Raw genomic sequence first — 69,576 nt, forward strand, 5'->3', positions numbered from 1 at the left:
TTATCCATTGACATTATTGTAATAGACATATATTAAATATTATTAAAAAAACATATTGGCACGTGCGTACGTGTGGACGATCCCTGTACTGTTCGAACGAGGCATGCAGAGCTATCCAGCTATCCGACGCCATTTTTTAGGGTTGTCCAAATGTGTTTCTAGTTTGCATCGATGTCCATTGCTTTTTTTTCTTCTTCTCTTCCTCTTCCCTCTCTTCTTCTCGAATCAACACCAACCCCTTTAATATTTCCAACTAGCCCCTTCAATTTCTTTTTCCTTCACATTTGATTCATGTCCTTTTGATAACTTTTTTTTTTATTTTGATTAAACTATAAAATTACAAATGTTTTTCAATTTCACCCCGCTTTTATTTTTTAATCTTTCAAATTTAGTTTTTTTTATTGTTTTTTACAATTTCATCCTCCATTGTTTTTTTTCTATAGAATTTGATCCTCATTTTTATTACTACTATCTTTTTTCTTTGGCATGTTTTTAAAATTGATATATTTTCTTTTCATAATTTTATCATTCAAAATTAAATTATTTGAGAATTAAGCTTCTTGATTGAATTCGAGTCCAAGATTTCACAGATTGTGAGTTTTAAAGATTATACGGATTGTGAATTAAGAACTTGTCTTATTTCAATTTCATCCTTCAATGTTTGATTTACTGAAAATTGATCTTTCTATCTTTTTCTTTCTACTGAGTTATCCTGATCCTGTGCTTGTAATCACGGGGTTTGCGGTTGACTTGGATTTTCTTTTTGTTGCCATGGGGTTAGTCATGAATTCATGACCAAAATAACCAATTTCAAATATTAATGCAGGTTGGCTTTTTTTTTTGTCCTTTTTTAAATTGATTTGTTTCAATTCTATCCTATAACATTTGATTTATTGAAAATTGGACTTCATGTTTTTTTTTTCTTCTTTTTATTAGGTTATCTTGATTTTGCGTCCATGGTCACAAGGATTGTGAGTTAACCCATATTGACATATATTGTTTTTTCATTGTTTTTTTTTTCATTCTTCAACATCGAGTTGTTCGATAATTGAGTTTCATGATTTTATTCAACTTACTCTTGAACATAGTAGGGGTATTTAGCTATTCATCCAGGAGCAAAAAAATTAAGTGGTATCAGATAGGGTATTTAGGTATTTTTTTCTTTTTTTATCCACGGTAGAATTGCATATGTACCCTTGGATGCAAGACATTTAATTTATTATTGTTAAGGGTATTTTGGTATTTTAACCTAAGTACTAGTTTTAAAATCCCATTATGTGAATGTGATATCCTTTTACATTATGCAGTCTTTCTAAAAAAATAAGTATGGCTAATTAAGATGTGGTTTGTAATTGTATTTTATACAGCGTTTCATGGAAGTTTTTTTTTTTTGGAATTAATTTTTAAAATTTTTTTTGATATGTTTATGTGTCAAAAATAATTTTTAAAAATAAAAAATAATATTATTTTAATATTTAAAAAACATTTTAAAAAATAACTAATATACTTTTAAATATATAAAAATACCGTGACAATTATAGAAGCAAAAGGATCCGCTGTAAAGCAACCGCGGCGGGAATTGCAATTTGTGCTCTTTCCAGCCACAACTCATCCTGCATGAAAACACTCCTGGCCAAACAATTAGGGAATTACAGGCAATTAGGTTTTATCAAGTCATCACCAGGCGTTTCAAGGGGAGCAGATTCTGCATGGACACCTCCCCTAGTTATGTAAAACCCTGAAAAAAACAATCCAAAATGTGCATTGAAAAGCGCCATGTTTCTTCTGCTTGATATAATATAATATCATCTGCCATTCTTCCATCGCCATTATTATTATCATTATTTTTTCTTTCAGAAATTATATTATTCTAATTAATTTATAGGTATATAAAGTGAAAATAAATCTATTATAGACCATCATTAGATCTCATAAATTGCAAGCACTTGGTGCCTGTTATTTGTTAATGTGGTGCATGATGTTATATTTTTTTATTTTTAGAATTAATTAACACATTAAAATTTTTAAAAAGCATATAAGGAAACCTTACATGAAATATATATTTAAACTAAATATTAAGCACGGATGATTTTGGATACAGTGAGGGAAGCTAGCGTGTTAGCAGGTTTTGCAACTGAAAAAAGCAAATCATTTCAGGTGGTGGTGATGCTAAGAAGGGTAGATATGTTGTGTTTTCACGAAGGTTAAACTGATTAAAAGAATTATATTAGACAGTTTCATAAATTAAATCTTTATTTTTAGATTAATTATGAGTTCTAATTACACTTCTATTTTTTTTTCCATTTGAATTCAGAAAATACGAGTCAAATAGTTGAGTTTGATGACGCCTACTAGAAAGGATGGGGTTAATGGTACGAATTGTTCCAATAATTTTTTATTTTTATATAAACTGGTCCCTCGATGTTTAATTTTCTTATGGTAGACCTTGTACTCCAAAGTTTAAACTCCACGGTAACTAAAAACAATAATCATGGATGATAATAGATATTCATTAATATCAGTTAGGTTTTTTTTATATATATTTATATTCTATTCATGAGCATTTGCGTTTTTGAGTAATGCATATGAGATTGTTGAGTTACTTGTTCACAAAACACCAGAAGCTGAGGAGGAAATCTACCGCTATGCAAAAGCAGGAAAGGTAATTTCGAGTTAGCTGCTGATGGTGACTCGTGAGAAAGTCCTATCTACTTCCTTTTTCCAGAGCATTTGCGTTTTTGAGTAATGCATCTGAGACTGTTGAGTTGCTTGTTCACAAAACACCAGAAGCTGAGGAGGAAATCTACCGCTATGCAAAAGTAGGAAAGGTTTTTGAGTTAGCTGCTGATGGTGGCTCGTGAGAAAGTCCTATCTCCTTCCTTTTTCCAGAGCATTTGCGTTTCTGTTTTTCTTTTTATCTTGCTGGAAGCATGAATCTCCGTGAATTCTTTACATCTGAGATCGCATTACTAATAGCTAGGAAAATGAGGGCAGAGCAGAATGCAAACCATCCATTGGCACGGACATGCAATGATAAGCACATGGCTTAGATGCCTTCATTGCTGTCGATTGAAGCACTTGAGAGAACTGGGGAAGAGCTTGCAGCATATGGAAGCATTTGATCCAGTCCCCCCTATTTTGTGCATGTGCACTTGTTTTTGGGATTTCATGGGATAACTGGTCGCATTGCCAGACCTCTTTTAATCTAGTTAAATTATAAATTAAAATGCTATATATATCTAATGTATTCCACCGTGAATAAACTGCCCCGCTACAGACCATGCCTTATAAACCAAATCTTATAAGAAAAACATATCGGCATACCAAGCCCATGACAACAAAAAGGCATTCAGCAAATCCATGGACCAGAAGTGTTATTTATTCAATTGCTATAAGCAAATAAATCAGTACTCAGATTGAGCAACAAGAGTTTGTTATTGCCTTTTAAATAGGAATTGTGTAAATTTTGAATTTTTTTTGTTTAAATTTTTTGTTTAAATTTTTTTTGATTGTTTTGATGTGCTATTATCAAAAATAAATTTTAAACAATAAAAAAAATAATATTTTAATATATTTTCGAATAAAAAATATTTTAAAAAATAATCACTACCATACTCACAAATACAATTCTAATCAATCTAAATGATAACGGAATTTAGAAGAAAAGTAAATTAGGCATGGCCATTGTTCATTGAAATCTACCACAGCTTCCTAAAGGCAAAAAGCAAAAGCATCACAAAATCTCATGTATGAGAGATTGTACTGTACAGGAAGGAACCATGTTGTAAATAAACCTCATTTACGATTAAATAAAAGGAGCCATGTCCTTTTAATGAGTAGTAAATTGGATTAAGATGCTCAAATTACCTTTATTGGAAGAAAAAAAAACAGGTTGATTTGATTCAATTCAAAGAAAGGGATTTTATTTGACTAAATATAATACCAGAGGGACCATATGTGTTCTCAGCTAATTCATTTCTACAATCTTTTCGTCTCTTTTCTATACCCGATCAATATTAAAATAACATAATTTTAGTAGTTTTTTTTTAAATGAAATGACATCTTTGTGTAAAAAAAAAAATAATAAAAAAAAAAAATAAAGAAATGAAATGATTTTTTTTAGATAAGAATTAAAAAATTTCTTTGAAATTAACTGTATTGTTGTTATACTCGTTATTTTTTTTTTAAATTCTATTTAAAAATAGATTAAAATAATATTTTTTTAAATTTTAAATTAATTTTTGATATTAACATATTAAAATGATTTAAAACAAAAAATATTTTAAAGTAAAACTTTTTAATTTTTTATATAAAAAAAACTTTTCAATCACAAAAACAAACATGATATCTTATTTAATTTTGACTAGATAGTTTATGAATTGACCAGAGATTAATTATAGTTTATTTAATGTTATGGTTAAATTGTTTTTTTGCTATTTTATGATTTTTTTAGTTTTAAATTATATTTTTTTTATGTTTTTAGATTTTTTTTGATATTTTTATATTAAAAATAATTTTTTTTAAAATAAAAAATATTATTTTAATATATTTATAAATAAAAAAACATTTAAAAACATAACTGCACCCTTAAACAAACACGGAAAGAATATTTTCATAATTTAAAATACCTAACCGGATCAATTTGGATAAACCGAGTTGAAGGAGCCGAGTTGCAAATAAAATCGAATTCAAAGTCACCGGGTCCATTCAATAAGCCGGCGGTGCGGGTTTAATAACTGATGCTCTTTCCAAAACCCCTGGTTAAATAAAAACCTTCTCCAGTGTACCTGGAAATTCCTCTCAAACAGCAAAGTAATTTCCTAAATCCAATCCCTGTCGTTGCATAATTCCAATGGAGAATCAACAAGAAGCGGAAGTGTTAATTCGGAAATTAGATTCCACAGAATCAATGATTTCAGTGACTATCGGCAGAGCTATTACCACTCTACTCAGTTCTCGAACTAAGAAGCTTCAAGACTCCATTCATCGCCTCTCTCTCGACTCTACCAACAAAAAGCCTTCTCTCGGTACTCACTCAACAATCGATTTGTTTGTTTCAACTAATTTCTGTTAAGGATTTTGAATTCTATGTCCTTTGTAGGTTCGCTGGAGGATTCACTTTGGTTCTTGCACAAATACGTTAAAGACGCGATTGAGAGACACGAGAAATTGGACCTGATTCTAGTTCCTATCACTCAACATGTACGGATGCAGCTATTTCTTGTAATTTATTTTTATTTTTTTTCTTCCATTTTTCTTCTATTTATTTATTTTATTATTAGTGTTTGAGGAATGTAAATTTGAAGCATGGAGGACAAGCTATGACAATAATCAACTGGTTATTTCAAGATGAGTTTGTTTTCGAAGCTGTTGCTATGGATTTGACTAATATTATCGAGAGGAAAGAGGATCGGTATGTTGCGCTTGGTTGGTGTATTCTTGTTCGTGGTTTAGTGGAGTATGAGAATTTTACGGAGCAACATACGCTAAATGGTAATGAGATATTTTTCGTTTATTTTTCTCAGCTACTGTGTAAGTTTACTGTGTTTGTTTTTGTGAAGATCGGTTTGGTTGTAATCGGTTTGGTTTTTGTTTGCGGTAGGAATAAGAGATAACTATAATGCGTTGTTGAAGATGCTTTGCTCATGTATCCCGCGTTTGGTTTGCATAGTGCGCAAGGGAAGGTATAGTCTATTCTTGTTTGTTTTAAATCATGCAAGATGTAGTCGGTTATTGCTACTAGTGGTATATTCTAGGTGCTATGTTATGAGTTGCTTGCCTGGTTTAGTTGGTTGTAATTATATCTTTTTGAGTGTAATTAATTCTGAATGCCATAAATTTACCACTTATTTTGTAGGATTTTCATACTTGAATTTAGCTTCTTACTGTGTGGGTATTGAATGGTTGGTATTCTTTATGCGTTGTCATCCATTGTGAATCAATGTGGTTTCTTTTGTTGCATGCATGGAATTTAAGAAGTCACATTTGTTAGTTCATCTGAAAGTATGCGTGATGATGTAATTCAATATTCTTATAGGTCTCATTTATTTGCCCATGTGATTTGCAGCACTTTGCAGGATAGACTTGAGTTGCCTTCTCGCCTTTCAGTGTCTGCTGCAGATTGTATTTTGTCTATCACAGAAGCATTGACAAAAAAGACCAAGGTTGCGAGTAACAAGCCAAAATCATTGAATTCAAATACATTACACGCTATTAGTTTGGTGTCAACTGCCATCAAAGAGAAGAAAGTGAAACCATCTGAATCATCAGAAGTGTTTAGTATTGAAATGGCTCACTTACTTTGGAAGCAGATAGAAGTACTTATCACTCTGTTACAGAGACTTCTTGCTGTATGTTCTATACATTAGTTTTCTTGTTTGATCTCCCTCCCAATTCTCGTTTGTATCTTGTTCTTTATTGACTATGTAATTGGGGTGCTGAAACTGTGATCTATATGCTTTTTATGTGTATCTGCATTCTCTCTAGATATCTGTATATGCAATCAGAAAACCAGAAACCTTTTGGTCTGCCAGAATGATTTTCTGTTTGGGTTTTAATGTTTCATAACTTTGGACTTATCTTCAGTCAATGTTTTCTGTTCCTTTAATGAAGTCATTTTTTTTTCAATCTCTTGAGGATTTTATGTCACCATGTTGAAGCATTGAAGTCTACTGAATTTTTAGAAGTTTGGACTTTTTTAATATGATGATGGATAAGTTTATATCTCTTTGATACTTTATTATATTCATCTAAGTAGGGTTATTTTCCCAACTGTTTTGAGTGAAGTTCATAGTAGTAAACTTTTATGAATCTATCTATCTTGCTTTCATGGACATGATAGTATTATTCATATTAATTGTATTAGCATTGTTAAATATTTCTACATTATATCTGGGATTTCCTTTCTAGTATTAACTTCTTCAAGAAATGAGTTCAGATCTTAGAAAGAATGCTAGATATTTTTCTGATTTCATGATCTCCAAGTTATATCTAATTGCTTCAAATACTGATTTGATGATAGTTTCCAGCTACTTAAAACATGTATTTATGTTCTGTAGCATGTTAATTTTTCCATGCCTTGCAGTGGAGCAGCAAAAGTAGGCCTTTACATGCTAAAGGGGTTGAGCAAGTGCTTAAATGGTTACAAGAGATAAAAAGGCACCATGGTCAAGTTGAAAATGAGGCAGGTCTAATTCCCAGTATATGCTTCTTAAGGATTTTGTAATTTTAATAATATCTGATGTTTATGCATTGTCAGTTGTTTGTCTCCAATTACAAAGACAGGTGGAAACATATTCAAAACAGAAGCCTTGCTAGTCTCTTCATGCTGGAAGCATTACAGCACTCTATTGCACTTGGAAGACTGTAGATTTTCTCAGCATTGCGATGATTTATTAAATCAATATATATCTGGCATCCAGGTTAGTTGTAAGTTGCATTGAAGATTTATGTTACTGGTTTTATCTATACAAATAATTCTTCACACCATTTTTCTTTGTACCGGGATCCATATCTATTTTGACATGGCGTGAGATCATATCTTCCATGCCATCTTTCACATATTTTTTGCATCATGAAGTGGTATAATGGTCACTCTTAGGATATGTAGAGTTCCTATCTGTGCTATTATGATGGAAGGCCTGAACTGAAGTTCACAGGACCTGGACTTCATAGCATGCTTTTAATTGAGAGAAGAATGCTTTGGCATGTAGCCTATTTTAATGTGGGCATATATAAGACTGTATCAGGAAACTCTGGCAAATTGTGTTGACTTAAGCATTCGTGAAAGATCCTTAATCACTTAACTTTTCACAATTCTTGTCTATTTAATTCAATTCCAAGTGATTGATCCTTTTCTAATGACTAAAATGGGGAAAAAACGCATGTGCAGTATTATACGGATAACCATACCGAGGGGCATACAGAGAACAAGGATGGTGGTCTGGAGACTAGAAAGTTTTTCCTGAGATGTCTATGCCTTCTTTTGGGACGTTTAGACAACAAGAAATTTGAAACCGCGTTGTCAGAAAATGGTTTGCAAATATCTCAAGTTCTTTTGTCACAGGTAAATGTTCTTGACATCATGAACAAACCCATTAATTGATCAGCTCCTAAATTATATCCGCCTACTATTATATGGCTCGTGCAAATAACTGTATAGCCTCTCTGCAAGTTATGCACATATTTGTTGATTGATTTCATATTTACTTAAACAAATAATCACTAAAGAATTAGCAACTGCTGTCAGTCAATTAGTCACCAAATAATTTGCAACTGCTGGCTGGAGTTTGCTTGGATCAGGCTTAGACTGCAAATAGTTCTAGGCTGGTCCAGCAGAAGGTTTTACATACATGTTATTATGCACCACATTTTTTTCCAGATAAAAGTTATCATGCCCTATATTAAGCATGGGGTTAGTAAAGGATATTAACCAAAACAGAATATGAATGCATTCGTGTGCATGGGGCTGGGTTGATGAAATAAAATTGTTTAAAATTATGTTGTTGTGATGCCAAATAACACTAGGAATCTTATTGTATACTTCAAGAAGACAAGAAAAGGGGCACATCAGAAGTGTGGCACTAAATATGTTGTTGCTTCTTCTCTTTTCTTGTTACACATGCATTCTTCACCATCCGTAGAATTTTATAGTTGTAGGAATGGCTGATGCTATTCCAAGAGTCCCCCTTGAAGCACAAGTTGTGCGATTAGAGTTTGAAATTTTTTGTTTTGAAATCTTGAATTTTTAATGGCCTACACAGTTGAGATAGATGGGATCATTGTATTTTATTGTGTCATCTGAAATGCAGTCCCGGTAGTAGTTACTCATCCACCCTGTTGTGTTAGAATCCAATCTTCTTTATGATAGAACACTGTGTTTCCTGTAGTCATACTTATTGTCTCTTTTCTTCCTCCTTTTCCATTTTTTTTTGTGGGAAGCTTCACTGTGCTGATGAAGATGTGGTGGAGGGTGCTGTTTACATACTTAAATCAGTCATATTGAAACCAAATCATTCATCTGGAAATGGTCTGACAGACAGTAGACAGATGGATGCTGTGCTACCTTTGTTACTGCACCTTCTGGATGAGCGCGATGGCACAGCCAGGGCTGTTGTGATGCTCATAGCAGAATGCTGCTCAATGTATTCTTTCCTTTTCCATTTGTCTTTTAGTATGTGGTAGCTTATTTGGATCTTCATGCTAAAATTTGATTCAACAGGAGCACTGACAGTAACTGCCTCAAACAAGTTCTAAGCCGCCTTGCTTCTGGAAATGCTTTGCAGAGGAGGAATGCCATTGATGTTATATCGGAACTTGTTTCCATATCATCAAATTCAGCAAACAAAAATTCTCATTTGGCGTGGTATTTTACTGTTTAGTAGCTATATCATTCATTAGTTTCCTGTTTGTTTTGCTTTTCTTTTTTTGTCACTTATAATCTTTCCATATGGCTATTTCAGGCAAGATATTGCAAACAACTTGTTAGAATGCATTAATGATGAAGAAACAATAATTTGTGAACTGGCATCCAACTCACTCTCTATGATCGGTTAGTTGACTTTAATACCTTTTCCTTTTTTGTTGCTTGTTAACTTGACGCAACGTATAACATGGTTAAAAGTTAGGGTTCTCAAGCTTTAAGATTACAGACCTTAGCTGTAGAGAAATTTAGAGAAACTCTTTGGTTTTATTAAAAATTTTAATAATAATCTTCTTCTCAAAATAAACTAGACACCTCTATTTATATTAGTCTTAAAATCTTTTATGGAAAAGAATTCCTAATTAAAACTTACCTAATTAATAGAATCCATCTAGCATTAGGATTCCTAAATACTAATTAAAAACAAATAATTAAAATCCAGATTAATGAGGAAAATAATTAAAACAACTCAAGCTTCATATGAGATGCTTCCGGTTTTCTTCATAGACTTCTCTCCAGGCTTGGTTTTGTCTAATCTGGTTTATAAATATAGTTGTAACATGCTCCACGCCAGTCCCCTCTACTTGCGAAAGACTCGACCTCGAGTCATGTCCAAGCTCTGAATACAAAGGCTGATCATCATAGAAATGATAAATATTTGACACATTAAAAGTTCTGGAAATACTCATACTATTAAATAATCGATAATATAAACATCGTCACTAATCTTTTTCAGGATAATGTAAGAACCATATTTCTCATGTTGTAGCTTGCTATGTGATCCCATCGAAAATCTCTCTTTGCAAATGAACACCATCACCTTATCTTCTTCCTTGAACACTTTAACACGGTGGTGCCTCTCGGTAGCTTCCTTGTATTTGGTATTGGTCTTAATCAACTTCTGTTTCACATCCTCCACGATAGCTTGTGCATCCATAGCCATCTTCTCAGCAGCCACACAAAACCCAACACCCTTCTGAATTGGCACAAGATCTAGCACATGTTTATGACACTGTAGATACACAATCTCGAATGGTGATCTACTCGTGGCACTATGTTTGGTATTGTTGTATGTAAATTCTTCTTGTACAAGGGCATAATCCCATTGTTTTGGCTTGTCACCATAAATGCACCTTATCAAGTTTCCAAGTGTCTGATCTAGTGACCCTGTTTGCCCATCTATCTATGGATGTGCTGGGCTACTAAACTATAATGAGAGTCATACAATTTCCACAACATACACAAAAAATGATAAGAAATTTATTGTCCTAGAAGAGATGATCTTTGGCACCCCATGTAAACAAACCACCTCTCGAAAGAAAAGTCTAGCAATAGCAGATGCATCATTCGTCTTTTTGCACGAAATAAAATGTGTTATCTTTCGAAATCTATCAATTACAACAAATACATAATTCATCCCCCATTGTATACGAGGTAATCCAAGTACAAAATCCATTGAAAAGTCCTCCCATATGTTTTCAGGAATAGGCAAAGGTATATATAAACCTATATTTTGTGCTTGTCCCTTGATGGTTTGACAAATATAACATTTTTGCACAAATTTACCAATATTCTGTTTAAAGTAAGGCCAATAATATATGTCAATGACAACATCAGTAGTCTTTGTCACCCTAAGTGACTAGCCAAACCTCCTCCATGCAATTCCCGAATCACCTTCTCCCGCAATAAAGACCGAGAAATGCAAATTTGATTGCCTTTCATCTGAAATCCATCATAAATGTGAAAGTCATCAACGAGCATATTCCGACACTTCTTTCACATCTCGCCAAAATCCTCATCATGCTCATACAACTCTTTCAAATAGTCGAATCCAGTGATCTCTCCCCTTAAGAGTGACCAGTAAGGCTGCTCTTCTACTCAAAGCATCAACATTTCTATTTTGAACTCCCAACTTTATACACAATTTTGATTGGAAACCTTTGTAGGTAAGTGACCCATATTGCATGTATGTCATTACTTATTCTCCTCTTATTATGTAAAAACTTCAGCGTCTCATGGTTAGAATACAATACAAACTTCTTACCAATCATAATGCTCCTACTTAAGATTTCAAAAAACAACATAGAACCCTTTGTCGTAGTTATACGTAGACCACTTTAACCTAGCATCATTCAACTTCTCACTAAAAAATGTGACGGGTCTTTTCTCTTGGGATAGAACTCCACAAATCCCAACACTACAAGCATCACATTCTATTTTAAACAGTTTGTTGAAATATGGAAGTACCAAAACCGGAGCATTGCTTAATTTTTTTTTTATTAAAGCAAAGTTCTTTTCTGTCTTTTTCCCCCAATCAAATTTTACCTTCTTCATGCATTCAATATTGGCTGCCACAATATTACTGAAATTTGAATGAATCGCCAATAGAAAGTAGCTAACTCATGGAAACTACGAACCTTACTAACTGTTTTAGGGGCTGACCAATCTCTAATGGCCCGAATCTTCTTCTCATCAACGAGTATGCTCTCCGCACTAACAAAAAAGCCTAAAAACAATAGCTTACTAGTTATAAAACTACACTTCTTCAGATTCTAATATAATTTATTTTCTAACAGTCACTCAAGCACCATCCTCAAGTGTCCTACATGATCAATCTCAGATCTACTATAAATCAAGATATCATCAAAATAAAAAACCACAAATTTAGTTATAAAAGGTCATAGGACCTGAATCTTCTCCCTCATGAAAGTGTTCGGCGCGTTAGACAGTCCAAAAAGCATAACTAGCCACGCATACAATCCCTCCTTTGTCTTGAAAGCTGTCTTCCACTCATAACCTAGCCGGATTCGAATATGATGGTAGCCACTCTTCAAGTCAATCTTCATAAAGATTGATTCCCTATGTAACTGATCAATCACTTACATCTAATCGAGGAATCAAAAATTTTTATGCCACAATTATTTTGTTGATGGCGCGACTGTTCACACACATATGCCAACTGCCATTTTTTTTGGAGTCAGTAATGCTGGAACTGCATAATGACTTTAGACTTTCTTGGATCTATCCATTTTTCAACAACTCATTTTCCTTTTCCTTCAATATCTCACCCTCCTTAAGACTCGTTTGATAGTGTAGCAGATTTAGAAGGCTAGCTCCCGACATCAAATCAATTTGATGTTAAATGTTTCTCATTGGTGGCAATCCATCTGACAATTCATCAGGTAGAATCTATCTTGGAATGTTTAGGCCTTACGGGCCCCATCAAATTCGTATCCACCAACACCCTTCACACGGGCAACTGGTTCTCTAGGTGGATCTTCATGAATAGGTTTGGGATTCGGCCAGCCTCGAGGCAAGTCTCCAAGCAAGTTCCTTTCTTTACGATCCCTGTTTGTGTTACCCATTAGCCGAGCTAGATATACTATAGTTTACTCTAAACAATCTAGTTTGTTCCTAGGCCACACAGTGCCCCAGAGGGCCTCCACTTCTGCATTGCGGAGTGGGTTGCTACCATCTTCGTCCATTAAAGAGGCCAACTTGCTTTGATACCAATTGACGCAACATATGTTATCGTAAAAAATTGGGGTTGTCAAGCCCTAAGGTTACATACTTAAGCTGTAGAGAAATTAAAAAAAAACTCTTTGGTGTTTTATTAAAGGTCTTAATAATAATCTTTTTCTCCATATAAACTAGACACCCCTATTTGTATTAGTCTTAAAATCCTTTATGGGAAATGATTTCCAATAAAAACTAAAATCCTTTATAAAAAAGAATTCCTAATTAAAACTTGTATGATTAATAGAATCCATTTAGCGTTAGGATTCTTAAATACTGATTAAAAATAAATAATTAAAATCCAAAATTATTTAGGAAAATAATTAAAACAACTCAAGCTTCGTATCAAATGCTTTCGGGTTTCTTCACGGACTTCTCTTCAGGTTTGGTCTTGTCTATCTAATTCATAAATATAGTTGTAACATGCTCCACGTCATAACTTGTGCTCTTTATTGGTAGGAGGGATGCTGTTATATAATTCATGGGCATTCTGATGGTTCTAATCCAATCCAATGTGTTGTATTGAGGTGTTACCTTATGTCTTTCGTGATTCTTTGACAGGACATGGAATCCTTGTGATGTTTTTGTAGGGATTGTAATAGCTGCTTAGCTTCATTGTGTTAAGAGGTCTATTTGATGCCTTCTGAAACTACACGAAACCTGCCCATATTTCTCCTATTTATGTTGCATAGACTTTCAAAACATCTGCCTTTTCATTCTAGAAAGGAATTGCATAGTTTGTACCAGTAAGCCATTCTATTTATATTCATATCTTCTGACACGAATGTACATAATACTTATATTTGAAAGAACCTATAATTTTTAGAATGGTTGTATTGAGATGTTTATATATATATATATATATATATATATATATATATATTTTATCTCCAATCCATTCTTCTAGTGATCAATTTCTATGCTATATTGGCAGTTTGCAGAGGACCTAAACATAAATGGACACTTTATACTCCAAAAATTCTTTTGTGATTTGTGAAAAATAATACAAAGTCTCTTCTTCTAGGCCTGGTCTTGGGAAAAACTTCTTTGTTCTCTCTTTTGTTAGTAAAGTTTTAATGCTTTTATCAATGTGCCCATGTTGCTAAATTCTCTCTTTTTGCAGACCCGTCATTAGTTTTGCCTACATTAGTTCAGCTTGTGTGCTCATCAGCAGGGAAGCAATCATCTGCTAGTGCTTCCTTTATTGCCATGCTCAAATACCATAGTTCTAGACCTGAAGTTATATGTTTGCTACTTGACTGTCTTAGGTATTTATTTCTCCTCTTTCCCATTCATGAGAAATAAAACTTGATATTTCCTGGATTACTCTTAGTGAGTTCTCATTTTGAATCATATTAGCAGAGTTGAGTTTTAGCTATTTACCTTTTCCTCCCTCATCTTTTGACAGCAACCTTAACAAGAGTCCAGATCCTTCAAACACCGCAGGAGATATAAGGGAAGGTTTGTCTCTCACCAGATTTTACAATTTGGCAGATCTTTTATTTTCATCTATTTCTGTCTCAGTGTCATTTGGTAATCTTTTCCCTTAGGTTGCATGACCAGCTTACTATAGCTATTATTCACATGCAATCATCCAATAAGATGAAAATGTCAGCAGTTTTTGCGGAATATGGAGAGGTTAAAAAATCTCCCTTGTCCCCAAGGTTTGAACTTAAGATTGGGAATCCAACTCATCAAGCCCGGGGGGGCTAATTGGGTTGATTATTACATGAATGTTCAATAATTTGGGTATTGACAGGTTTCTGTTTCTTTCTGATTTTTTTTATCCTCAATTAGGTAAATTCAGATATTCTATATGGTTCATTAGAAACTCTTTATTTGTTTTTTTTGAACGAGGAATGATTGATGTCTTTTTTTCTTTCATTCCATCCTCCTGACAAATAACTGAGTCTTAGGTATTTGATTTGAAATGTTTTTTTCTTAATGACACTTATCGGTCTCCTTGAGCAAGACATCTGCCTTTTGTTCAATGCTCATTTTCCTTTAACAATGCACAGGATCAAAAGTGGACATTGATCGAGTACTCAAGTTGATCCCAGAGTGGTCTAAAACCGTAAGATTTAAGAATGCTTTAATTTGGATATATCCTGCGCAATGCTATCCCTGTTTGATCGCTTCATCAAACATTTTTCCTGCTCTATGTGCATTTTCATTTATTTCTTTCAACATCAATCTTTTTTTATCTTTTCATTTATTTCTTTCAATATCAATCTTTTTTTATCATCTCTCTATAAATGATCGTGCTTGCATATCTCTTTGTTAAACCCATGCCTCAATGAAGTAGAGGCATACCCCACCACTAGGCTACTACCCTTATTGTGTAGTACTTTTTTAACAAATTCACTCTTAAGATTATTTTGTTATTTATCAGCGACCTGTCAGCTGACATTATGAAATATCATAGGTTCAAGACTGGAATCCCTTAATCGGACCTTTAATTGACAAGATGTTTTCTGAGCCAGCAAATGCCACCATTGTTCGATTTTTGAGTTATATAAGTGAACAATTGGCAGAAGTTGTAAATGAAATCTTCCATCCTGTTCTTTTGAAGATGAATGGACAGAAAGAGTAAGTACATCATATTGACCTAATCTGTTCTGGTCCAGTTTTTTTTTTTTTTTAATTTTGTTTGTAGAAAACATATTATTCACCATTTATTGGGTAATTTAGTTGATTATGATCAGGTTGAATTGGTGGAAATCAATAAATTCAATCAATCAAATTTTAGTTTTATTTTTTTAAAAATTGATAATATTGAACAAGTTAAAAAAATTATTTATGATATATAATGCCAGATATTGGTTATGGCAATTTACTCTATTCAATGCTATTAGACTTCAAATTGCGGGAAGTGTCATTTGATTACAACTTTTATAGCTTTCCTGAAGCTAGATCATCTACTTTACTAATTATTGCATGAAACCTTGCCTCATTTAAATCATGTGTGAATCTACTTCAAACTTAGATGGATGCTCTCTCCCCCTCTCCTTTTCTTTTTGTTTGTTTGTTTTTTAACAAAGCTTAGATGGATGTTAGAAAGGACACAAGCATACCTATGATCTCAGTTTTTGATCTGCCATGATGATACTATCTTCCTTTGTTGAATTTATATGTTTTCCTTTGTCAGGATTGATGAAGGCTTCATATCCATGTGGGAGAGCAGAAAGTATACAGACGAGGACTCTGTGAAAATGCAGCAATCTCTCTTTGAGCACCTGTGTCCACTGCTTATTATAAGGCTCCTTCCGCTGAGAGTTTTCAACGACCTCAGTTCATCTGTTTTGTATGGTCAACTTCCCAGTCAAAGCATTGCTCATGGTCTGTTTGTAACTTCTTTAAGCCTCTTCTCGTTTTTGTTCCTTCCCCTTTTCTTGCTTCCTTTTACAATGAAAAGCTCCATAAGTTGATCGTGCTGTTGCTTATTGTTGTGGACTTCAGTTTCAAGTTCATAATCTATTGCCTAGCTTCTTTCAACAATTAACATTTCACTGGTACACTTCTGTCCATTGACCTTGCCTGAAATCTGAATGTTCTATGAATTATGAACCTGTAAGATATAGCATGATATAATCACAGAAATAACATTTTTGGTTGTCCATAATGCTCCGTGTCTTTGTTTCTTTGTCCATGACTTCCAATCCAGAAGTTGTGCTTGTGTATGTGTGTCTATGTATGGATATGTATGTACTTACATGCACATGCATTGAGGTTGTATTCAGAGTTGATTCCAGTGATCAATAAAAATTACTGGATGTAGAATACATAAAACATTTGATTTCTTGCATAACAAATTTGTCAAGCATCTGGGAAGTGAGGAACTAGCTCCATGATGAAATTGGAGCTTCAGCACAACATCTTCAAATTTTATAAACAAGCATGCCAAGGACAGAAGTTATCCAGACTGATTTTAATGACATGTTGTAGAGCAATTACAATAGTTGAAACTGCTTACTTGTTACTTTTCCGAGGGTTAAATGTATCAGAAATTTTTCTGCATATCTATTGATTTAGAATGGGTGGAAAAAAATACAAAAATCTTGCGTGCCAAACCATACATTTTTAAATCAAAAGAAAGCTTTTCAAGTCCCTTTTTTATATGTGAATTGCTTTCTGCTAGTGAAATAATATCTAGATTTTCTCATCTTTTTCTAACAGCATATGCGAGGCTGTTTAGCATTGTGTTTCAACCCGTGTTTGGGTGCATTTCAAAAGTGTGTTTGACATGAAAAAACATCAAATTAGTGTTTTATGATGTGTTGATGTCAAAAAAAAAAAAAAAATCTGAAAAAAAAATTATTTTGATGCATTTTCAAGCAAAAAATACTTTTGAAAAACACTTTGCACCACAATATCAAACACCCATGCAAGAAGGGGTAAACTAGCTCTAATGTAATTCTGGTTACCACATCGACTTTCATATCCATTTATTTCATGATTGAGCCGTGGCTGTGAACTAGTTGTCTGATTTCTTAGAATGCATAGTCAGCTGCTGAGCTTTACAATTTGATGATGCAACTAACTTTTGCTTTTATCCAATGCAGTTTCAGAATGTGGAGATGTCAACATTATTGACGAGTGTTTAGCTGCATTGCTTTTAAAGAGGTTAATCCATGAGCAGGCGTGCCATAAAGTTTCGGTGACCTGTAACAAGTGCTGATATATTTGTTTTTTTTTGTCTCCTTTTCTTATCAGAGCATTTAATAAGTATGAATTTGAAGATGTAAGAAAACTTGCTGCTGAGCTTTGCGGCCGTATTCATCCCCAGGTATGCCACAGGGATTCACGTCAACTTATTTGTGGTCATTGTGCTTCCTTGAAATACTTGGAAAGCAATTAGTGTCTGCTATTCTGGCAATGTCATTTTACTCAAATGAGGTTTTAACCTTGTTCTTACGTGATTAGCTTAACTAATCTGCTGCAAAGTTTTTAGGATTCTTTCTAAATGAATGACCAAAAACTCTCCCACAAAGCACCTCTATGAATTAAAATTAGAAGCATAAATATTTTAGGATTTAAGCAGTAAAAGTTTCAATGTCATTTTTGCTCTTGGTATTTCATTCGGCATATTATTTGAATACATAAGTATAGAAGTGGGAAAGGATCCTTTGTGTCCTCCTATCTGTTGTTTTCATTTTTGTGTTTAACATGATATAGCATCCAGTATAGCTCTTAAATCCATGACACTTGAACATCCATTTTTTAGTCTTTGATCTTGTTTCCTTTCGCCTTATGTTGAAATGTTTTTAATGGAGATAGAATGGGGTTGGTTTCAGCTCCCATCTGCGACTTTCTCACAATGCATTGCTATTTCATTTCTTGTAAGAAGTTCATACAGATTTGTCTTGTTAGACTATACCTTATAGCTGCAAGTTGGAATTCAAAAGAATCAATAGATGTGAATTCCATTTATATTAATCTTCAAAATTTAAAGGATACAAAATAGTTAAGAATTTTTAGTGTGTGGATGTTGTATACATGCATTCTCTTTTTGTTTGTAGTAATTTTTCTTTTGAACCCCATAAAAAGTGATACTTAGAGCCTTCCTCACTTTCTTGATTTTGTAGGTGCTCTTACCAATTGTTTCATCCGTATTAGAACATGCTGCAGCTTCTCATGATGTACTAAAGATAAAAGCATGCTTGTTTTCAGTTTGCACTTCTCTCGTGGTAATAATACAATTTTTTTTTTCTCATATTCTATATTTACAAGTCTCTTATGACTGATCATGTTGCAGCTAATGTAAATGCGTGCATGTTGTGGTTTGTAGGTTAGAGGCGTGGATTCAATTTCTCATCCTGCTATTCTGAAAATAAGAAAAATGATAGAAACTATTCTATTATGGCCTTCTTTAGATGGTGATGAAGGTACATATTTTATACTTTTGTCCATCTTACTCATAGCTCCAATATGATGTTTCTGAATTTCTTTTGTTTTTTCAGTTTCCAAAGCACAACATGGTTGCATTGATTGTCTGGCACTTATGATTTGTGCTAAGCTGCAAGTTCCTTCATCATTCAAGGAATCCTCAAAGAACTTAGGCGCGGCTAGGAAGACCAGTTACTGTGGTTGGTATCTTACCCTCGGCACAAGCATTTTATGCTTCTCACTGGACATTTAAGTCTTACTTTGAACTTGTTGGCTCAAAATACAGGGAATGCTGCGTCAGGAAACTGTGTCCTCTTATATGTAATCAATCTACTTATAAATGATGAAAATGCACTTGTTTCTGCTTCCATGTCGGGTAGTGAGAACTCAGCATTTGAGGCACCAACCACTCATTCTTTCCGTGTCTGTATGGCCAATGTTCTTATCAGTGCTTGCCAGAAGATCTCGGACTCTGGCAAGAAACGTTTTGCTAAAAAAACAGTTCCACGTCTGCTTCAAGCTGTTGAGGTATCTTGTTTATTTGTTATCTTTGCTTTTTAGTCTTAAATAAGATAAAGAAGTCATACTTTCTGTGACTTGCTGTCCTGCTTCGCGCAATAAACAATTTCACATCATGCAGGGCGTAATGCATCCAGACATCAGAGCTGCTTGCATCCAGGTTCTGTTTTCAGCTGTTTACCATCTGAAGTCTGCAGTTCTTCCTTATTCATCTGATCTCCTAAACCTCTCCCTCAAATTTCTTAGTCGGGGGTCAGAGAAGGTATTAAACTTAGTCCCAGATGATTTTATTCAGTGTTCTTTACTTGTCTTATATTTTGAAATAATTATCCACAGAGGTTAGTAATTTTAATATAGACCTCCATGCATTGACATACACGATCAACTCCATGCATATGTTTCATGTATATGTGGCTCTTTGAGGATGTGACTTCAATATTATTTCATATGGCTGGTATTTCAAGACAGCAATTTTATATTCCGCTAGTTTTGATATCTATTTGTCCATTTATTATTTACCCTTTTCCCCTGGTTTTTCCTAATTACTTGGGTGTCAAGGATCCTGCAATACACGCTCTGCCTTGACCCAAGCTTACAGCTTCCACATTTTATCTTTGAATAAACCTTGCTCTACTGAAATCAGGCAATTTTAATGCTTGAAAAAAAAAAAAAAACACTGTAGGATTGTAAACCGTGAATATTTTTTGTTTTCAATTTCCTCATAACTCATTCTTTGCCTCATATCAGATGGTGGGATGCATTTCAAAATGGATTTCTTTTTGGTGTTTCATCTGCCCAATAAAATTTCTTGGATACATCAGTTTAGGCTATTTTTACCCTCCTTTTCAGTTTCTCACCCAATTTATTTTTGTGCTCTATTGCTGGCTATTTTCTATCAGGAGAGGATGGCAAGTGCTAAGCTAATCGCATCTCTTATGGCCAGTGAAGATGTGATTGTGAAAAGTATATCCGGGGGATTGCTAGAAGCAAGATCTGTGCTCTCACGCGTATCCTTTTCAGATTCTTCACCTGAATTACAACAAATATGCCAACAATTGCTGGCATGCATAACTTCTCCCTAAGCTCTTGTCGAAGTACCAAGTCAGAATTGGAATAGAAAACTTTTTGTTTCTTATCTCTATGTAACTTGATAGATGTGAGGATAATCTCATCTATGTTAGTATTAAGTAGTCATTCACTTTCAATAGAGTTTGGCCCCCCTTGTACATAAAATTCCTTTGCTCTCACGCGTATCCAGTTTAAACTTCAAAGGTTTTTCTCTTTTTTTCTCCCGAGGGCCGCTTGTTCCTTGCTGAGCCCAGCCCGAACCAAGCCTAGCCCAGCCCATGAACAAGTATAAAATATCAATAAATGCAATCGAGTGAGAAGGGGGCATTTTTCAAAATTAGAAGTGTCCTCGCCAGGTTTTTAACTAGAGATCCACCCATAAAAAAATAGAGACCCACCCACGTTTTGATTGGAAGTGTACTATTGGGCATTTCTCGAATCAATTGCTCCTTGCGAAGTGCTTGTCATGATGAACAAGTACTCCCATCCTTCCCGGCAAAGAATAATTTAACATATTGTTAGTGCTGGTCTTTTGAGATTGAAGTTGGATATGTTTTTTTTAAAAAAATGTTTTTTTTATATTTAAATTATTTTTTTATGTTTTTGGATACAAAATGAATTTTAAAAAATAAATAAAAAATATGATTTTAATATATTTTCAAAAAAATCTATATTTCACATTACATTTTATTCTAGGCATTTTACTCCTGATATTATTAGTCCTCGCTTATGAAGGGTCGTGTTGAAGAGAAACCATGTCAACATTTGAATTACAATGTGGTTCAAATGTTTTTGTCTTAGAGCAAATGAATTATACAATAATTACAATTCACTTGATATTAATGTATAGATTTCGAGTTTGAACCTTCTTTTAAACTCAGGAAAAAGCTAAAATGCTTTTTTTAATGTATAGATTTCGAGTTAGAATTGTAATATGCCGTAAAGACCGGTACATATTACAATTCTCTTAATGTTTTTTTTTCTTTCTTCATCACTCGTTTTAACTTGATAGATAATTGGGGTAATCTGAATTCTTTTGCGATTAAATCACATATTAAATTTCCTTTAAGCTAAAATGCTAAAAGATGAAACAATCACACATTGTCCAGACATTGCTTGTGTGATTTTTAGTAAAAAAAATTAATAATCATGAAGTCAAAATATGATACATATTGTACAATATTTTTTTAAAAAAATATTTAGAATGTGATATATTAGATAAATATTTTTTTTAAAAAAAATATTAAAACAATGACCTATTATATATACTTAGTGGGTTAACCTATCAAATTCATGATTCGAGTTATAAAATTGTGATAACCTCATAAAAAAATCAAGATAATTAATGAAACTCAATTTTGAACCAACCAAATATTTAAGGATTAAATTGAAAAAAATCAATTAAAAAAAGAATATAAAAAATGATATGAGTCAACTTGGGTTAACCTTCCAAACTCACGGTTTGGATTATGAGATCAAGATGATCCTATATAAAACAAATTAAAAAAATTAAGTTTTTTTTATTGAACTCGGTTCAAGGAATTTCACGATTTCCATGGTCACGGGGTTTGCAGATTAACTTAGATTGACACATTTTTTTTTCATTGCTTTTTTAAATAAATTTTTTTTTTCATTTGTGTCATTCAACATTACTTTGTTTGATAATTTAGCTTCATGATATTATTCAAATGCATTCACCCTGTTATCACAACTAGGTCATAAATTTTGCATCTTGATCCGGGTGGTTTTAGATTGAGTTTTTTTTTTTTTACCTTTTTAAATTATATTTTTTCCTAAATTTTCATCCTTCAACATTTTATTTGCTAGAGATTGAACTTCACCTTTTTCTTTTTCATTTTTATTTTTTATGGAGTTATCTTGTTCTCATTTGATTTATTAGGAATTGGTATTCAAACCTTTTTTCATGTGCTTTTTTCTATGAGATTATCCAAATTTTATATCCATAACCACAAAGTTTACGAGTTAATTCGGTTTAACTGGAGCTTTTTTATTGTCTTTTTTTTATCTTTTTTTTTTAAATTTTCCCCTCATCATTAAGTTGTTTAATAATTTTGGTTGGCTCAAATTGAGTTCTTTGAACTTTTTTTCATTGTCATTTTCTTGTTTGTTTATTTATTACTGTTGTATTTTTTTAATGATACTATTTAAATTACTAATTAAACCAATAATTTAAGTCTTATATTTTTTTCCCCTAGCCCAAAAGAAAAAAGCCCAAGCACGTTTGGTTATCTATTTTTTTTTACATATTAAAATGGATCGACAACATGTTTGTCTATTTTTTTTTAAAATACCAAGGACGACACATCATTTGTTTGGGTAGATGCATGTCATCTATTGATTTATTTTCAAGTTCCAAGTTTTTGAAACAAAAAAATCTATTTTTCTATTTTGGGTATGTTTTCAACATAAAAAATTTCTAAAACATTATAAAAACATAAAAAAACCATTTTTAAGTATAAAAAACCATTTAGTCGCTTGAAAAATAAATTATCAAACCATATTAAAACAAACTTTACAGATCTTGATCTACTTTTTTCTATCACGTTGGAAGGGAAAAATCACTTAAATTGAATCTCTCTTTTTAAGACGAATCAATTAAAATTAAGATTGATCTTTTTTTATGTGTGGAATGTGGCTAATTAAATGTTCTCTCTCACTTCTCTTTGTTTTTCCAATTATTTTCTTTCTTATCCCTCAACATATAAGGACTAAAATGAAAATAAAATAAAGTTTAGGATCCACACATAAATCTTAAAACAACAGGGATCAAATATGTAAAATAGTAAAACTTAAGGACCAAACTAAAGTTTCTTGTGGCTCTTGAACAATAAAAAATGAAATGCTTGTATTTTTTTTTCCAAAAACAAACTAAAATTATATTTTATAGAAATTTTATTTAATTCACTGTTAAAATATTTGTAGAGACCGATAAGAGATAGTATGCAAATAAAAGCAAATCCTTACTCATAAATTAATACAAACATCAATTGCGAGGATAAAATAATAATAAAATAAAGTTTAAGGATAAAAATAAAAAATAATCATAGAAATAATTGCTCCATCCACAGTGGTTTTATAACAAAAGAAATATTTTTTCGTGAAAAAAAACCCAACAAATATCTGCTTAGTTTTGTCGGCTCTGAAATATCTCACAATCCTTAGACCCTTGCTATAATGACAAACATTCAAATAACATTCCCTGTATATATACAGAAACTAAATCATCATCAAATTAGTGATATCATCTCCCAATCAAAACCTTGAAACTAAATCATCATCACACAAAATACTATACAAACTCTCTCTCTCTCTCTCCCCCCCTCTCTCCGAAGCCAACGACTCCATTGTTTGGGTTTTGAACACAAAAAACAAAGCTTAACATACAACCAGCCAATCAATCTAACTATGCTACAATTGTTCTTCGCGGTGGCCTTCTCGGCGATGCCTTTGACTCTGTACGTGCCGCCAATTCGATCTCTAAGCCTCTTGGTGGAGACCATCGAGGACTTCTTTCGCCAGACATCCTTGTACACTGTCAGGGCTTATCCCAGGATTCGTGATGTGTTTTCTAGTATCTTTCGCAATATTTTTAACTTGTTCAGGTAGACTTTGCCCCTCATCTTTTTTCACCTGCCTGTTTCACCTCATCTTTTTTTAGTTCTTCTTCTTCTTCTTCTTCTTTTGTTAAGGGTTCTTCTTTTTCTTGTTGTTTCCGAGTCTGATCCTGGAAATGACAGGATCTGATGTGGATGGAAAACAAATTGAACAAGGCTATATATTTTTCTATTAATACTCTCTTTCTTTCGTTTTCCCATTGATCAGTTCTGGAACCTGTGACTGTATTTTGCTGCAAGTAATATGTGATTATATAATTTGGGTCTCTTTTTCTTCCTCGTGATTCAAATATAAAGTATAATCTGTTAGTTTTGCTACAATTTCCGGCACGGTGTTTTAGGTTTGCCTTGTGAGAGATTTAAGCAACGAACAAGAAAGGGTTGCGAGTCTGTGTGTTGCTTGCTGGGCTGTTCATACTTGGTTCCAGTAGATAAGATTTTATTAGCTACATTTGCCAGTGATTGGCTGGGATTATGATGTATAAATGTTCTTCTCAGTTTTTGACCAACATATTTATTACCAAGTTAACTTAGGCTTCTGGATTTTGTTAGTCGTAGTTTTATGATTTACCAACCATTACTTGTTTATATTAATAAGCGTGTGTGTGTATATATATATATATATATTACTTTATATTAGTTTTTAAAAATATTTTTGTTTAGATTTGGACTGAAAATAAAACTTATTTTTGTCAAAACTAGGTGTAATTAAATGATTAATTCGCATAATAGAAATAAATGATAAATGAGAGATACGAGAGTGGGACTCAGAGAACTACGTGATTCTGGAATAATAAGGCGCGCAGGGATAGGTGGCTGGCAATTGAACATTCTTCATGCTGATAATCACTGCCAATTTTTAGAACCAAAAAAATATATGATAATTTTATTAGAAACCTGGAGAAGGGATTATAATAATATTTTTTTTATTTTTAATATCAACATATTTAAATAAAAAAAATTTTAAAAATTAATTTAAAACTAAATAAAAAATATTTTTAAAAAATGTAAAACACTATATAAACATAGAGAAACTCCTAAAACAAAAACAAAAATAAATAAAAGAGTTCCATTTTGTTGAAATTGTCCAGGAAAATTCAGCAGGTCAAAAACTTTGACTCACGGGGGAGGAGATGACACAAGTGAACTTTCAAATCTGCTTGTGCCCGTGCTGCACGTGACAACTCAAAACCTTGTGCTGTAGAAGAGTTTGTCTGAGAATAATCATCCACCACTGCAAATACAAGATGATCTTTGTGAGTTTATTTCTTGATAGAATTCTAACCAGTCCGAGCTAAGAGTTAAGAAATACAAGATGACCTTTGTGCATCCTCTTCTCCCGAATTCAAAATTAAAACAATTCTAACCAGTCCGAGCTAGAGTCTGTCCACGATAAGATGCCCAGATCCTAAGCTCCAAGGAATCAATCACTGGAATTTTCTTGAAGATCTACATCCCCGGTAGATTCTGCTCTGCCAATCCGCTCCAAGAAATTCTCCCATTCATCTGGAGGAAAACAAAGATTCTCGCCTATGAACAAAGGAGATTATCAGATGCCAATCATATAATATGGTAAAGAAAACTGATGCTGACAAAATGGAAAAAATTCCTCACGACAGAGAGGGAGCTGAGAGATATTTTACAGGGTAGAACAACAAAAAAAGATGTACCAGGAAAGATTTTTTGAAGATAGAAAAGAATGGATATTCCATCATCATTTTCCACCCGCAACTCAGAGGATGATATATGTTTATGCACGATCTTGATTTGGGCAAGATCCCTCCTCGGAAAATAATGTTTATGTTTATTTTTTTTTAGAAATATATTAAAATAATATATTTTTTTAATTTATAAAATTTATTTTTAAAATCAAATCTAAAAATATAAAAAATTAATTTTAAAAAAAAAATTAAATTCTAGCTGAACTTGATTTAGGGGTTTGTGATATAATATATGGCTCAAGACAAGTTATTTTGGGAACCATTTTGTAGATGACTTGATAACTCAACTTGTTACTTATTTTAACCTAGTAAAATCTAAGGGAGATGCGACAGTGTCAATTTCAATTCATTTCAATTCAAAATGATATATTTTAACCTGATTAGACCCTGAGTCCCGAGCAGGATCCAATCTCTTAAACCAAACAATCAAATTAGGGTTTTACTCCTCCCTATTGATTTTTAGTTTCTGGCTCTACTCTCTGTACACCCTCACACGCTAGGGTTCGCATTCTTTAAATTAGCTGAAACCCTAATTTATGGTGAGTTTATTTATATTATGTAAAATTATTGTTTAATCACTATGATTTTTGTTGTTTTTGTTGAATGTTGAAAAAACAGGCTTGGATGGATGACCCTTCTAGCTCGGCTACGACACTTGCGTGGCATTGGGTAATTGAGTATCTGGCAAGTTTTCCTGAAATAGAGGCCTCGATTTTACACGGTATGTGTACAGCATTCTCGAATTTATCCATTTTTTTCCCTTTATGTTCTCGCGTAAGAAATGCGAGTTATATGCTTTGAAATGAAATGTGGTGTAGGTGAGTTGTTTTGATTGGTTCTTTTGGTGGGTGGTTGAGATGTTATGTTGTGTTCAATTTGTTCCAGATTTGATTGAGGCGGCTCCGAAAATACCTGAAGATTTGAGGAAAAACACTAGGGAAATAGTTGCTTTGAGATGCTTAGAGGATTTTTTTTGTCATAATAATGGAATCACGAATGATGTTCCTTCTAAAGAACCCAAAGTCACATTTGATTTGTCAGAGAGTTCTGAAGATGTACTTCAATCAATATTGCAAGAGGTGATTCTGTTTACAATTTCAGCTTTCACCTGTAAGCAATTTGGATTTGAAGCAGCACTTATAGTATAAAAACTTGTTATTCAAGTGGGCTATATTTGAGATGTTTTGACATGGTTTCTTGTTTGTTAGACATCGGTATCAGATCTGAAAAGGGCTGGACCGGGGCGATTGAAATGGGATACTCACCCTTTCATTATGCATAAAAGAGCTTTTATGCCTAAATGCGCTTTAGAAAAGGTGATCGATAATTTCTTTATTTTGTTAAGTTCCTTGTAAAATAGAAATGTACATTGTTGATCCTCATTAGCTGTTTGTGGCTGTTTTTATTTTGTTATTGGAAAGCAGGTGAAGGATGCAATCCTTGAGGGTATTCATCCATATGCCTCATTGAAGGAATATAGTGGACTGGTGGATGCAAATGATGGGGACCTTGGTGCACCCGCATGGAGGATTGATGGGAGTGGTACTGATGGACAAATTAATGCTCCTGAAGAAAATTCCATTCCTTTAAGAGGGATAGAAGTGGAAGATGATTCATGTAACAGGAACTCATTACACTTTAAGAGGGATAGAAGTGGTTCGGCTAATGAAAATCTGGCTGGAGACCTTGAAGACCAAAATTGTGTTGATGATGGTGATCATCTTCATCCACAAGCCAAGAGGTTCAAGCAAGATGCCTTTTGTGACTACCAGTCTTTGGAACACATTTCAACTCTTCAACAGCACATGGAAATGGTAGAGGATTCAATTCAAAGAGTGACTGGGGATTCTGAAAACAAAGATTGTCACATGGAAGAAAAAACTTCACAAGGTGGATTGGAAGAAAGCAGGTCTGTAGAGAATGGTCATGATGAATGTGTTGGTATGGATAGGCATGGGAAGAGTCTTGATCCTGATAATGCATTCCAGCATAATCAGCACGAGATTGCTCACAATGCCAACAAAATACCACAAGATATATCTGGGAATGGACTCCACCTGTATAGCTTAGTGGATGAAATCAACTGTGCTAAACCTAGAATATCAAACACTGCACCATCTGTAGGAACCCCAAATAAATTCTTTGTTAATGAAAACAAAGATAACTCTGATCATAGTGGTCAACTAAAACCATCAAATTCTTTATGCCACCCTGATGCAACTGTTAGGACTAATCATATATCTAATGGAGAAAAGGTGGGGGAGGAGATGGTTCGAAAGAACCCTTCTGGAACTGGACTTGACAGAAACCAACATGAAGTTTGTGTTGATCCTATTGACAGCGATGTTGATCAGTCGTGTAAAGAAAAAGATGTTTTCTCTGGAAGCCAGAGTAAAGATGGACAAAGACAGAAAGCTGTTTGTGCCACCAACATCGACGGAGGAGAAACCTCTGATGATGAAAATGACAAGTCATCAACTTCTAATTACTTCATACAATTCCGAAACATAGAGAAACAATGGTAAGTTTCCAGTTATTCCAAGTGTTATGCAGGTGGTTATAGTGCTTCTGAATGCCATTTCCAGAACTAAAATAATTTTGACTTTTATTTTTTACTACCTTCAAACAATCTTTTCATGCAATGTCAACTTTTTTCTATTATTGTTTTGTTGTGTGTGTTTGTGCAAATCACTTTGCTCCCTTGTTCAACCACATCCTTGCTAATTGGCATTTGATTGCGGTGACAATCAGTGTTGTCAAGAGGCGTTGAGGCGCTCCAGGCGAGGCCCCAATGCTTTTATTAGCCTCAGGCGTTGAGTGGGTGCAAGGTGTTAAGTTCAATGAAGCACTGCCTAGGCGAGCGCCTTATGAGTGGGTGCAAGGTGTTAAGGCTAGCGCCTGCTTGAAGTTCTTTTTCTATTGGATTTTTTTTTTTTAACTGATTTATGTTTTGACCTGTTTGTCCATTTTTTTCAACTGATATTTAATTTTGCTTTTTAAACTACTTGGCTACTTATTACTTGAAACTATCTTATGTTGTTTTAAGGGTGAAAAATATAACTTTATATGACTATGTTATGGTATTTTATATTTTCTTTTGATTTTCTAATGATCTAATTTTAATTGGGAAGATATATATATTTTAGATTTATATAACATAATATAATATTACATTTTTTTTTTAATTTATAGCATATCGACTTGGTTCATTTGGGTGAGCACCTAGGGCCTCGGGCATTTTAGAGGCTTGGTGCCTTTTAGCACCTTTAACCTTTTACGCACTGTTGACAATTGTAATTGGTCTTAATGTTTATTCTGATCTGCAGTTCATACCCTGCAATGCCTCAGTTGAGGCGGAAAAAGGTTCCATGGACAGTTCAGGAGGAGGAGATGCTCAAGGTACTTGTTTCTTGCGTATTTGCTTCTGTCACCAATATTATTTCAATGATATGCTTTTAGGTAAAATGCATTTATAAGTATGCAAGGAGAGTGATTTTCTTGGTTGTGCATTATATATGCTTTTTTCTACAAGCGCATATCATATAGTTGTGGCATTTAGCTCTTCAGTGTATAGGCCTGTCAGACTTTAATTTCTTTCTCTTACTGTTACAGGAGGGAGTGCAGAAATTTTCAAGCGACGGAAAATTTCCATGGAAGGACATTTTGGAGTATGGTAGTTCTGTGTTTTTGAGTGGCCGTACAACAATAGACCTTAAGGATAAATGGAGGAACATGTGCAAAGTAAGCCCTAAATTCAAGTAAAATTTTGCCAGCCTCATCACTTTGCTTATATGGACGTGTTCTCATATTTGGGTCTGCTCAGCCTCACTTTTTTGTCAGGATTCTTACTGATGATCAAAGAAACTTGTGTGCATTAAATTACACCTTGCTCTTTCCTGTATATAGTTAATGGTAAACCTGAGAGAAGCATGAAACTTGTTGGCTGGGTCATGAGCACATGTGATCAATATTTTGGGACGATCTGTGTTGTTATCACTGAACATATTGCATCCAATCTTAAGACATTACAGCTAAATTTTGCGTGCGTTAATGAATGGAATCAAATCTGTCTTCACGAGAAGACATACCTTAATCATCTCCTTGGATCACTTAACAGAGAACCTACATGAAATGAGGGCCAGAACGCATCTGTTTTTCCTTTTCTTCTACTCCCTTTTTCTTTTTTTCTTCTGTTTTTTTTTGTGGGGATATCACGTCTGTCTTCTTGTTCTGTTTTAAGGGCCCAGAGCTCATTTTCATGAAGAGCTAATGCAATCAAATCATCAACTTGTTTGACAATTTGCAAGAATCGAACACATTACGCTTAAAACAGGTTTCTTTGCAGTGAACAAGGTTCTGGTGAAATATCTGAGATGACCTGCATTGTGAATGGTCTCATTGCATTGATTGCCATGTGAGTTATTTTCATTATAGACGCCTTCATATTTGCTTGGTCATTAGTAAATCATGGTAACTGTCGTGCAAGCATTAGAACCATGAGTGAAGAATGATAAAATCCACTCGTGACAGGAATAGGGCAAGTTGAAGAGCACAATCTACTTTACACGTGACATGTTTTGATAATTTGCAGAGCATAGGTAGCTACAGTTACTTAAGTAGTACTTGACCCAAAGACAGAGAGCTTTTGACATGGGATAAAGGTGAGAGTCTCGGGAATCAGGTCGTCAAGGCAGGACAACATGTGAATTAGGGCACGTGAAAATGAAAAATGTTGAGGCGGGCTTGCTCCAAGTAAAAATCCAATTCTTGTAGAAACACTAGTGTAGAATCCAAGGCAAAGGAAGTCAGATAGTGATGGCTTTGCAAGGTGGATTTTATTGTATGCGTCATCACTCTAAAGGCAGTCAAGCTGTTCATGACCCAATTCCAGTCACCACCACAACGCAATCTTATCATTCACTCTCGCTAAGTTTTTTCTGTTTGCGCAGACGGCTGAGTGCCAAGTTCAACAGCACTTGGTATCATTTTTCCTAGATCTTATATATATATATATATAAATCGGAGATATTGCTCGTACAAAAAAATCTTTCAATGTGATGAAGTTAAGTGGGATGTATGTGCTGATGGTAAACTCGACTGATGCAATAATTTTTCATCTCCGACGTTGTAGTGTTAATTATCGAGACTGCATAAGGAAATAGAAAAGTAACCAATTACTTCTTACAACTAGTTTACTTTCAAGCAATTCCAAATTTTTTGTTTTTTTTTGTTTTTAATCAACGGGCTTGTAATTTATTTTCACGAGTCTGTTTAATGTGAAGGACAAGCTCCAGCAGCATTTACTTTCCTCCTGACTTTTAAAGTTCAACCACCCTGTGATTATAAGAGGGAATTTGGTTATGTAGCGTTGTCCAACATTTTGGGCAGGAAAGTCTAGGTATCCATTTTAACTTTTTTTGCTTTCGTCAACTTATTCCAACTCGTACAGCTTCGCTAACTTGGTTCCTTCCTGCACCATCAACTCGACTATGGTAATCTCATTTTCCTTCCATCCATACAGGATGTGACATGTTGTCATTAAAAGGTTTTTTAAAATAGAAAACGCCACCATCGAAATAATTTAAAAAAAGTCAAAGTTTTGAAATTATCTAACACTCACAAACGGTCACATGGGCATGAACTCTTCCTCAGCGTGACAACATTTAAACCAAAGCTGTTCTCTCACACTACATATCCCGCGCCTTTACACCCTTTTTTTGCACTCCCCAAGTCAATACTCTCACTCAAAACCCCCCCACTGAGCTTACTTTCACACCCTAAAAACTCTATGGAGAATTGCGGAAAATCTCCATTGAAGCCGTGGAAGAAAGGTCCAACAAGAGGCAAAGGTGGTCCTCAAAACGCCATGTGTGACTACCGAGGGGTACGTCAAAGAACATGGGGCAAATGGGTGGCAGAAATAAGGGAACCCAAGAAGAGAGCAAGACTATGGTTGGGTTCTTTTGCTACGGCGGAAGAAGCTGCCATGGCCTACGATGAGGCTGCAAGGAGATTGTATGGACCAAATGCTTATCTTAATCTACCTCACCTTCAGTCAAGCTCTAGCCCTCCCAACAAATCACAGAAGTTCAAATGGATTCCTTCCAATAACTTCATCTCAATGTTTCCTTCTTGTGGGTTGCTTAATATTCATGCACAGCCTAGCGTTCATGTCATCCATCAGCGGCTCCAAGAACTCAAGAATAACAGGCCCCTAAATCAATCCTCTGTTGCTTCTAGCTCTTCTTCCTCTGAATCCAGAACTGAAGTGATGATTGTAAGTGATGAAAACCATGTTGCAAATGTTTCTGCAGCAGAGAAAGATGAGGAGATATCATCAGAGAAGATGCTGCTAACAAATCATGACGAGAAACCACAGATTGATTTAAACGAGTTCCTTCAGCAGCTGGGCATACTGAAAGAAGAGAATCAGCCAGATAACAATGATGTCGATGAACATTTCACGGAGCCAGAATCTTCACATAAAGATCAAAACGAACTTACAGCCTTGGCAGACAAGAGTTTCGATTGGGATTCACTGATTGAAATGCATGGAATTGCTGATCATCAAGGAGAGGAATTTAATAGTTTCCCAGTTTATGACATCCAAAAAGAGCTGGCTTTCCCAACTTCCATTTGGAACTTCTAGGAGGATAAAATGATTTAGGAAGAATGAAAGCTAACTTTGCTGCCTACTTGATTGGAACTAGGATGTCTGTTTTCACTTAATTAGGCCATACTGTAGTTTGCTCTAGATCTACTGCCCGTTGAATTGCTCTGTGATAGTAGTTAGTCATTTCCATGGCAACATAGATCAGACTAGAAAGCATTTGACCTTACCACAGAGAGAGAGAGAGAGAGAGAGAGAGAGAGAAGCAAGGGAGGTTTGCTGTATAAGTTATAGTAGCAAGGGTTGGGTAGAGGGAAGTTCACTGTTGCAATGATAGTAGCATTTCACTAGGTTTCTTTTTGACCCATGGCTGATGTGAACTCTCATCAAATGTTTTGTTCGACTGATTTTGGCTGCGCTAGGTTTATTTGTGCTTCTGTAATTTTGCTAGCTTTACAACAAGGGGAATTCACAAGGAAGCATGTTACAAGATCATTGATGGACAAAATAATCTTAAGGTAGATTTTTCACATTCGCAGTTCTATGCTTTAGCAGACCTTCACAGTTCATTATAATAAATTGATCAACAAGCCCTCTCATTATCTGTGCTCACATGCAGGATCAAACCTAAAAATGTCTAATTTGTGAGTCAAGAGAGAAAAAAAATGAGCTTAGTAGTCAGAATTTTACCTGGAAGTAAGGATCAGGCTGCTACTTGCTAACCAACAGTTGAACCGTGAAGGTCTGCTAAAGCAAAGAACTAAACAATGAGCAATGACAAAATGAAAAGACGCAAAGACGAGAGAGAAAAAAAGAAGATATAAATGCTTCTCATGCAGCATATCCCATATAAAATTATATGCGAATGCAGTCCTTCATAAAAATTCTCTTGCGAGGCAAATTCCTCATTGATTATGACTGTTGTGAGAAGCCATTCTTTCAGGCTTTCCTTTTCTCTTGATTTAATGAGAAGGTTCAAACCCCGACTACACAATCAGAATTGCCTACATTTATCACAATTCCATGCCTATCACTTCATATAATGATAAAACTTTTCCTGTGTGTAGTTTAATTTATCAGAAAACCTATTACCTACAATGCAAAAGAATATCTGGACAAGAGATTTTTTATCTATTTCAAAATTATAGTAAAAAATACAAAGTATAATCTTTTCCAGATAATTAGATAAATTAAAAGAAGCAAAATATGCTCTGATCAACTATCAGATTACTTTGATCCAAATACAGATAGTGAAAATACTTCCAAGTAATGTCTTCTAGCAAGCCATTTGATAATCTCCAACAGTTTAAAAATACCCTCTTCCCTAGCTATCTTTGATCATTCATTGAGGTACTCTGATGCACTTAGATACTCCCCGTGCTCCTCAAAATGCTCAATTAATCGCTTTAAGAACCCATCACCACTCACTGTCTCTGTGTCACATACAAGACAACACTGTCTTCTTGCCCGTGTCACAGCCACATTCATCCGCCTATGGTCACTCAAAAACCCCACCTGAAATGTTTTGGAAAAGTTTCCAAGTTTCAATAGCTAAAGATGCTATATAATCTTTATAACTGATCTTAATAATCTAAATCTAAAAGGAAACAAAAAGGCGTACTGAAGAGGCTTAAAATACCTCTTTCTTTGAGTTTGATCGAACCATTGAAATAATGATGGCTTCCTTCTCTCGACCCTGGAAACCATCCACTGTTGAGATTTCCATATCCTTTAGCTTATCATCATTGTTTTTTAATATCCTGAGCAAGACAACCTGCAGTACCAGTGGCAGCATATATAAGGCCAAACTATCCCAGGGATTGAGAATGTGCATAGAGCAGATTGTCACTTGCCTTGCAGCTACTTATCTAGAAGCACATAACAAAAAAAATGCTCAAAAGATATACACTTCTATACCTGTGCTGCATAAGGAGTAATTATTCCAATGTCAGAAGCCTGGACTCCACTCTGAACAAGTCTCTTTGCATGGGCCACTGCAACTTCAGCTTCTCCCTCATTCATTGTGCTATCTTCTTCATCCTTCTTTTCCTCCATATCACACCTGGATCAGAGAAGTGTGAAGTGTGAACCAGTTATAATCTAATTTAAAGGAAAAGGAAGAGGAAGAGGAAGAGGAAGAGGAAGAGGGGAAAAAAGATTCCTAGCATAGAAGGCCTCCTGATATCATCTGGGAATAAAATCCAATCTACTTCACTTCTCCTGATACTTCAACTGTTTCCAGCTCTGATTTGATTTGAAATTTATTTTCACTCAGAAATAAATAAATCTTCTAATATTTCAATTAAAAGGAGTAAGTTCTGTTTTCTTGAAGCATTTTAAAGATACAGGCAATTTCATGTGCACTGACCACCTCTAAGAAAACAAAGACTATTTAGCATATTGCAACAATATACTACGTACCCAGCTATGTCTACAAGAAGAAGGGTCGGTTCTGTAGAAGAGGATCTCTTGACACCCTCAAGATCAAAAAGCATATGTGCAGCAACACTCGGATGGGCTTTGATCTAGAATAAACATCATAGACCCAAAAAAAGATGATGAACACTGTTATACAATCACAACAATTTTGGTTTATTTACTAATAATTTTATCATGCAGCCAAAACCTAATGATGATCTGAGCACCTTACTGTTGTAAAGCTCTTTAGATGACCAGTTCATAATTAGTTCATGCATGCGGTACTGGACAGTGAGCATAGAAGTGACTTCATCTCCATACAGATCCGTGAGGCGTTCAAAGAGGGTTCTTCCCAACCCTTTCTTCTCAGCTTCAACACTTTGGATGGTTGGAGGAAGCTGAAGATGGTCTCCTGCAAGTATACACCTTGAACCCTGAAGAAATGATCACATGTCATTTAGTGGTGGTTGTAATGTTAAAAACACTCATTTTATATCATGTCTTTGAAAACCTTGTATTCTTTACAAACCATGTAAAGATAATAACAAATTGCCATGGTGGGAGATAACCAGCCCCACCAAGATCTTGAAGACTTAAGACCTATTTGACTCTGAATAATGGAAATCTAAAGGCAATTTCCACGCCCTTTTGTGTGGGGCGCGCGCACGCGTGTGTGTGTGTGGGGGGGGGGGGTATGGAGGGTATTTTCTATACAAGGGCTCTACTCAACTAATGGGACTTGGGCAGCCATAGGAAACTTGGTGAATGTGTGTGGGGAGGAGGCATGGCCTCTCTGGCTCTTCCGGTCACCCCAATGCTCAGATAGTGACTGTACTATGTTCTGAGTGGCATACCTACATGTTTAGCAAATGTTCAATTCCTGCATACCCAGGTTTCACTGAAAGTGCAAATACAAGTTTTATAACTGCAGTAATATTGTACCTTCAGTAAAGCAAGCCAGCAAGTTATCTCAAGTGCCTGAGCAGCTTCATCAATAATCACCAAATCAAACGAAGTAGTATTCAGCTTGTGAGAAAATGCACCAGTCAAAGTCGTCAACACCACATCTGCATTTTTAATTACATCTATCACGGCTAACTGCTGCCTTTTACGTTCTTCTTTTGAAAGAGTCCTGAGTTCCTTCTGTATGTCTCTTCTTGTGCTTTTATCTTTGGTTTTCAACAATTTTCCATTTAATGCCTGAATAAATGCAGAGGAGATATATTTGGGGAATATGAGGCACTTCACTAAATTATGGAAGCACAAAAAGAAGCTTACACTTGAAAAAAGAAAGAAAGAGGTTAACATACTTATTTTTAAGGGTTTTTTTTCCCTTTTCCTTTCTGGTAGCAATTCTTGATATTTTAGTTTTGTATTATTACACAATCCTTCAGGAAGTTATAGCTACTGCCAACTACTTTAGACTGCAGCAAAGGAGTAGATTCTTTTCTTTGTTTTTTTTTTTTTTTTTTTCAAAAAAAAAAGGAAAAAAGTTCCTTGCCTATTTCAACTGTTTTTTTTATATATATATGAATTAGGATGCATCTACATGAGGTTGCTGAGGACATCTGTAGCCTTCCCATTTGCATCAAAGGATTAAGCACTTGTAAGAATCACATCTATTCCCATTCAACATCTATGATATTTTAATGCAACGCTATAAAAGTTCAAACTCAAATACAACCTTGCAGTAGAAGTATTTTCTTCACATCTAATTAAATACATTAAACTACAGGTTTTATGTCCATAGCATTAGAGCTAAAATCATTCAGCCTCATTGGTGAGAGTATTATTCTCTATTGAAATAGTAGTAAATTGTCCACATTCAAAATTATTTTCATAAGAAAAAACAAAGTTGTGTATTTCTTAATAAACAGAACAGGAAAAAACCAGTTTTTTCAAATAGTTTGTGACTAGGCTTAGTTGGATTGGTTGAGTTCAACTCTTAAAGAGAGCACTCTAAATAGCCTTCAACTGTTTCACTCTTCACCAGGCAAACCCTCTACATTTAACTTGATGAATGAATACTTCAATTATTCATCCCCTTTTCTAGTCTAAATACCTCGGCTTCAAAGATGCCATGACTCTTGTCATCTACCATGCAAGGCCTCAAAAAACTATCACAAAAAAATGAATGCAGACTACCTTTCTGCTTTAAAATCAAAATTTGTTTCTGCAAATTATAATGACTTGCGTCCTGTGGGGAAGGATTAATTGTATAAACACAGGAAACAAAATGTCTATTTCCTGAAATAGCAAATAAAGATATATTTGGAGGAGCAAGTTAAGATCTGAATCTCTACCTTCATTTCCTTCCGAATGTCATTTGCAAGAGCGCTGTTGTCCCCCCGTAGAACCTGACAGCAAAGAACCATATGCATAAGAAAAACATGATAACTCAAATGTAAGTAAGTAGTATGTGAAAAAAATCATTGTACATCAAGAGTGCTCTATCCACTTTGGAAGAAAATTGGGGTAAACAAAGGAACTTCCTTCCTCATTATCATATCCACAACTAGAAAACATGGAGGAAGGTTTGTGTATTGATAAATGGCAAAAAGGTATTATATTCGTATGCAATAAAAAATGCTAACTGCATAGATGTTGATAAATGACAACTTATCAAGCAAGAAATAAGCGTAAACATTAAGTTCAGTTCCTTGAAGAAAGCAAACAAAAATAAAGATAGTTATCCCCAAATGCTACCACAAGAATCCTCAAGACAATCCCAAATCCCAACATTTTGTAATGTACAAATATGAATTCAATAAGTGAACAACCTGAATGAAAGAGCACATGTACCTCAAGTAGATGAACATGGAGATAAGAACCTCAAATTCAATTTATTTATTTTTTTATTTCCAAACATCAAATATCTTAGTATACCTGTGCATCAAGTGCACTGTCCAATACTTGAGGTAGCAAGCGTGCAGGATGCCCCAATCTCACTAACTTTACTCTGATAAGGGAATGGAAAATGAGAATGAGAAATTTTTGTAATACTTACCCATGATGACACTAATGAACAATCAGCACAGAAGAACTACTCAGCATTAATCTAACTAGCTTGACTGTGAGAAAGGGAAAAAAAAAACCAGCAGTTCAAAGATTTTAGTTCCTATTTGCTCAAACAACCTTTACTTGTTAGGGGGGGTCCAAATTAGATCTTAAATTCATAATCGCATTGTTTAACTTGAGGAAGAACCACTACCAGGATTGCAAAGAAATCTTTATAATCGTGTTAATGCAAGGTTAGATTCCAAATTTTAATTTACTTACCCATACATTAGGGAATCAACATACCTGTGAGGAACAAGTCGCTCAACAATGTTGTCGACAGCAATGTTTGAAGCAGCACATGCAAGAATCTTCGATCCTCTTTTCACTTCTTGCAAGATAATTTCCACCACAGTTGTGGTTTTTCCAGTTCCAGGAGGTCCATGTAGCAAAAATACATTCTTTGATGACAGTGCCTTTGAAATGGCATCTTTCTTGACCCCCCGAAAAAAAAAAAAAGAGAGAAAAGACAGAAAAAGAAAACAAGCAGAATAATTTTTTTAGCTTGTTGAATAGCATGAAATACAACCAGTAACATGCAAGATTCAAAACCAAAAAGCACCTGGTTTAACTTTTCTAATAAGAGAATATATTTCAGAAATGATGTAAACTGCTTGAGAGTTTGCTCATAAAAAAAAAACTCAAAATACCATTGCTTCCTCATTTGATTATACAGTAAGATTGATCCACACACAGAAAGCCATACTCTCATGCACAGAGAGCCTCATGTAAAGTTGACACAGAATAATAAAAGGCTAGATCTTATCAGGGAGAGTGCATATGGTTACTATTGCCAGGATGTTTCATTCCCATCAGATTTAATATTAGTGGCAACCTTGAGTTATCTTAAAATGAGGAACGAGATAAAGAACTGAGGAGCCATCATATAGGCAGTAGAAAGAACTATAAGAATGCACTTGCACACCTGAGAGTGATCAAGGTGGGAGTTAATTGGGGTGAATGTAACATCCTTTTTTGACATTGTTGGTTGTCTCTCTCCAAATAAAACAGGAATTAAGTCAGCAGCGGGGCCTCTATGCACACCTTTGCTCAACTGAATCAAGGCATCCTTCATCCTCCGATATGTCACCTGCATAAGAAATCCAAACCTACAGCAATCTCGCCCCAACTATCATAATTCGAAAAAGTGCAGTCCTCAGGATAACTAAAATTAATCCCTACATAGACCACAAGGTGATTACATTTTCTCTCATTCATTTATCGGACTGCATAACTTGTATTTACAAGCCATTAGGTATAGAGCCTGTTTATTATATCTGCTTTTTCAAAAGCACTCTTTGGCATGCTTTGGTTAGAAGCTTTTTTGCAGCTGCTTTCACCATGGTAATCACAAAAGCACCACATAAACATCATTTGACTTCTTTTAAAAAAGCATACAAAAAGGGAGTTTTTACAACCACAAGGCTGAAAAAGCTTACAGGGGGCAGATAAAATACGACACAAATTTCACCTACTATATGGTTCACATAATCCAGGACTAAACTACTCACAGAATCAAATGAATGAAATAAAATCCTCTATGCTGCAACCAAGAAACAATAAGCTCGCACAAACATTTATCCCACACTAGCTTGTCACGCAAAGCCTGTAACAAGAAATCTTTAGAAAATTTAAAACAATGTACCTCATTTGCAACTTTCTCCAATCGTAGCGGACTATTTAAACCCTCATCCGGTATATCATCAAAAGCAACAGTAATAGACGAGTCCTGTTCAATATCCAAAACAAAAATATCTGCCACCAATCAACCAAACAATAATTTATAGCCAAAACAAACACTGTAATCACCCGAACCTCTATTTCAAATCCCCGGTTATTACCTTTAACCGATAAACAACACCTTGACCAAGAGCAGGGGATCCTAAATCAGCTTTGTTCGGTTTCAAGACAACCACATCATGTGTGCCAAACTACACCAAAAAAAATATTATGAAAAAAAATGCCGCAATAAAAAATCAAATTTACAGCCAACTATTATTAAAAAATAAAATGCTCACCTTATGAGCAGGTAAAACATCTCCTTTATTAGATTGGAACTCCAGTAGCGTCTTCCCCATCAAACCTGTCTATTATATAATTCAAATATTTTGAGTTTAAATTTAAATATATTAAAATTAAACAATAACAAAGTATTTAGTAATTTACCTGAGCATCAACGCACTTCAAATTGAGAATCGTAGAACCTTTCTTCTGAGCAGAATCTAAATTTCTTAACGCGCCTGAACCAATAGATGCTGATATCTCTGATTCCTATATAAATAAATAATTAAATTTATTCACTTTTGATTTAATTGAAAACGATAAAAAAAAATTTATAGGATAGCAGTAGATAATAATGGAGACTGGAGAGAAGAAGAAGAAGAAGAAGATAAAGGAGGAAAGAAACCTTCTCTAAATCGAGCAAAGGAGACGTAATGGAGATGAATTCTTGAAGCGAGAGAGCCGCTGCTTTCTTTTTCGTTTTCTCTGTCTCCATCCTTCCTCGTTGCTTTTGCTTGCTGAGAATGTGAGAGAGAGATACTGGGGTCTGTCTAAGCAGTTTTCATCTCACACCCTGAATTTTTAAAGTTTGTGTTAATTTGTTTTTGTATTTTAAAAATATTTTTTATTATTTTTTAATATTTTTATATTATTTTAATATACTTATGTTAAAAATAAATTTTTTGATATTTTTCTAAAAAAAATATTTTAAAAAATAATTATAATTATAATTTTTACAAAGAAATTAGATTCTTAAACTTTAATGAAAGATGTAATTAAGTACAATCCACTAAATTATATATATGTTTTGTAATGGGGTGTAAAATATTTTTGTTATAAATATTTTAATTAAAAATATATTAAAATATTTATTTTATTTAAAAATATTAAAAAATATTTTAAAAAATTAATTTAATATTGTTTTAGATAAAAATAATTTGAAACACAAAACTAAACTCATAATACTGAAAAATTGAGCTAAATCTAGCAAAGTTTTGAAGGCTTGGAGATTTACTTGTGAAATTATACCTTGGTTGGGAACTAATTTTTAGGTGTCCCAAAAATATATATATTTATTGGAAACTTGAAAGCAGTTTGGAATTGTGTTTTAAATAATATTTTTAAAAAAATAAATTTTTTTGTTTAAAATTTTTTTTTAATATTTTAAAATTATTTTGATATGCTGATATCAAAAATAATTTTTAAAAATTTAAAAAAATATACTATTTTAATATATTTTTAAATAAAAAATATTTTTAAAAAATAATAATTATTACATTCTTAAATTCCTTATAGATTCACAGGAGAAGACTGTCTAGTGTCAGGTCTTAAGTTCTCAAGCATGGCGTTGTTGAAAACTATAATGAGTTAAATGATGGATGAAAAATAAAAAGATTAATTATTAATTAATTTATATAAAAAAAATTATATGTAGCTTTGTATTTTTTTATTTTTTTTTCATGTTAAGGACTTGGTCATAAGTATTACTTTTTTGAATCATTTATAATAAATATTTTCAAATCAATTTATATATTAATTAAATTTTAATTTCTTAAATATTAAAAATATTTAGGTAGAAGGCATGCAAATTTAAAAAGAGTACGTAATACGTATATAAGATAGTTATTTTTTTTTCTTTTTTGAAATCAAAATAATTAAAAGCCATTGAGCAATCCAAATTCCAAATCCCATCATCATAATGGACTCCTTAATAATTATTTTTAACCTTTGGATATTAGTAGGGAAACCTAGCTAGTTGAAGGAACCAACAGCAGGACACAGATCTAAATAATTACAGCTCGCCAAATCTTACATCTGCAAAGCATATTATGTTCATTTCACCATAAGGTCACACAGCATCCTTTGTAATCTCTCCCACACTCCATGACTCTTCGGCTGACTTCTCGAGCTCGGAATGCACCACCTTCGACACTGGAGCCTCCTTTGCATGAGCTGAATCATGTTGTTGAATCACCAGCACTGAAGAGACCACACCGTGCCCTGATGAGGCCAATATGTCTCCAATAGGTCCCAACTCTGCATGTTCAGCTTGGCGGTATGCTAATTCTGCAATCATAGTTGATGGAAACCTGCCTTTGCCAACAAAAATAAGGTCATAATCCCCACTCCTTCCTATTGCTAACACTCTCTCAACAATGTTGCTTACAACATTCTCTGTGTACTCTACTGTCCCCTCCCACTTGCTCTTAAATTCAGCTATGGCAGTCTCGTCCAGGTCCTGCTAAGTTCATCAGAAAATTAACAAAAAATAGAAAGAAATTTAATTGAACTTAATAACACACACACACACACACACACACACACACACACACACAGTAGGTCTGGAAGCTGAGAGGACATGCCTTTTCCTTCTCTGGGTTCATTATAGCAGTGGAGAAGCTGTAACTTAGTTCAGTACTACGACGTTCGGATGGTGAAAGCTGTAACACAACATGGTTTTTTTCTTGCCCTTCTTTTTGGACGAATCTGACAGTGGTAACTTTAACCACTGGGTGTTCTGCCATCCTACCACTCAACTCCAAGGCTTCACGATCATCAGGTCCACCAAAAAACATGATGCAGACCCTTTGGGTTATATTGGTGTTAGCCTCTGAAATCTGAGAGTCATTTCCAAATCCACGATCCACAAGCACTGCCACTGAACAAGGTGCATTTTTTAGCACCCTTTGATTCACCCCTCTCCATCCATGGCCAACATTGTCCATGATCTGATCACCCTCTCCCCTCAATTGTTTATGAAATGGCAAAATGATCAGAGTTACCTTCTTATTCTCTCCCACTTGGCAAATATCCTCATGCGTGGTAGTCAAATTTGAGATTGATGTCATGGTGCGCACAGAAATTCGGCCCAGTTGGCTATAAGCCTGGAATGCCCCTGTGACTCGATCATTCCATTCACTAGACTGAGATTGATTAATAAATGGAAGTCCATTTTTACGGACCCTTTGGACCATGATGATTGATGATGATCGCTCAGTAAGCTCCACCAGATGCATGATATAGAGTTTGAGTTGGGATTTTTTAGTGCTCCTTATTGACTCAATGAGACTAACAAGTGGAGGTACATTTTCAGATCCATGAGCACAAGCAAGGATACGTAGCTCGTCCTTTGTGCCTTTTGTGGTGGTCAGGTCACCTAGCTTGCGGTGGGAGCTAGTGGAGGAGCCACCACGGGCGGGTTTGTAGATAGCCATGACGGTTGGGGTGGTGATGAAGGTGGTAAAGAGTGCCATGAGAACAAGGATTGCGAAGCTCTCATCATTAAGGACCTGTAGAAAAGAAAAATGACTGTATTAGAGATGAAATAACGCACCGGCGTGGGTTACCATATTCTTAATTAGTTTTTAAATAGGAAAGACATTTTATTGTAATTTATTTATTTTTTGTTGAATAATAAATAGTATTCTCATAATCAGTTTTTATATAGAAACTTGAAATGGATAAAATATAAATATCTATTTTTTTATCGATAAATAATGAATTGAGCATTGATATAATAAAAGCCTGACATATTGATACTCGTTATAATCTCTAACAAGAACATCTATTATCAATTTTTATGAGAAACATTTCTACGCAATTTCCCGCACCTAGTTGCTTTTTCACAATGAATGGTAATATATGTAAATAAAGAGATCATAAAATTTCACATATTAGTTTTATATTATAGAAAACAGTAAGCCGTGGTTAAATCACTATGCAAAATATACCGAGGACCAGGACATATGGAATCGTGGATTGCAACAATGTTATTTTTTTTTCATTTCTAATTTTTTTTATTTCACTCTTATTAGAATAAATTAAAGGTCAAATTAAATAAATTTGTTGAAAAAATAAAAGATTAAAAGAAAATGAATTGAAGTGGAAAAAAAAAATGAGTGACAGTTTTAAAATTGACAAGAAATTTGTATTGCTATCTTATTTTTCTTATTTTTAGGTTCTTGGTTTGAGAAAGAAAAGTAAGAGTTTTCAGATTTCAATGATAAAAAAAAAAGTGCCGATTGACATTGATTATAGCATGAAAAATATTGATTTTAGTGTCAACGGGTTCAATTTAATGAGCGAAGTTTCATCTAGGTTTTCTTTTTTTTTTCCTTGACTGAGATAATAGATTTGAGCTTAATAAGTTTTTTGAATTTAGTTTGATTTTGGATTTTTAGATTGTTTGGGTTAGGTTTAGATCTTTATGATATTTTTTTTAAAGTGTTTTGGCTAAAATCAAAAGTTAAAAAATTCGATTTTTGGACATAAAAAACCCTTACCGTGATTTTTTTACAACCCTTTAGTCATTTAAAATTGGAGTTGTACACAACAAGTCATTTGTGTCATTTGAAAAAAATGGTTAGGTGGATGACGTGTTATCCACCAAGCCAAAAAAATAAAATGTGCAAGTATGCGGGCCTAACTTTGAATTTAGGTCTTGACACCGGTCCATTTGGATTTTACTCTTGGGCTTTTTTTTGAAAGGGCTTTTATTTTTTAAAAAACCTTAATTTAAAAAAATATAAGAAAATTATACATCAATTAAATTATTATTTTTGTATTATGTGGGGATGAAAATGTTTTTGTCACTTAACGTTTTTTTTAAAAAAAAGTTGATTTCTTTTCAGTTTGTTTTCTATAGAGTTATTTTGGTTTTATAATCCATATCACGAGTTTGACGGGTTAACCTAAATTGACTTAGACTATTTCCTTTTTATTTCTTTTTAAAAATCAATATTTTTTCAATTTCGCACTTTGACAATGGGTTGGTTAAGAACTAACCTTTTTTTTTTCTAATTATTTTCTATAGGGTAATTTCATTCTCATAACTTGGGTGTGATATGTTTGGCATGTTTACCTAGATTTACTCGATTTGTATTTTTATTCTTTTTTCTTAAATTAAGCATATTTTAAATATATCACGGTCTCATAACTCAACTCACAGATTTTGCTGATTAATCTAGGTTCACCTGAATCGATTTAATATATTATCATCTTAATATTTAAAAAAAAATATTGTTCAGTGTGTCACCATCCTAAAATTTAAAAAAGTTTCATCTAATATGTAACAAATTTTGAATCATGATTAAAATATTTTTAAAAAATATATATTAATAACATCTAAATATTTTTTTATATTAAAACAATTAACTCAGCTCGTGTTATAGCGGTAACCAATAATCTGGTTAGTGAGTTAGTTAGTATAGAAAGTCATGAATTTAAAATATGATATATTTTTTTCTTGTTTTCGCCAGTATAGGAAACAAAGATTCAAAGAATAATACTCCCTTTCTTTTTCATTTTTTGAGAGCAAGGAGTACGCCTTTTTGTACCTTACTTTTCCTGAAGTGGCTGAAATAGTATAGTTCCGGATTCGATCTCGTTTTAGTTTCCTGAGGCGGCGAATCTTTCAATTAACTAAACAAAACAGTAGATTGTGTCTGTATCTAATGGGTTCACTTGTACTAGTTTCTAAGCACTAAAATAACTTTCCGAGAAAACTTGAATGCTAGCTTGAAACTACTGGGAAGTGGAAATTAGTCAATTAACTCACCCTTTTCTCCTTGCCAATGTCAAGGACGATGAGTTCCACCAATCCTTTGGTGTTCATCAGCACACCAAGCGTCAAAGACTCTCTTGCTGGAATCATAAACATCATCGCCACTACAAAGGTGCCAATAATCTTCCCTGCACAAGCTGTAGTTATAACCAGCACCAAAAGCCCCCAGGACCTTCCATTACGAATTGTAGCCACATCAGTCTTCAAACCACTAGAAGCGAAGTAAAGCGGGAGAAGCAAAGCCGAAACAAAATCCTCAATCCTCTCTATCAATCTCTCTGCAAACACACCTCCTTTAGGGATAGTGAGTCCAAAAACAAAGGCACCAAAAATAGAATGAATTCCTATAAGGTCAGTAATGAATCCTGACACCAGAACCCCGGTCAATGTGAAGCATATATAAGCTTCATCTATCATATTATTTTTCGAGGAGCATCTGCGGGCAATCCATTTCATAGCAGGTCGGATCACAGTTAACATGATTGCAACAAAGGCACCACCTGAAATAAGAACCCATATTGATATCAAGGGACTTTTGTGCTCGCCATCTGCCCCATTGCCAGCTAAAGCAACTGCCAAGGCTAGCAAGATCCAAGCCGTGACATCATTAAATGCTGCAGCAGCCATTGCAGTCTCCCCTACTTGAGTTGTTAGTAGCTTGAGCTCTGCAAGAATGCGGGATAAAACAGGAAATGCTGTGATTGAAAGTGCTACCCCTATGAACACCAAGAACTGAGTATAACCAACTTGATCTTCTCCTTCAATTGCTTTTCTAAGGACAAATGCTACAGCTACGCCACAGACAAATGGGAGTGATATTCCTGCTACTGCTATGCCAAAAGCACGCTTACCGCTCCTGCGAATTGAGGATAAATCAAGCTCTAGACCTACCAGGAAAAGAAAGAAAAGAAGACCAACACTCGCTACAGATTCGAGTATCGGTGTGCTCCATTTCGGGAAAATCCAGTTCAAGTACTCTTTGTTTCGTCCGATAGCTGATGGTCCAAGCAGAATCCCACCCTGAAAATATAAATTTGAACATCATCAATGCATGATCAATAACATAAAATCACAGATGTATGATTCTAAAGAATTTAGTAGCTCACAGCTATTTCAGCAATGACTTTGGGTTGGCGGAGGGGCTTGAGAAGGAAGGCAAGAAGACGGCTAACCACTACGATTAAGGTAGTCTGAACTATTAGTAATGGGAAGGCATGGTCCAGGGGATTATCACCTTGCCAGGCTCCATTTGATGATGTTCTGATGGAAGTTATGTTGATTACTGGCATGGTTGTTGATGGACTAATATATATTCTACTAATTTATAACTTTATGCTAAACTATTTAATTTATAATTCTCATCAAGAAGAAGTTGAGTTGAGTGTAATTGTAGAGAAAAGAAGAGAGTGAGTGGTATAGAGAAGTTGTTGCAATTTATAGAGTGAGAAGTACCCTTTCTCAAGGAGCAAATTCTACAATACTTTCGGGAATATTTTAAAGAAATTGCCTTGGCTATTACCAATGATTAAAGAGATTCGTCATTGCATATTCTATATTTCTCGAAACAATTACTCTGTTGTTTTTTTCCTTTTGATTAGGGTTAACTAGATTGATGCCCGTATTATATTGTAGGCTAGCCAAAAAAAAATTTAAAATGTAAAAAAATAATTAATAAGATAATGCAAGCATTTCTAAAAAAGCAAAAAAATAAAAAATAAAAATTGAGGTTTGAATCATGACTGGGTTTAATAAATTCGGCCAATTTAATAATACAAAGAATAAAAAATACGACAACAATAAAATTAACTAAAAAAATAACAAAGATGGATTTTTTTTGCTAAAACAAAGCTATTCCCACGAAAACAAATTAATTAAAACTATAAAGTTTAATCATTAAACAATCTAATATTGAAAAATAAAGTAATCAAAATTATTTTTAAATTAAAAAAAAATCAATAAAAATAACATAGCCGAATTTAAAATCAAATAAATGTCAAAAACAAAACAGAAAATTAAATATCATGTTAATATTTTGTAAACTTGTTCAAACTAAGCCTAAGAATTTGCTTCGTTTCATTCTTTTCACCGATAGAATCACAAGTATTGATGTTTTCATCTCACCTTCTCTTAGCCACCAGCTCTTTTACAACACTGATAATGTGAAGTATAAAATTCTATATATTATCTACCACACTTCTCGGCTTAAATGTTACTACGAATTGGAGAGAAGATTTTTAATCATGATCGTTGAAAAGTTTCGACAGTTGAATTGATATTTGTCTTGATTGACAGCCAGAAAAAGAAGAAAGCAGATATAAAAAGCGATAGAGATTCTCCACTAACTAGAATCAGAATTCGTATTTTATTATTGATTATTTTTCTCTAATATGAAGTTTATAACTTTTTGAATAGAACAATAACCAGCAGAAAAATCAGAATTCTAATAACATGAAATTTGAAATTAAACTACAAATCAAAAAAGAAAAAGAAAAATAATAAAATTGACTCAAACAATATCTTCTAAGTCTAATTTGAATGTCTTTTCAACCAATGATGACTATAGTTAACCAATCCTTTTATTAGATATTGTTTCTGACAACCCAATCGAAAGTTGTGAGTTTTTTTTTTTATTAATGTGAATGTCCGGGTTAGTTTGCGCACACCTCGTCTAATTTTACGGGCCTGAAGTTAATAACCATATAAACCTCAAGTTGTAGGTTTTTTCTTCCGACGAGTTGTTTGATCTTTTTTTCTTAACTTAGTTATATCCCATCGATCCATAGAAAAATGTTTGACCTGAATACTTGAAGGACCAAAGTAAAAAAATTTGAAACATTAAGAGCTCAATTGTGTTTAGCCAAAGATACAAGGAGCGGTACGATTAGTTGTTATTACAATGGAATAATATCAGATTTCTTTTGATGGATTCCAGTGTGATTTGATTACGGGAACAACAATAAAATTTTGGGTTTGATATGGAATCTAATCCACAAAAATGATGGATTCGATTCGGCGTTTGACTATGAAGCAAGGGCCTATTTGAATAGTTTGATCACTAGACCAGCAAGAGTTTTGGCTTGGTATGGAATATCGTCCACTTATAAAGGAATCCGATTCGGCGTAGATTGGTCTTGTCTCCATCGAGAAGCATTTTTGCCTCTTTTATTTATTTCCCCCCCCTCGAGAATCAACTGGCTTAGTGTTTTGAAACCTTTTCAAGAAGTGTTTTTCAATATAAAAAAAAAAAAAATTCGAGAAGGGGGAATCGAACCTGCTTTCGTGCATTTACAAATTAATCTCGCGGACATTTTTGACATGTGAAAAACATAAAGAAAAATAAAAGTTAAATTTCCCCTCACACAAGCTATCGAAGCACAATAGAAAGGTGAGCCAGCTGACGGGATATCCTGATCTTCAACTTAATTAATTCTAATTATAGTATGGAGTTGATTTTGATTAGTCAATTGGGAATATATGTCATGACTTGCCTAGTCGATAGCTTAGCAAAGATCGATGATTATGTATCGATAAGGCTAAGTTCAAGAAGAGTGAGTTATGCAAAGGGATAAGCCTAGTAAAAAAAACTTGGAATTTTTAATTTTAATGTTGGATAGTGATTGAATTTTTAATTTTAAGCCTAATACAAAAACTCACTGCAAATTAAACTAATCTCTTTAAAATGTCATGTAACTAAAAAAATATAAAATTATCAATATTTAAATAGAAATAATTAATAAAAATAAATAACAAAAAATAATGTCAAGCGTTGATGGGTCAAGCACACATGTTTAACCTTAATAAAAAAAAACCTAGGTGCATCTCAGTCTGGAAAGTCAAGACCGAGTTTGGGTTTTTTTTCATCAGGAGCAGGGCAGCATAAAGCTAGGCGAACAATATTTCAATGAGATTTATTTTTTTAAAACACATGTGGTAGGTCAACTATAATGGCAAGCGACTTATCACCACTTAGTCATTTTCCTATCATTTTCGGTGACTGGAAAATCAAAGTCCAAGTTTATTTATTTAAAAAAACAATTTTCAACTCTTTTTTACCTGAAAACACCTTCAAAAAACCATCTAAACATCTAAAAACCACTTAAAACCCCAAAATCACTCTAAAAAATAAAAATCAACTTAATCAAAATAAGCAAAACAAACTTTAATCTACTTTTCCTCCCAACTTGTTTTTACCTTCATTAAACTCCTTTTGAGAAGAGAAATCCATTAACACAATGATTGTCTTTTTTGGTGGCTTTAATGTAGTTAACCGACAACTTTGTTGTTTTTTAGTGAATTTCTCTCTGTTATCTCAAATTCAAGGAGTAAATTATTGTAAACTAGCAAATATATTATTTTCATGTGAGTTTCTCTCTCCTTTCTTAAACATATAGACTGAAAAATAAATAAAATAAACCTTTGTACCCAAATGAAAATCCTAAAAGTCCTCACTTTAAATTTTATCTTTCTACTATAATTTAAAATTTTATATCATGGAATTATGTCACAAAATGATTAAATAAAAAGAAAAAAAAACATAAGGATGATATTTTAAAAAATTACATTATTAGAAAAAAAATAAAAAAAAATAATGAATATTTGTAAAGAAAAACCCAATTCTTTTAGTATACTTGTTAATGATTATTTTCTCTTTATATCTATTTACAACTTGACACAAAGTTGGTGGCACTACCTCTAAGTTTATTTGATTTGCTCACAAAGAGTGGAGTTTAAGAGAGAGAGTACTATCTACAACACACACACACACATATATATAAATATATATTAGTACGATCAGTAATTATAAACTTTATCATATAATCTGGAAAAGGACAAGATTTTCACAAATGTAAAAGTAAAGTTATAATATTGTAGAATAATCTTTTAATTACACCCCTATTATATGCCTCTGAAGTAGAAATATTAACCATAAATCAGAAAATAGGGCATACAAGTAAAAATAGTTCTAACTCGTTTAGACAGGGGCCGCGGCTAGCGCAGGCCCCCTCTACCACAAACTTTGACGTACACTCTCCCACTTGGGGGAGATGTTAAACTGATGCACCCGCTGAGTGCAATGTGAGTATGTTGTAAAGTAGCCTACGTTTCAGAAATTATAAACTTTATCATATAATCTGGAATGCATAAGATTCTCACAAATGTAAAAGCAAATTTACTGGTCTTTATAATATTGTAGAATAGTCTGTTAATTACACCCGGATTATCGGAAAATAGGGCATACAAGTGAAAATATTTGTAACTCATTTAGACAGGGGCCGCGGCTAGCGCAGGCCCCCTCTACCACAAATTTTGACGTACACTCTCCCACTTGGGGAGATGTTAAACTGGTGCACCCGCTGAGTGCAATGCGAGCCACCAGCCTAGGCCTGAGCCTTATTGATCGCCCAAAGACCCCGTCCAGGTAAGTATGTTGTAAAGTAGCCCGTCCATTCTATTTTATACGCTTTTCGTCCTGTCTTTGCTGCTTTCTTTCCGATGTGGGATACGAACAACAAACTTTATCCTGTTCTTTATACGCGTGTAAGGTGCCAAAGATAAATAAATTAGTCGTATGTGATTGTTTTTTGGTTTATAAAGGAGTTGAAGAGGAAAGCAAGCAGTTAAGGAGTGTTTGACACAATTTATATTTTTTATATATATATTTTAAAAAAATATTTTTGGATTGAAAAAATATTAAATTAATATGTTAGTATTGTTTTTTTGATAATTTTAATGTATTGATATAAAAATTAAAAAAATAATAATATATTTCTAAGTAAAAACCTATTTTAAAAAATACCTTGCACTATAATTCAAACTTTTTAAATCTCTAAATCCCAAGAGACTTGGCTGAATCAACGTAATGATGTATTGATTTAGAATTTGCTTGAGGCTAGATGGGTGAAAAAAACTTATTTTTTCACTAAAAAGATGTTGTTTTATTTTTAAAAACCCTCGTCTATGTTGTAATGGCTTTTCTTGCTATAACGTTGAGTTCTCTAAATTAAGTTGTAATTAATAGTATGTAATTATTTGACGACGTTTAAAGTTGAATGAATACAATTTGAATTTTTATGCCACGGGAGAATATGATTGACATGTAAAGTTCATTTTTTTCTAAGAGCAAGATGTGGTTTCTTTGTGCTCCGATGCATTAAATTTTGGATGGTATGAATTACGTTCAACTGCAATTAAAGGTATGAGAATTCGTTAGGCAGCCAATTCAATTCGTTGGTGTTAACCAAAATCCTTGCTTTCCTAAGAAACTACTATTTGGTTTCATAAGCATATCTATAGCCACAGTTTCCTGGGCACTTGCTAAGTTGCTGCAGAAGTGGGAGAGGGGATTGCAAGAATACCATGCTCCGAGAAAGCATCTTTAATTCGGTAAAAAAAAGAAGTGGGAAGCATTTTAATAGAGTGAATCCAAGGTAGCCTGGGACTTAGTTGCTCACACCAAGATCGGAGGGTGGTTTAGGCTTCAGATTTTTTTTTTGAAGGAATGGAACTCAGTCTGTGTTGGCAATGGTTCTTTAAGGGAGCTCAGAATTCCAAATGACCGTAGTTGGAATGGGAAGAAAGTTCTAAAACTGGGGTCTGATTTAGGACTGCATATGTGGAGCACAGGTAGGGGAAAGGAAAAAAAAACATTTGTTTATGGTGGAATCACTGGCAGGCTAAGGAGACCTGGAAGGAGGATCACCAGTGAATCTGGCTTGATCTATACTGCAAAAGTTCAGGTCCTTGGACAGATTGAGATGGCCAAGCCAAGGTCAGATGACATGATGAGCATTCAAATCGCTGTTTGCAATAGCGAGGATCCTGTAATACGGAATCCATCCAACCAGCCATCCTTACTATCTTATGCATCAGAATCATTAGTTACACGGTAGCATTCAAATCTCATTGTTACATTGTCAAAGACCTTGAGCTTTTGAAGGCAAGCCATCACCTTAGAGACTTCACGCCACGTTATAACAACGAAAGCGACCACCACATCCAGAACTGAAAACTGACTCCATGTATCTTACGCAGTTGGTTCTTTATAAAACTTGTGCTTATCTCAAAAGATTTCATGCTTAGACTAGGAACCAGAAGAAAAAACACTTCGGCACTTTGTTAGTACAGGGTACAGGATAATAGTTTCTTAAGGACCCAAAGAGTTGATATCCCACATCGGGAAGAGAAAACTGAAGGCGGGACGAAAGTCATATATATTACAATGGGTGGGCCCCAATATTTTCTCAGACTGCGCCTTCGGGCAATCAAGGCCCAGGCCTACTCTAGTAGCCCGCAGGCGCCCAAGCGGGAGAGTGTCTGTCAAAATTTGTGGTTATCGGGGCCCGGGCTCCCTGTTTGCTCTGGATAGCTTTTATTTTTTAAATTAATAGTTTTTCGACGTAAAAAAAATACAAAAATATCATTTTGTTTGAAAAGCATTTTTAAAATGCTTTTACATGCTTATAGTTGATCTAGATGAATGGCCTGCACTTCACTGTGACTGGATCCTAACTAATCAATGATATTTTGTAAATGAGAAAATCAACACAGATTTAGTAAATACATATAGAAGCAAAATTTTAAATTAAAGTAAAGTGGAGTGAAAATGCATGTTTCTCCTGTAAAGAAATTGTCAAATTTGCAGCAACCTGTTGTAAAAAGAAAAACAAATAAACAACAACAAAGCAAAATAATGTAGTGAAAATCGTATTGTTTAATAACATGACATGATTCTTCATCATGCTTGATTGTTTTTGGCAATTGTTTTTGCTAAAAACATGATTGTCATAGCCATTTTGCACCCTATTTTTCTAGCAATGCAAAAGAGAAGAACAACATGGAGAAAAAGCTAGCAGAAACAGTTAAATATGCAAAAACCTGTTGTAGAAAGAAAAAGAAATAAATAGCAACAAACAATCTCAGTCTCTTATTCTTTTCTTTTTAATTTCAGATCTTTCCAAATCATCTCTTACGAAACTCGATGCAACCATTTGATATGGCCAAGTAGTAGCTTCTGAAACATTCTGACAGCATTAAGGTCAAATTTTCTTATTTGTGATTTCTTTAAACCATGAGCTCAAGTTATTGGCAATAAGGAAAATTTGTTTTAGTTCATGCTTTCAAGAGCTCAGGAATATTATTCAAGATTCTGCAAAAGATGTTCTTTCCCTTCAATACTGAATTCTTCAACACTTGGAACAATCATCTGGAATAATGTTTGTCAGGAATTTGAGAGAGATTGAGGATAAATACTTTGATGATCTTTTAGCTGTAACCATGAAGAAGATTTTGTTAGTCGCTCCACTTGTTCGAGACCCTATTACAGAAGATGATAAAAAACCAGAAAGCACCAGCCTCAGTCTTGTATTCTTAATTATAGATTCAAAGAAAAAGACAACAAAGATTTTCAAATATTAATAACTAAGAAACTCTAAATTCCACCATGATGTGATTGAGGAAAAAAAAAATTAAGCAGTGAAAGATGAGGAGCTCTAAATCTCAGTTGATTCAAAAAAAAAAATTTAGCTAATTTCTCCTAGTTTCTTATTTATTTCATTCTACTAAAGAAATTGACGATTCATTGAAAATAAAAAAGACCCAAAAATCCCTTATTAAGAAAAAAAAAATCTTTAATACAAAAACTCAATCAATCAAACAAATAAAATTAATCTTTCAATGCCATAGAGAAAAAAAAAACATGTTAAGCCTCTAGCGTTTAAGATCAACCTCCGACTCGAGATAATGGTCAGTGAACACTTATTTGTCCACCAAGTGTTTCCCTAACTCACATTCCCTGATGTAAAAGGGCTAAGACTTGTTGTATTTGTTCATTCACCATGAGTTTTTGCTTTCCAATAACCAAAAATAGAGGGCAGGAGAGAGAGGAGACAAAGTTGAAAAAATAAACATGGTGGACATCCATCAACTCTTTCAAGCAACAGAAATTTAGAAAAAAAAAAAGAGATGAGAGTTACAAAAACAAGTGAGAAAACCTGAAAGAAAAAAAAGCTTTAGAACGAAAAACACTATTAGAATCCAGAGTAAAAGTAGAGTAGATATACAGTGTTTTCATGAGCGCTTTTAGTTTTTTTTATAATTTATAATTTTGAACATAAAACTCTCTTCAAGGTACCACATTAATTTTGAAATTTATTTTTACAATACAGAAAAGGCATCTGCCAAAAATATGCTAAAGGATTAAAACACGTTTAGTTTTCAGTCAGAAAGTCTCTTATCGACAATAAAACTTTATATTTTCAGCATTTTAGTTGGATCTTGAGTCGAGTATATGCTGCAGAGGAGTTGAGAAAAGTTCTCTTACCAGTAATAATTCCATTCGAGGATCGATGTGTTCCTAAAAAGAGTCAACATTTTGTAGGTGCTTAATTTAGTTCCGAGCAATAGGAATTCATAGGACATCCATCCACTGCGATTTTGAGAGCAAAGACTTTACAATGATTCCCACTAGAGGGAAATGATTTCCATGGTAGATAGATTTATTCTGTCAAGCATTTCAGCTGATACACTAAGCTTCGAGGGATCACTAGATAACCTAAAAGTTCTTAGCCACACAAACTCGATCGAAGGTACAATTTTTTAAGGTGCTTGCAGAAAGATGAAACCCGTTCCCTAAAATACCCATCTACGATTTGGACATCTTCTGAAGGTAAGGATTGGAGATTAGAGAACCCGAATGGAGAGGGCAATTTAAGACTGCCTCCATGCAAATGTTGCTCGATGGTGTTTTTTTGCGTAAGCAAGAGGGATGAAGTCTCAAGTTCAAGCCTCACCTTTATCATCAAATCTACTTAAATTGGAACACACTAAAACAAATGCATCTTCAATTCCATTAAGGATTCGCAATGAAAGAGATGGAGCAGCAGGATGAAAACTCCATCGTTACGGAATGTGAATTCCCACAAAGCAGCTCCACCCTCCATTCCTCTGCATTATGCAACCAGGTAAGATGGAAGCCGTTGTTCTTCATCGGATTTGGATGTCTCAAATGGCCAACGAACATAAGTGGATCGAGTCTCTATTGTGTTGTAATGAACTGTCCTAAAGGCTAATGCGTTCCAATCGTTTCACGAAATTATAAGCGTTTCGCACACTATCAAAACTCAAGAAGGAATTGGTGTGCATTTGATCCTAAAATACTAACTGCTTAAGAACTTTGGCCTAATTCGGCCTTTTATGGTGATTGTCAATTTGATCTCTTAAAACAAGCCGATGAACAAAAAAAAATTATTTATTAACACCAATTTTATTCATAAAAAAAATTATTTTTAATGTTAAAAAGTTCCATTAGATAAGAAAAGTTTTATTTGAGAGTTCTTTAGCTTTCTCTTGCATGAGATGGTAAATATTAGTTCAAAAAGTTTTTTAAAATCGAGTTGTTTTGGGTTTTTATTTGTTTTAAGAGAGGGTTATTTAAACTTAATTAATGAGTTTATTTAGGTTTCTATAGTAAATTTAGATGCTTTTAGATAAAAAAAAAAAAAGTTAAAAGATAATTGTTTTAGGTATAAAATACCTTCTTCTTGATTTTTCAATGACCGTTTAATTGTTAGTTTCTATGAATATAAATGAAGCGTCGAAAATGTTTTTCTTAATTAAAAAAAAAAGTCTTCCTCCTAACACTAAAAAAAGTTGAGCATACAGGACATGCTTTTGTTTTTATGGTACAATCACAAGCCCACCCATTTAGTTAGTATTTTTTTTTTAATGCATTTTCACTCCCATAAACTTAAAAAGAAAAATCATTTTATTATTCCATATTTGAATGCCTCTTTTGTTATTTAGCTTTTAAATAGACCTCTTTTTATTATTTAGCTTTGAAAAAAAAATGGATCTCTTTTTAGTTGAATGCCTCTTTTGTTATTTGGCTTAAAAAAGACCATTTTTTATTATTTGAATGCCTATTTTGTTATTTAGTTTAAAAAAAAGATCACTTTTTATTATTTGTCTTAAAAAAATAGATCTCTTTTTTGTTTTTTTAGTCTCAAGCATCTATCCTATTTATTATTTTAAAAAAATTATTGTTTGATGCAAAAAGCAAAAAGAAAGCAACGCACTTGGTTATCATACAATTAAATAAAGAATAATTTCATAAATAAAAAGTTATTAAATCCATTGAGTTGCATGACTGAATTGTGATTTTATTAGATTATCCCATGTTCACTCTAATTTTTTGTTAGGTTTTTTTTTAATTTTTTTTATTTCATCTGTCAATACTAAATAAATTAAAAATTAAACTTTATAATTTATTTTAATTTGTTTTTTATAAATTTATTATAATCTTATAACTCGGGTCACAAATTAAATAATTAACTTAAATTAACTTAAATCGATCTAGTTTATTATCCTCTTGATATTTTAAAAAAATATTATCTAATATGTCACTATCACATTTGCATCAAGTTTTTAATTTATGATCAGAATTTTTCCCGACAAATACATTAGCAATGCTGAACTTTCTTTTAGTACTAAATATATATAGCGTGTACCAATGATCTTGAAATCATAAGATATAGAGTCATAGACAACGCAGAAATCATTAATGACGATGGAAATCTAGCTAACTGCTCTACCATGTTTTTTGGGCATTAAGAATTTTGTTTCCCATCTTGACAAATAAATCTAAAAAAAATGTATTCTCTGTCTACCTGTATGTGTTAGCAATCTAGCCAGACAGCAGCATGTGGATCAGAATATTTGGCTATCAGGATAGCATAACACTGTTTGCCTTGATTTTCAGCAAGGTTCAGAAGCCGTCATTCAGGCTTCGCTGCACGTCAGGGATCTGCCAGCAGCTATATGTGTATAGCTATTCAGGATGTTCTCATTAAACATTCTTGTGGCAAGCCAAAATCTTTCTTCTGAGAACCAAGCTGCCGCCTCCAAGGGTCATTGTGCAACTTATAGTGTAGAACCTTGTCAGGCCAATGATAGCATGTCAGTAACCATTAACGAACATGCAGAAATGCATGTACAAATGAACTAAAACTTAATGCTGTGTTTTGAAGGTTCAAATGCAAATTTGAACTCCAACGTGGAATATAAACTGCAGGACATGATCTCAATATCTGAAGTATGATTCATATCAAGTCAAGGGGCACTATCTTTTACCACAGGATCAGTCTTTCTAGCAAAAATCCTTCAAAACTGAGAACCTTTCTGCAAATAGGGAAGGTTTCCTGATATCTTAATTTTTGCTACCATTCACAAATGCTCCATTTATGAAGGAACCAAAAGATGGGAAAATTAAAGGCAGAATGTAGAATTACGGTTTTTAACTGGCTTAATGTCTATCATACCAAATAATCCCTTGTGGAAGCTTATAGAGACAATAATCATACATGACTTGATTTCAATGTACAGTTGCAACAGATTCTATCATAATTTTTTTCCAAGATTAACTTTATTCTTCAGTTTTTTCGATTGCACAACTCTCTTCCTAGCTTATATCAAGTTTCGGCTTCTCACTTACATAAGTTGATTAATTGATTTTTTTTCCTGGCCTGCCCTATCAGATGAAACTTCTTATCGAACTACTTGCTTTCCCTAGTGAAAATGTGATGTGAGCATTCTATCAAATTCCTTTTGCGAAAACCAAAACCGAGGAAATATACTATTATCCTGGAAAGAGATTCGTTTATGAAATTCTTTACTTGTCTTTCAACTAAGATCATTTTCTTATTTCTTGAAGATTGATATCAATTCCAACTGTTGGTCTTGATGCCGAAAGGCATAGGTCTCAAGTGTCAGAGTGTGGTTGCGGTTGCTTTTCAAAGTGCTTTTCATTCCAAAACACATTAAAATAATGTTTTTTTATTTTTTTAAAATCATTTTTAACATCAGCACATCAAAATAATCTGAAAATATCAAAAACATATTAATTTAAAGCAAAATAAAAAAAATTTAATTTTTTTTAAAAACGCTTTTGAAACACAATGCCAAACAGGGGAGTCTCATATCGGCAAATGCAAGGAGAGGATTGCAGCATCAGAGATTTAAGTTAACTGAGAATAAGTTTAATGGGAGGGTCGAATCCTGCTGTGCAGCCAAATAATTTTAAATAGCTCTATATTCAGCATAAACAAAAGCATATACCTGTACAAAGGTGGCAACGACATCATCTTCTGTCAATCGTAAGAATTCAACTGCCCAATCCTCCACGTAGCCAAAAGCAGTTTTTTGTCTCTCAGCTTCAAGCAACATAGAATCACGATACAAGAATCTCTGCCCGATTTTCTGGACGCTGGTCAACTTGTTTTCTATTTCTGTCTCATTGAATCCCTAGAGGAAGTGAGCACTAATGATTATCAGCTTTTAAGGTTTCAGAGTAACCATTTCACAAAGAGATTCCTAAAACCAAAACAATACCTGAAGGATCTTTATCAAATTTGGAATCTCGTCTTCCAGAATTCTGACAGCAAAGCTTTCATAGTTGAGCACATTTTCATATGGCAGGTATATCCCATCCTAGGAACAGGGAAACAAGATGGAACAAACTAGAAATAAGTTGCTCCCATTGATCGTCAGTGTCTGCAACAAATAAATTAAAAACTTCCTAGAAATGCTAGTAGGAAGGTTTCACACTATATCACCTACTGATACTGTAAGCCAGCTCGAGATCCTAGCCACACAGCTTTGAAAGAAAATAAAAAAAAAATAAACAAATTTGAAAAAGCTACTGTTTTACTGGGGCTGAGCATAAAATGGCCCCATCTGCAATTTTGACATACGACTAGAAGCTTCAAGGTGCTTACCTGAGCCATGAACAGCCAAGTAGCTTGCTGCTTGTATGCTAAATCAAACATATTCTCTACATTTTCAGGATATGCAGAACTACCTACCTGAATGACAACTGGAATGCACCCTTGCAAAATGCTATCTTCCATACGACCACTCCAACCATCTCCAGGCATTACTCCACAGAAAACAGAACTGGCTAAATCCTCATGGTAGCTTTCAGAGCGCAATGGGCTCACAATCACATTTTCAGCATGTTGTTTCCCAAGATTACCATCCTTGTTAGGGGTTGATCCAAACTCCTCTGCAAGTTTCTGTCTGATACCCATGCTATACCTGCACAATTACAACCGGCAAACTATAAGATCTGCTGAAAACTGGAATAATAAAAGGAAGGAGTTATTCCGTAAACTGGAAAAAGAACCAGACAAAGACAGCTAATTATTTATTTAGTATGAAGGAGACAGCTGATCATTTTATTGAGAATGAGACAGGATACAACTAGTAAAGGTAGCCAAACCATGTGCCTCTGTGTGGCCTGTGACCTATACATTTCTATTTGAAAACAATTTGCCTTTTTCAATAAATTGCAAACAGCTATTGAGTATTACAGTTTTACTTACAAAGCTTCTGGTCTTCCATTCAGGTATGCTGGTCCAAGATTTCCATTGAAATAGAATAATGTCTTCCGCTTTTCAAGAGGCCTGAGACAAATACATAATATTTTCACCTTTACTTGCATGAATTTGGAATTTATCTCACAGTTCAGCCAGAAAATTTACCTAGCCCACAGTTTGGTGCTCAGAGCATTGACATCAGGTCGCTTCCAGGCAGGAAGCACAAGATCTTTATCAGGATCAAAGCAAGGATGCTTGCCTCTTCTATCAGAAGAAATTTTATCCCAGTTGTCAGCCCAATAGGCTGTTGTGGAATGGTTATGCTTTGAATTTGTATTACCCCAGTGAACCACCATCATGCTATTCCATATCTCCTTAGGGGCATAGCAAGCACCTTCATCCCATGAAAAAGACTGCCTTCAGATATCAAGGTGGAATCATTAGCATAAACCCGGAAGTATTCTGTTGTATCGGGAAAAGGCAATGAAAATAACTTGTTCACTTGAAAACTGGAAAAAATTAAACTGTAAATCATTACCCATATATGGTCTCTTCCTGATGAGCGGTTCCAGAATGGATAATGCTCAACAATGTGATCGTATGCCTTCCTATAAAATTCTAGAGTGAGAGAGCTCCTCAAACCCAAATGTTGCTGAAATTAGAAAGCACATAACCATGAGGGCTCCGCATATGACAAGCAACACACTCACTTAAAATTGCACATGGTACACATATATGAGTTTTCATACATAGGAAAATATGCTGCTATTGATAGCTTGCACAAGAAGCCCTGGGCTTGGTTAATGGACTGGGCTGGATGGGTACCAGAAAGTGTAGTTAGGGACAACAAGATCTCAGAGTTGAAGATGTATTCTCAAGGATTTCTTGACAAACATACCAGGAGGAGGATTACTGACCACTATAAAAAAATTCACATCTATGTATTCAGCTTAGTTCTTAATAATTGCTGAACTGACTGAATGAGTGATGTAAAGTTGGCTTGAGACTTATTACGTAACCATGTTTTGTAGTCAAACTTCCACGTCGAGACTTGTTTCTGGATAAAACATATAGGAGTATTTTATTCCAACTTCTAAATATCCAACATAAAAGGAAATTTGAAGTTTTAAGAACAGGTGAGAGAATGAAACGCTCAAGTCATATGTGAAGTAGAAAGGAACTTAATAAAACAGTCACAAGAACATATTCTGCTCCAAGGACTTTGAGCAGTAAAAAGGCATCTGAAGCTAACACTGAGGCACTAGATAATGAGTCCACAAAATCAGAAGTAAGAGTGGCGAATTAGGTTCATGAGGAATTGGATGAATAAGCATATGTAGAGAGGACCCATGTGTTATGCTAGTAAAAAGGGAAAGCAAATGTATTGGTAGGATAAGAAAAAAGTAGAACTGAGAACAAAGGATGGAGTATGCCTGAGTTACAATTAGAGAGAAAAAAAATGGAAATTCTACTGAAGAGTTTATGTGAAACCTGTGTAATCCATATAGGAACACAAGAAGCACCAGAATATTATGATATACAACCACGTCCATTAACAAACAATGAAGTGCAGGGAAAAAAAAAGGCAATATAGATTGATTTTTGTCCAAAGTTAGCTCATAATATCTCTATGGTGGTACCAATTGAAGACTCTTAACAGAAAAATGGCTGGTTATATGGAGTTACCAAAAAGAGAGAACATATGCTACAATCTAATGATCATTTGCTTTCAATGACAAAACAAGTCTGAGTTCAAGATAACAGACAAAATGAATCAGCATCTGATGGCTTGGAAGTAAAGACTAATAGTTTGCAAGACTATTGCATACACATACGACCATAATTCCATTTTATTTTAAAGATTAGCATAAGAACAGAATGTCTACAGGGAAATAAAAGAATATCCTTTCATTTCCCTTTTTTTATGAAAACATAAGCATAAAAGATAGAATCGCATGCATCCATAACATATCCATATCCCAGATCTAGAAAGTATACCTCCATACTCAGGTGAGGTGCATCGTCAGCACGTGTAATGATGCAAGAATCAAGAACAGGTACAAAGAAAAAGTCAGCTTCTTCACCATTTAATGTTCGATATGGGCTAGCTAAAATACTTTCATAGAGTGCCATCTGTAAGTGCATAGCTACAGCATTAGATACAATTCATGGTATATGCTAAATTTCAATTTCAGTTCAAATAATACCTGGGCACCATACAACTGATCCGTCCAAATTGTTGCATTGTTATCATTATACAGCCTGTTTACACATTCGAACTTAAAATGCCGCCCCTACAGAACCAATTAATTGACAAACATAAGAAGTTTGCTCCTAGTTTCAAGAAACAAAAGAAATGCTATTCTTACCTCAAGAAGTAAACTGTTGAACTTTGGGGGTAAATCATAAATATATATAAGGGGCCTTTTCTTCTTGACCACTGCATTGAGATCAACAAGTTTCCCAGTGAGATGTGCATTGTCAGGAACATCAAGCTGAGCAGGTCGAAGCCACCGAGGCCACTCTCTTACAGATGATGTAACAGATGGGATACTGCAGTCTGTTCCATACCAACCATTGGCACACTAGAAATACAATCTTGACACAATTAGATAGTAGGTTGCAAGAAAGACAAGGACATTTAAATTAGTTCAAAAAATATAACTTTCAGGGTAATGAAAATTCATCAAAAGAGAAGATTTTAGGGGAATTAGAAACAAAATAATGTTCTATCAATTCAGTAGGTTTTTTTATTGCATGCTAACCTCTCATCCACTTGAGCAACGGATCCCAAAATCACCAAGAACAAATACCAAGAAAAATAGAATGTGTAATACTGCATATTTTTTCGTATTTGTTTATTTTTCCCCGAACAAATCACTGAATTAGTTTCTGATATTACCAAAAATTGTTTTACTATCAGCTATACAGGACAGGAATGTTCAAATGATTCATCGGTTTTGTGCAGTTCTCCATGACACAATTTCATATTCTTCGAAAGGGTAAAAAGGAAAAAGGAAAGGAGGGCAAAACCCCCTCCATGCATGAAAGGAAGCCCTTGTAAACACTCCAAATGTTATTTTGTTCACAAATTTTGCCTGTAAACAAGGTTTTCATTTATTTCTTTCCCAGTGCAAATCAAATACCTATGATTCTGGAATCATAATTAAAGAAAGAACAAACATTACCTGACAAAAACCACCACGGCAATGCCCATGTCCAGAGCATTGGTTAATACAAGAGCATTGCACAGGCACTTCACAGAACCGCCCTGACAAACAATCATATTTGCAGTCGCATTCCTCTTTGAATTTCACCTTGTTGGCATACCCTTCAGCTGGGTCCACATTACACCATCCTAGTTTGCTTTTGTTTGTTGTGTATATGTCCAGGTCAGGTTTTGCCCAATCAACTTGTCTCGGGGCACCAAGTTCAGAAGGTAAGCTGATAAGAAATGTTGAGTCATGACTAAGAGGATTTGGAAATTAGAACAAATGATATGTACAAAATATTCTTCCTTAGATTCTAACTGCACTTACCTCAGTTGAAACCCACAAGTCTCTGCTGCAGGACGATTTGGATATTTTGTACCTTCTCCACAAAAGCACATTGCTCTCGTTGGGTCACAATGAGCAGAGCAAATGGAGACAACCCATCGCCCATATGGTAGCTCTGGTGATTTAGGGTAGTTACATTCCAAGTGTAGTCTCTCAGAGCATCCTTCCCCTGAAACAATATCATTTGGAATATTCTTTATTGTTCGTTTTGTTATCCATGGTTAAATTCTAAACTTTTTGTAGTTTAAGTCACATAAAAACAGAGGCTTGGCCTTGCTATCAAGAAAGAACACAGCAAAGATCTGTCACAATTTGTAATTAACAGAGTTTTCCTGCATCTCTACTTGGAATCAGGATGGGGAAAAAGAACCGTCCATCTACCGATAACAATGTGAAAAGGAAATGCCAAATCTAATCATCTGTATTTTCAAAATCAACTTCCAAGTAGCCATCTGACTTTTTCAATCCCACAGCTTCAACTTCCATGTACATTGTCAGTTCATTGAAAGAACAACCTAATGGTTCTTATAACAGGTATAACGAAAGGGGCATGACAACCTATTCTAGTTACTGGCATCATTTACTAAATGTGACGTGAATTGGGAAAAGGATGGAAGTATGAGAATTGCAAAAACAGAAAGGGAAAACAAGGCTCACCACTAAATCCATGAAAACACCGACATTGACCAAGTTCATAGTTACAAACTCCTTGACCACTACAGTCATTTTTGCAGCTCCTGCCACTTATTGTCTGTGATCAAAGCAGTTGACCATGTTAACTATCAGACTGAAATTTTAATTTGATATCAACATAAGCTTGTCTAAAAGATGAGAAAGAGCATGTCAACGAAAGCCTCATAAGCCGATAGAATTCACCAAGTCCTTTCTCTGTGTGTACAACAAGAATAAGCATTTCCCACAAGTACAAATAATGAATGGAGGTTAACAATCTCACAAACAGATTCAAATTAACAGTCATTAGTCACAACTATTATTACCTCAACAACACTGACTTCCTTAGTAACTGCATCACAGCCAGAAAGCCATCGTCCAATCTCAGCCTTCCATGGTGCATTACGATAAAACACTGCCCGGTGCAAGTCAGCTGGAAACTTGTGCTCTAAATCTAAAACTGGCTGTAAATTTCCCGGGTCATGACCAGTCCTTCCATCCACTGATTCATTATTTGGGCCACAAGAATCCTGAACTTGCCAAACACTGAAGGGATCAAAAGAAGGCACCACGGGAAACAAGAATAGATGAACTACCGAAACTAATGCCACTATAGATGCAATTGTAGCCATCAAAGACCATGAACATTTCCATTTCGAAATTGTAATCATTATCCCTGACACCTCTCCAGCAACAAACACAAAACTACACCTGCAAATCAATCAATTTAAAATCAGCAATACAAAATTTCACAATTACAGTCACCAAGAGACGGGGAAAAAACCACAAGTTCCAGGAAAAGCATAAAATTTACAGCTTAAAAATTTAAATTAAATTCATTACCATTAACAATTCACTACATACCAAACTTGGCGATTCAAGCGCGTGAATTAAAACTGAATAAACAAATTAATAAAAAAAAACCCAGATTTCCAACAAAAAAACACAACAGCATAGTGAACAAAAACGACACTGAATCTGAACACCAAACCCATAAAACGCTAACACAAACTCACACTAGACAATCTCTAGCAAAAACTAAACAACTTTGTCAAAAAAAAAAAATTACCGGTTGCAAATGTTGAACAAAACGGACATTCTAAAAATGAGCTAAAACTTACCCTGAATTGGATCGGAGATTGCAGTTTTTTAGGGAAAATGACCTGAAAAACACGAGAAATACGAAAATGAGAGGAATTGAGTCATAAATGGGAGTAAATTAAGATGAGAAGAGAGTTTACCAGAATGTTGAGCAAGATTCCAAGTATTTAGAGCGGGAGTATATTAAGAGATTTGAGAAGAGAGTTTACCGGAATGTTGAGCAAGATTCCAAGTAATTAGAGAATTTAATAGATAATTTGGTTGTGATCGGCATTGTAATCGTTAATTAATTAAAGAAAAATTACATGATTAGCAGAGCGAGAGGGGGGGAGGGTGAGAGAGAGGGGTCAATGCAAAAGCCGCCAAGTCTCTCGTTGGAGTTTTGAACAAAAACTAATGTACATGGTAGGCAGTTGTTGTTACTGTTGCAGTTGTTGTATCTTAAAGTGTTTTTTTTATGTGTTTTTTATTTTAAAATATTTTTTTATAAATTTATTTTTAATATTAATACATTAAAATAATTCAAAAATATTAAAAATAATATTTTTTCCCAAAAAAAAAAATATCACCACAAAAACAAACTGACTTTTATACAATTGTTATGAGTTTTTAATTTCTTAAATTGTCTAGTGAGTACTTATATGATGGGATAATTATATTTTAACCCACAATAATCTTTGTGTTTTTTCTTTTTTGGTTTTCAACGTACGCTATGTACCAATCAATTTCTCATTAAAATAACTATTTTAGTCATTGTATAATATATATATATATATAGAAGGATTTAATTCGATTAAAATATCTATTTTATTCATTGTATAATTAAAATAATTCATAGAATTTCCATCACTAGAATGAAATATGGCAAATTTTATAGATATTTTAGCAAGTATTAATTGCACATGCTTAGCGAAAATCAAAGGAAAATCATGTAATTATTTTTTTACTTATATGGGAAGTGAGAGTTAGGTGTATGACAATCAATTCTAGAGATTTTATGTTGATTGAGAGAATTTCATGGTATATATGAAATGAATAGTGATATATTATTAGTTATTTTAGAAATTTATTTAAAAAAAAAGAGACAATCATGAAAAGAATAAAGAAGATAGAGTTTATAACCCATAAAAAATAATAATAATATCTCAATTTATTATTTATCTTTTATTACTTGTATTTGCTTTAAAGAAAGAAACAAATATCAAGATTAAAGAAAAAAAAATTATAACCCATAAAAAATAAAAATATATATATTTTTATCTATAATTTTTCTTTTCTACTTGAAATTATTTATTTTCTTAAAATGCGTGTAGAAAATAAATAATAAAATATTATTAATTACTCTTTCATCATCAAAGTAACATATCACGTTATCACTATATATATCTTCAAATCCAAAAAAAATCAATTATATTGAGAAATTAAATGAAACAATCAATTTCCTAGACAACCAAATAATGTAATTGTTGTGAGATATTTTTTTGAAATATTTTCTAACTATATTCGGGCACATTACCATATTTATTTAATGGTCATTGTATTATTAACATGAGAAGATTACAAGAATAATACATTAGAAGATTAGAAGAAACTTGATGAGCTGTGAAAATAATGAACTGAAAAGAGATTTCTAGTAATTGGATTTATTAATGCGGGTAAGATTATTTTTTAAAACAACGTTAAAAAAAAATTATTCAAATGTTTTTTAACTTATTTTTAAAAAGAATAAATTAAAAAAAAAAAGTTTAGAGATTAACTTGATATGACCCGGTTAACTTAAAAAATTCAAAGACAACATAAACAACTGAAAATAAACATAGTTTTCTTAAAATAAGAATTCAAGACGATATCTTGTTTTTTAAATACTAGGATCATGATATATTAAATTGATTTGGGTCAACTCGGGTTAATATATAAAATTTATAATATAAGTTATAAGATCGTAATAACATCATAAAGAGCAAATAAAAAAAATAAACCTCATTTTTTCAATCAACTCAATGTTAAATGATGAAATTGAAGAAAAAATCAATTTAAAAAAGAACAAAAAATGGCAAAAGTCAACTCGGGTTAACCTGTCACACTTGAATCATAAGATCAAGATAACCCAATAGATAGTAAATTAAAACAAATTACGAAGTCAAATTCTCAATCAATCAACCGTTGAAGGATGAAATTGAAAATGATTGAAAGATAAAATTGAAAAAGAAAATTAGAAAGGACGCAAGAAAAGACCCGGGACAACTTGAGTTAACTTGTCAAACCCATGACTCGGACCACGAGACTGAGATAACTTCATAAAAAACAAATCAAAACAAGTAATGAAACTTAATTATCAATTAACTCAATATTAACAGATAAAATAAAAATAAAAATTCAATTATAAAAAATGATTCAAAAATCACCCGAGTCAATAAGGTTAACCCATAAAAATCACGATTTGAATTATAAGATTGAGATAACTTCATAAAAAGTAAATCAAACTAATGTATAAAATTCAATCCTCAATAAATTTAATTAAGGATAAATTTAATTATAAAACAATGTTTATTAAAATAAAAAATTAAAAAATATTTATTGAGGATAAATTTTCCATCATGGTTTAGTTTTTGTCAATTCCGAATTATGGGCTATCCAATCACATGATCAATGTAAAAGTTATTTTTTTCGTGGGTCATTTGATTAAGGATTGATTGATGTCGAAATTGTTCGTAAACATGGTTGATTTATCGATAATTCTTGCATCAATTATATGATTGGATTGCTCATGGCTTGTCTTGTAGTCTATTCTTGTTGAGTTTTTGTTTTTTTTTTTAAATAACATCAGTAGTCTAGTCATGCCCGAAATACTGTTCATGTATGCTATCACTCGAACTCTTAAATCAGCTGCATAAACATTATTAATCCAAAAAAAAAAAAAATCGAAACTACAGATTGCTGGATTGCCAACAGCTTTTCTTTTCTTTTTTTTTTATATATATATATATATATATATATAAATAAAAAAAAGATGCCCTCTCTGAACAAGAAAAAAAATACGCAAAAAAACAAATTAAAATTTGGTATATTGGAAAAAAATGCTCCCATGGCAGGTGAATCTGGTCCGAACGTGGAATACAATATTGTTATCCCGCTGTCTTGCAACATGCAAGGTGTCGGATTGGGGCAATGGCTGCTGATCTATGTTGTTTATTGGAAAGTCTAAAGGCTTCGTTGTCATCACTGTTTCAATTGGAATATTAATTTTTTTTTTGATAATCGGAATATTTAAACCAGTTTATACATATCACGATTAATTTATGAAACAAATATAGTGGGCAGGTAATATTAATTGGAATATTAATTGTTCATACATGAAAGAGCTCTGGTTTCTGTTGACTTGTTCAGGCGGCATTGCTGGTTTAACACGCTAAGTTTGTTGACTTTGGAGATGCCTGGTGTTAATGAACTGAGCTCTCATGCCCTATCTCTATGCAGGCCTTTCTGGTCTTTGCCGCCATTTGTTATTACATTCCAAATAAGGGTGAGGTAAAAAAAAATTAAATTTTTTTTATTAAAAATTATTTTTTTATTTTTTAAAATTGTTTTGATATGCTAATATTAAAAATAATTTTTAAAAAGTAAAAAAATTATTTCAATGTATTTTTAAATGAAAAACACTTTAAAAAACAAATATTATCATATTCTCAAACACTCATTTGTATTTGTATATGTTATGATGTTAATTTTTTTTCAACAGTATTTTTTAATTAAAAATATATTAAAATAATTTTTATATCAACATTTTTAAACCACATATATATATATATATATATCAATTTAATATTTTTTATAAAAAAAATATCAAAAACATATTATAATAGCAAGGAAAAACACGCATGGTCTTTTTTTAACAAAAAAAAAAACTATTTTCCGTGAACTGTGTACATGTATTTTCTCTCTTGTTTTTTTGATATAAAATTAAAGGCATTATGTGTGTGCATATCGAAATTAAAAAATAAAGTATATCTTTATATAAAATTAATTGAACATAAATATATCACCTCGATATCTCGTAGCAAAACTTAAACTCAATACCTCCTGCCTTGTCATCTCATAAACCCAGGTTTTACCTATGATAATTTCCCTTCCATGTGGAGCAGAGGTTTATCGAAGGATTAATATTTTTCTCTTTTCATCGTAATAAATGGGGACTTGGGAGGTTTTTTTTTTAATTTCATGACAGTTTTTTTTAAATAATTTTTATTTGGAAATAAATTAAAATAATATATTTTTTTATTTTTTATATTTTATTTTTAACATCAATATAAATCTAAAAAAAATTAAATATTCTCAAAAACATTTTCCAAGCAGAAACAAAAGAAAGCTGTGAGTTGATAAAAAATGACAGTTAGTTGGGCTTTGTCCAGGCCCAGTAACAACTACGAAACACCCATATCAGCAACCAACAAAGGATTCCAAG

At 33.6% G+C, this 69,576-nt stretch overlaps 6 protein-coding genes, 1 long non-coding RNA gene and 1 other non-coding gene across 14 annotated transcripts; 3 read left to right on the forward strand and 5 right to left on the reverse strand.

Moving 5' to 3' along the window:
• Window positions 1-4,703: 4,703 nt before the first annotated feature.
• On the forward strand, window positions 4,704-20,617 carry LOC7496147 (uncharacterized). 2 transcript variants are annotated; one of them, XM_024604097.2, is made up of 24 exons: window positions 4,704-5,027; window positions 5,102-5,202; window positions 5,283-5,493; window positions 5,603-5,684; window positions 6,068-6,350; window positions 7,085-7,187; window positions 7,285-7,421; window positions 7,892-8,065; window positions 8,941-9,143; window positions 9,221-9,364; window positions 9,462-9,550; window positions 14,061-14,205; window positions 14,346-14,398; window positions 14,956-15,011; window positions 15,363-15,526; window positions 16,086-16,276; window positions 17,500-17,560; window positions 17,651-17,723; window positions 18,523-18,624; window positions 18,726-18,822; window positions 18,898-19,023; window positions 19,110-19,351; window positions 19,464-19,604; window positions 20,242-20,617. In XM_024604097.2, exons 1-24 carry the CDS (start codon window positions 4,853-4,855, stop codon window positions 20,422-20,424), a joined length of 3,336 nt encoding a protein of 1,111 aa, XP_024459865.2. In that variant the 5' UTR covers window positions 4,704-4,852; the 3' UTR covers window positions 20,425-20,617. The 2 variants fall into 2 exon arrangements, with proteins under 2 accessions (XP_024459865.2, XP_052309910.1); XM_052453950.1 differs by lacking the exon at window positions 4,704-5,027 and having other exon boundaries at window positions 5,350-5,493.
• Window positions 20,618-24,697: 4,080 nt separating this feature from the next.
• On the reverse strand, window positions 24,698-25,934 carry LOC112327812 (uncharacterized). Its single transcript, XR_002982183.2, has 3 exons — window positions 25,716-25,934; window positions 25,366-25,575; window positions 24,698-25,279 (listed from the first exon to the last, which is right to left on the reverse strand). It is a non-coding gene; the product is annotated as an uncharacterized LOC112327812 (long non-coding RNA).
• A 180-nt stretch (window positions 25,935-26,114) lies between these two features.
• LOC18099839 (uncharacterized) lies at window positions 26,115-30,852 on the forward strand. 4 transcript variants are annotated; one of them, XM_052453622.1, is made up of 8 exons: window positions 26,115-26,261; window positions 26,384-26,487; window positions 26,652-26,845; window positions 26,975-27,082; window positions 27,191-28,287; window positions 29,093-29,165; window positions 29,379-29,507; window positions 30,358-30,852. In XM_052453622.1, the coding sequence occupies exons 2-8, from the start codon at window positions 26,391-26,393 to the stop codon at window positions 30,391-30,393; spliced, it is 1,734 nt and encodes a 577-aa protein (XP_052309582.1). In that variant the 5' UTR covers window positions 26,115-26,261; window positions 26,384-26,390; the 3' UTR covers window positions 30,394-30,852. The 4 variants fall into 4 exon arrangements, with proteins under 4 accessions (XP_052309582.1, XP_052309584.1, XP_052309583.1 ...); XM_052453624.1 differs by lacking the exon at window positions 30,358-30,852 and adding an exon at window positions 29,607-29,802; XM_052453623.1 differs by lacking the exon at window positions 30,358-30,852 and having other exon boundaries at window positions 29,379-29,802.
• Window positions 30,853-31,475: 623 nt separating this feature from the next.
• LOC7496150 (dehydration-responsive element-binding protein 2F) lies at window positions 31,476-32,963 on the forward strand. The gene has a single exon (XM_002308009.4). The coding sequence runs from the start codon at window positions 31,555-31,557 to the stop codon at window positions 32,413-32,415; it is 861 nt and encodes a 286-aa protein (XP_002308045.4). The 5' UTR covers window positions 31,476-31,554; the 3' UTR covers window positions 32,416-32,963.
• A 525-nt stretch (window positions 32,964-33,488) lies between these two features.
• On the reverse strand, window positions 33,489-40,417 carry LOC7496151 (uncharacterized). 2 transcript variants are annotated; one of them, XM_002308929.4, is made up of 15 exons: window positions 40,259-40,417; window positions 40,018-40,122; window positions 39,870-39,938; window positions 39,693-39,782; window positions 39,497-39,580; window positions 38,777-38,941; window positions 38,098-38,285; window positions 37,681-37,753; window positions 37,098-37,151; window positions 35,737-35,994; window positions 35,022-35,228; window positions 34,798-34,901; window positions 34,294-34,438; window positions 34,016-34,150; window positions 33,489-33,891 (listed from the first exon to the last, which is right to left on the reverse strand). In XM_002308929.4, exons 1-15 carry the CDS (start codon window positions 40,346-40,348, stop codon window positions 33,715-33,717), a joined length of 1,944 nt encoding a protein of 647 aa, XP_002308965.3. In that variant the 5' UTR covers window positions 40,349-40,417; the 3' UTR covers window positions 33,489-33,714. The 2 variants fall into 2 exon arrangements, with proteins under 2 accessions (XP_002308965.3, XP_024459680.2); XM_024603912.2 differs by lacking the exon at window positions 40,259-40,417 and having other exon boundaries at window positions 39,870-39,934.
• Window positions 40,418-41,517: 1,100 nt separating this feature from the next.
• On the reverse strand, window positions 41,518-46,830 carry LOC7485454 (cation/H(+) antiporter 20). Its single transcript, XM_052453521.1, has 4 exons — window positions 46,522-46,830; window positions 45,410-46,435; window positions 42,216-43,142; window positions 41,518-42,091 (listed from the first exon to the last, which is right to left on the reverse strand). Exons 1-4 carry the CDS (start codon window positions 46,702-46,704, stop codon window positions 41,702-41,704), a joined length of 2,526 nt encoding a protein of 841 aa, XP_052309481.1. The 5' UTR covers window positions 46,705-46,830; the 3' UTR covers window positions 41,518-41,701.
• A 3,852-nt stretch (window positions 46,831-50,682) lies between these two features.
• On the reverse strand, window positions 50,683-50,842 carry LOC112328059 (U1 spliceosomal RNA). Its single transcript, XR_002982710.2, has one exon. It is a non-coding gene; the product is annotated as a U1 spliceosomal RNA (small nuclear RNA).
• A 6,029-nt stretch (window positions 50,843-56,871) lies between these two features.
• Window positions 56,872-65,511, reverse strand: LOC7485455 (uncharacterized). Of its 2 annotated transcripts, none has more exons than XM_024602459.2 (16): window positions 65,324-65,511; window positions 65,135-65,176; window positions 64,340-64,724; window positions 63,999-64,092; window positions 63,324-63,510; window positions 62,973-63,228; window positions 62,154-62,369; window positions 61,992-62,078; window positions 61,783-61,917; window positions 60,323-60,436; window positions 59,950-60,197; window positions 59,791-59,871; window positions 59,272-59,503; window positions 58,799-58,897; window positions 58,526-58,711; window positions 56,872-57,345 (listed from the first exon to the last, which is right to left on the reverse strand). In XM_024602459.2, exons 1-16 carry the CDS (start codon window positions 65,386-65,388, stop codon window positions 57,244-57,246), a joined length of 2,529 nt encoding a protein of 842 aa, XP_024458227.2. In that variant the 5' UTR covers window positions 65,389-65,511; the 3' UTR covers window positions 56,872-57,243. The 2 variants fall into 2 exon arrangements, with proteins under 2 accessions (XP_024458227.2, XP_002308967.4); XM_002308931.4 differs by having other exon boundaries at window positions 65,255-65,467.
• Between the last annotated feature and the right edge of the window lie 4,065 nt (window positions 65,512-69,576).

Source organism: Populus trichocarpa, chromosome 6 (assembly GCF_000002775.5).
Source record: "Populus trichocarpa isolate Nisqually-1 chromosome 6, P.trichocarpa_v4.1, whole genome shotgun sequence".
Taxonomy (NCBI): Eukaryota; Viridiplantae; Streptophyta; class Magnoliopsida; order Malpighiales; family Salicaceae; genus Populus; species Populus trichocarpa.

Excerpts from the sequence above, each read along its gene's own strand:
- LOC7496147 (XM_024604097.2), top strand. The coding sequence starts at position 4,853 with ATGGAGAATCAACAAGAAGCGGAAGTGTTAATTCGGAAATTAGATTCC. Across the intron at positions 5,685-6,067 it reads TGCATAGTGCGCAAGGGAAG|CACTTTGCAGGATAGACTTG; the intron begins GTATAGTCTATT and ends TGTGATTTGCAG. Across the intron at positions 19,605-20,241 it reads TTAGTCGGGGGTCAGAGAAG|GAGAGGATGGCAAGTGCTAA; the intron begins GTATTAAACTTA and ends ATTTTCTATCAG.
- LOC18099839 (XM_052453622.1), top strand. The coding sequence starts at position 26,391 with ATGGATGACCCTTCTAGCTCGGCTACGACACTTGCGTGGCATTGGGTA. Across the intron at positions 26,846-26,974 it reads TTCAATCAATATTGCAAGAG|ACATCGGTATCAGATCTGAA; the intron begins GTGATTCTGTTT and ends CTTGTTTGTTAG. Across the intron at positions 29,508-30,357 it reads AATGGAGGAACATGTGCAAA|AGCATAGGTAGCTACAGTTA; the intron begins GTAAGCCCTAAA and ends GATAATTTGCAG.
- LOC7496150 (XM_002308009.4), top strand. The coding sequence starts at position 31,555 with ATGGAGAATTGCGGAAAATCTCCATTGAAGCCGTGGAAGAAAGGTCCA.
- LOC7496151 (XM_002308929.4), bottom strand. The coding sequence starts at position 40,348 with ATGGAGACAGAGAAAACGAAAAAGAAAGCAGCGGCTCTCTCGCTTCAA. Across the intron at positions 34,151-34,293 it reads TTACTCCTTATGCAGCACAG|GTTGTCTTGCTCAGGATATT; the intron begins GTATAGAAGTGT and ends CTGGTACTGCAG. Across the intron at positions 33,892-34,015 it reads GATCAAACTCAAAGAAAGAG|GTGGGGTTTTTGAGTGACCA; the intron begins GTATTTTAAGCC and ends AAAACATTTCAG.
- LOC7485454 (XM_052453521.1), bottom strand. The coding sequence starts at position 46,704 with ATGCCAGTAATCAACATAACTTCCATCAGAACATCATCAAATGGAGCC. Across the intron at positions 43,143-45,409 it reads ACATTGGCAAGGAGAAAAGG|GTCCTTAATGATGAGAGCTT; the intron begins GTGAGTTAATTG and ends TCTTTTCTACAG. Across the intron at positions 42,092-42,215 it reads TGAACCCAGAGAAGGAAAAG|GACCTGGACGAGACTGCCAT; the intron begins GCATGTCCTCTC and ends TGAACTTAGCAG.
- LOC7485455 (XM_024602459.2), bottom strand. The coding sequence starts at position 65,388 with ATGCCGATCACAACCAAATTATCTATTAAATTCTCTAATTACTTGGAA. Across the intron at positions 65,177-65,323 it reads GAATCTTGCTCAACATTCCG|GTCATTTTCCCTAAAAAACT; the intron begins GTAAACTCTCTT and ends CGTGTTTTTCAG. Across the intron at positions 62,370-62,972 it reads GCCGTGGTGGTTTTTGTCAG|TGTGCCAATGGTTGGTATGG; the intron begins GTAATGTTTGTT and ends TTGTATTTCTAG.